General features: G+C 38.1%; 3 protein-coding genes across 4 annotated transcripts; 1 reads left to right on the top strand and 2 right to left on the bottom strand.

The window, feature by feature from the left end:
• Positions 1 to 6,450: 6,450 nt before the first annotated feature.
• LOC110790165 (probable 2-carboxy-D-arabinitol-1-phosphatase) lies at positions 6,451 to 17,366 on the bottom strand. Its single transcript, XM_021994941.2, has 9 exons — positions 16,878 to 17,366; positions 10,034 to 10,139; positions 9,726 to 9,942; positions 9,519 to 9,637; positions 8,515 to 8,613; positions 7,476 to 7,529; positions 7,300 to 7,398; positions 7,072 to 7,179; positions 6,451 to 6,956 (listed from the first exon to the last, which is right to left on the bottom strand). The coding sequence occupies exons 1-9, from the start codon at positions 17,192 to 17,194 to the stop codon at positions 6,585 to 6,587; spliced, it is 1,491 nt and encodes a 496-aa protein (XP_021850633.1). The 5' UTR covers positions 17,195 to 17,366; the 3' UTR covers positions 6,451 to 6,584.
• A 213-nt stretch (positions 17,367 to 17,579) lies between these two features.
• On the bottom strand, positions 17,580 to 20,696 carry LOC110790164 (probable ribosome biogenesis protein RLP24). Of its 2 annotated transcripts, none has more exons than XM_021994939.2 (5): positions 20,545 to 20,696; positions 19,992 to 20,100; positions 18,345 to 18,458; positions 18,104 to 18,240; positions 17,580 to 17,965 (listed from the first exon to the last, which is right to left on the bottom strand). In XM_021994939.2, the coding sequence occupies exons 2-5, from the start codon at positions 20,070 to 20,072 to the stop codon at positions 17,794 to 17,796; spliced, it is 504 nt and encodes a 167-aa protein (XP_021850631.1). In that variant the 5' UTR covers positions 20,073 to 20,100; positions 20,545 to 20,696; the 3' UTR covers positions 17,580 to 17,793. The 2 variants fall into 2 exon arrangements, with proteins under 2 accessions (XP_021850631.1, XP_021850632.1); XM_021994940.2 differs by having other exon boundaries at positions 19,992 to 20,097; positions 20,545 to 20,674.
• A 9,512-nt stretch (positions 20,697 to 30,208) lies between these two features.
• On the top strand, positions 30,209 to 40,227 carry LOC130472392 (uncharacterized). Its single transcript, XM_056843140.1, has 4 exons — positions 30,209 to 30,478; positions 30,579 to 30,679; positions 38,330 to 38,391; positions 39,860 to 40,227. Exons 1-4 carry the CDS (start codon positions 30,315 to 30,317, stop codon positions 40,010 to 40,012), a joined length of 480 nt encoding a protein of 159 aa, XP_056699118.1. The 5' UTR covers positions 30,209 to 30,314; the 3' UTR covers positions 40,013 to 40,227.
• Positions 40,228 to 66,473: the final 26,246 nt, after the last annotated feature.

Here is a 66,473-nt window from a genome sequence, read left to right as displayed (position 1 = left end):
TTTGGGGGATATCAGGACAAAAGTTGAATTTACAGAAGTCGCATTTTTAGGTTAGTCCTAACAATCCTACAGAAGACCAGCTAGAATGTAAGGAAATCCTATGAATGCCACTAGTGCCAACTTTAGATATGCAACTCGGAGTTCGGATTGACTTGACATGGAAGAATCACACCAAATTCCAATTTATAATTAATTAAGTCGCAGAAAATTTGTAGCATGGAATTCTTGTCATTTATAACAACCGCAACGGTTAATCCTCATTAACGCAGTGCTTATTGCAATGGCCTCTCATGTTCTTACCTGTATGGAGCTTCCAATTTCCATTTCGTCAAAGTTGGATGGAATTTTAACTCGATTCTTCTAGGCTGAGAATACAAAGAAAGGGGTGCATTGGGTAACTAGGGGGAAGTTCAATTACCTCGGGGTTTAGGAGGTTTTGGAATCAGGAGTACGACATTCTTGAATAAAGATCTTCTGATGAGGCAGGTTTGGAGAATGGTGAACAACCCGCAGTCATTAGCTGGAGTGGTAGAATGAAATTTCAAATGTCCACTTAAAACTGGCATTCCGGTTGAGAGTATTGGACGTCGTTTCTCTTAAGGAATGAGAGGAATGTGTCGAGCAAGTAACAATATTCTCAAAGGTTGTGAATGAAAGGTTGGTAATGGGAAAATAATTGTTGCTGGTAGAGATAGGTGGGTGGATGGGGAAATTTCAATCTTTAGTTCTGATGTTACTCTAAGGCAAGTAAAAGATTGGAAAGTGTATTATTTTATACTGCCAATGGTTGCTGGGTGAAATTATTAGCGGATTCGATCGTGCTTTAAATTCAAGGATGCCCAATGAATAATTGGATTTGAACTGCCTAATTCAGATGTTGATGACTTTCTGCACTGGAAATTTCACAAGTCAGGGAAACTTACGGTTAAGACTGCCTACGCAATGATGGTTTCAGAGGACATGACTACGCTCCGAAATGATCATGCTCGAGATTTCTAAAAAATTCTTTAGGAATTGAGAATTGATCCTAAGTGGAAGTTTTTCTTTGGAAATTTCTTCATAACGGCATTGCAAGAAGGATTAACCTTAATTGGAAGAAGAGGGTTACATATCTCGCTTATGTGTGACATTTGTGGTAATGAGGAAGAAGATGTTCAACATCTTTTTAGGTTTTGTACTTTTGCTCAATAAACTTGGAGGGGTGGAAATCTTGCTATCCACTCAGAAAAAAATGAAGCTATGTCCTTTAATGTGTGGTTTCTATATTATATCTGGCAATTTCACAGCCATGGGGGAAGGAATAGTCCAAATTTGTTTACTTTATTAGTACACTTTGGGCGTTTGATGTCCTCGAGTTTTTAGAGGAGAAGCGATTACCCTATCTCCAGTCCAACTACTAATTTATCAAGGTATTCAACATAATGTAATTTTGAAGCACCAAGTTAACCCCATGTTGCACTTTTTTCAGCCGCCAGAAGTTGACGTTCCATATCCTATGGGGTTCTTTAGGGTTATCATTAGTGGCACTAAGATGTCAAGGCATGTTACTTCTGTTGTGGTAGACGGTTCTTGGCAAAAATAGACAAGGAGTGATGGGATGGGTAGGTACCTGGATGGGAAATAAGATGGAAATGGCAGAAATTTAGGGGGTGCACAAGCTGGAACTACAGGATCAAGTTTACAAACGGAAGCTACTGCTTGTCTCCTGTGACTTCATCGGGCTTCACGGGCGGTATTTTGTAGAGTCACATTTTTTACAGACCCGAGGAGACTAGTCGAAATACTCTTGGCAGATGAAGTGCTAGAAGTGCAATTGATGTGGATGATTGAGGAGATCATGACCATCGGGAAGACCTTTGATTGGTGTTGCATCAACGTAGACAGGGACATAGTTCATCAAGCTCATAAGCTAGCAACAACGGCTTCATCTTTACTTTTGTCTTTTTCTAACCATCCTTAAAATGTTTGTTTTTCTTTAAGCTCGTGTTAAAAAAAAACCATAGTATTTCCTAACAAATTACGGAGTAAGTTTCATGCCTTATCTTGAGAAGTATTTGATTCCCTGACAAGGGACAACCTTGTCTTGTGTTAATCTATGATAGAAGGATTTTTTTTTTTGGTAACAAAATTGAGGAAATTTATTCTGTTGATATTTGCTATGTAACTAATTATGTATTGTTTGTCAATAGGATTTCACTTCCAATATTAACTCAATTTTGTGGTATTTATGTTAATGTGGACTTACAATTATTAAGGGTGTGGTAGGATGATGAGACGTTAAACACAAATTTCGTTTATTTTTCTTAATTGTTAGCGACTCCGAAAACTTAAATTCACCAACTTGAACTCGAGCTCAACTCGGTATGAAACTCGCGAGCGTGAAACTTTGCAGCTTGACTAAAACTCAAAAACTTAAATTTGAAAATGAACACATTTTGTCTTTTTTTGTTAGGGAAAATAAATTATTATGTTATATAAATACATTACTATATTTAAGATAAATACAATTTAAACTGAATACTAATCTTTTAGAGAAAATTTAAATTTTTATATAAAACATAATTATGAGTTAGTCATGAGATTTTTAGTTTAGGGACAACTATAGGGTTTGCTTCTCCCTCTAAACTTTTTTCCTCTCTTCTCTCTCCTTCCACCGTTTGCTTCACCGCCTCAATTCTTCCCACCAGCTCGCCGGCGATCGGTGATTTTGCATCACCAGATCGCCATCGCCGGCGAGGGGAGTGGATCTGGTTGTTTAATTGTAGTTTTTAGTTTCTTTAAGTGTTTTTTTAAGGTTTGTCGTAGTTCTTGCGGTGTTCTTTGATCGCCAAGTTTCGGAGTTTCTAATCGATTGAGGAGGTGTGGTTGGTTTGTTGGCTTTTGTGGTATCACCCACCACCGTGCTCGGTGGTTTTTTTCGCCGCTAGGGTGATTCCGCCGCTTATTTGTCGCCGATCAAGTTGCCTTCCAAGTCCGATTGGTATGTTTTCTCTGTGTTTAGTTTCTCTTTTGGTTGTTGATCTCTCTTTTGAGGGGTTTGTTGGGTCTATAGGTTGGTTGATGATTTGGGGTTTCTTAAGTAGGATTTGCTTTCTTCGTATTAATTGTCTGTTCTGCTGGCTTGGTGTGTTCTGGATGTGTATGTTAATTTGGGGGATTTGTGTCGTGTGGGTTTGGGCGTCTCAAGGGATTGTGCTGGACTGCTGGTTTTATGGGGTCTGCAGGATGAAGCTATGCCCTGCTTCGTTTGTTTGGTCAGGGTGCTGGCCCTCTCCTATGTGGGGGAGGGAAACCAGTGTAGGTCGTTGTTTCTAGGGTGTCCTTAGGAGGTTATTTGATGGAAGTTATGCTTAAAGGGTTTGGTGTGAGGAGGAGAATTTTGTCTGCGTACGGAGTTGATGTCCCTGTGGTTTCTTTAGTTAGTTTGTTGGTGATGATTTTATCTGTCATCGTTGTTAAATCATATCTTGAAGGAGGCTCCCCATCTTTAATTTTTGGGGTCAGCAAAGCCCTCCAGTTTCTTGCTATCTCCATGGTTGGAGTTGTGAGAAGAGAACCTGCATTCAATTGCAAGGCTTCTGATAGTAGAGTCGCCAAGGAAAGTGGTTGTGCCAGTATCGTTCCAAGACTCCTAGGTTGGTATGTATCTCGCTCCCTAGGAGTGGTCGGGTGTCATGTGTGGGTTGTTCAATCAGGGTGTATTCTTCGTCAGAGGTTTTCTTCACTTCTCATCGGCTTCCATCGTCAAGTTGCTTCAAGGTTTCTGCAATGTCAAGGTCCTTATTCCGGTGTCATAGTTCCACCATCGTCATTCTCACGCTTCCCCGTAATGTGTTGTGGGTTCAAGGTCTGGTTGCGGCTGGTTTGTGTCTCACTCGGTTTTTCAGGCTCCGATCTACTGCCTCAATGCAAGGCATTTCCGTCCCCGTGCTCATTGGCTGCCTTTGTTTGTATGTTTTTAGTCATGACACATGTAATAGCTTAGTATTCGACTTGTTGTATTCGCTTTTCTTAGTTTCCTAGTTTAGATTGTATTTGTTTTTTCGTTGAATGAACTCCTTGTCAAAAAAAAAATAAAAAAAATACTATAGTTGAATTTGATAGAGTCAAGTTCGAGTAGTTTGTAAATTATTTGTCTCATAAACCCTCCTATATACATCACTTATATTGTTACAAGTACAATGCTTATATAGTATCTGTCAAACCCTTCATACGATATAACGAATCTAACTTTGTTATTTGCATTTTAGAATAAAAAAATGGACTAAAAAGTCAATGGTCTTAGTTTTGAGCTAAATAAAAATGGAGTAAAGTTTATTAATCTTATAATATATGCGGTTTATTCTAAGTTACTCGTGAGTTTTTCGAGTCTAGTGACAATTTGCTCGACGCGGCTTACGAATATATTTAGCATAGTCTTGACCCAATCTAGCTCGAGTAACTTGTGAGTTCTATCCTATTATAAGTACGTGCTTACAATGGCGGATCCCTTAATATAAGGAACCTAAAACTTTTATACTTAAAATATGTCAATAATCTCAAAATTACTATTTCCCCCCCCCCCCCCCCCCCAAAAAAAAAAAATTAACAACCAACGACTTGATAAATTTTACACAATATCCCCCCCCCCCCCCCCCCAAAAAAATAACAACCAAAATTAGGTTTTCAGTTCAGGCTGTTGAATTCTTGAAGGCTACGTCTTCTCCTATTTCCCGTTCATTTCTAAACCCTATAATAAAACCCTTCATCACATAACTAACCGCATTTCAAAACCCCTGTTCTGTGAAAAAAAAAAGAGACTTCATAAAATCAAACTTGGTGAAGAATCAACAACAAAAGAAACAGAGAGAAACCCAATTGAAAATGGAGGTATCACCATTTTTGTCTTCCTTACTCAATGCTGAATTCAACACTACTCATATGAGAGACAAAAACCTCGAAAAGGCGTATTTTTGCGTCGATTGTGCCGGAAATTCGCTGACGAAAAAGGAGATGGATGAAAGTCATAGTGACCACAATGTATTCAGATCAAGGAAGAACTCAGACCATTATTGTTACCTAAAAAGTGACATTTTGAGTTTAGGGTCTGAAATTTTGGATGTTACTGGGATTGGTGTTTACAACATTAACAAAAAGGATGTGTATTTTCTTAGAACAAGAAAGCCTGTGGAGATGCTTAATTTGAGAGGGAATCTTGGTTCATGTTTTAATTGTGGGTGTAAAGTTATAAAGCCTGCATTATTCTGTTCACTTCTCTGTAAAGTGGAGTGCAAGGATAACCCAATGGTGCGGATGACCATGGATGAACAAAATGTGGGTCTTTCTTTTAAGGAGAGAAACAAGAAGAGAAAGAGAGGGGAGGAGAAAAATGCGGGTGAAAACAGTAGGGTTTCTTTGAAACTCAAGCATGGAGGTAAGACTGTAATTCTGGGAAATCAGAACAAAAGGGTTGTAAACGAGGTGAAATTGGTTGATGTTGTTGCTGTTGCTGAGAAGATGACTTTCAGGAAGAGGAGCAGGAAATGGGTTCCGAAAAGAGCGCCGTTTTTCTGAAGAAAGAAATGATAATTTCTGAGTTTTGGGTAACATTTAGTTGAATATATTAGGGTTTATGATTAGTACTAATAAAGTAATAATGCCATTTTTTCCCCTTTTGATTAAATCAAATAATGTGGGGCTTGGTGAATATTTGACTATGTTTTATGTTTAGTTGTATGTTATTACAATCAGTACTAACAGAAAATCAGGGCTGATATAACAGTTAATTCTGTTTTTTTGGGACTGCCACTTAGTTTGTGGAGTCAAATCTGTACTGATTAGGTCAAACAGAATAGTTATTATAAGAATATGCATTTCTTTTGAAATATTCTAGTATTCATATTATTGCTTTGCATTTTAATTGATGTAATCTGTTTGCTGGTGTATCCAAATTTCCCTCTAAAACTGTTCTTTAGAGGCAATCGGCAATGATTTAGTGTTATTTCGCGATTTTTTTAGTCGTTAACCCTTAACACGAAACCACTTCCGTTTTATCCCTGTCGGGAATTTGGATCAAAGGTCCATCTGGTGTTCTATGATGATTATCAGATTAATGTTTACACTTTACAGCCAGGTGTATGTAACATTGATGGGGAATTGGGATGTCATTTATCAGAAAACTACGCATTTATGAATTGATTATCATTTATGTCGCAAGTTTTAATGGATTTGTTAAAACTAATTAATTAACATTGAGCATAAGAATTAGTAGTATTTCTTAAATGCAGGAGCTGTGTTTAAATAAGATGCATTCTTTCTTCTTCCTTGTGTGAGTATGATCAGTATTTATAAGATATTCCACACCAGATATCACACTATAGTAATGGCAACACGGGTAAGCAACTCGAGCACTAAAAATGAAAGAAAATAATACTACTAGGAAGTAGAAAAGCTGTCAAATGGAAGATAAGATAACACATCAACAGACTCTTTATCAAAATCAGTTTTTATATTCAATGACACAGTCTTACATGACATTGGTGGAAATGGAATATATATTCAGTTCTTTCCAACAGTCAAAAATCAAAACTATAGAACTACTTGTACTAGATATCTTTCTCATCCATTGTTGGCTTAGTAATGGGAATTGACCATCTTGATCTTCCCAAATGCGCAGTATAATTAATGCATCGAATAATGCCCTTTCCACTTGGTCCATCGGGGAATTCAATGATGCTAATACTACCTTCATCAAGATGGAATGACCTTATCCACTCTTTCGATAAATTCAGGCAATGTGTCATCAGTGCTATGTGTAGAATCGGATGTCCAACAACAACAACAGTTTCTGAAGGATCAGATAATTCATCTAATAAAGTTCGCCACACTTTTCCTGTCTGATCCCATACAGGACTAACCATTCTGTTTCCAAGCCCATCCAACAATTTTGGCTGCAGAATCGAATCCACAGTTGCTTCCTGTACATAAGGGGGATGGAGAGAGGATATTAAAAAGCTGTAGCATTTCATGCCCATAGATCTGTTGCATCGCTACACATTTTTATTTTATATATTTTCCTTTTTAGCTGCTTACTTGTTTTAACTTCCCAAGCATGGTTTCAACATCAAGGTCCTTCATCTCTTTAACATCCACATATCGTGGTACACTATCAGCCCCTAAGCTCTCTGCGGTTTCTTGAACCTAATATAATGTATCAGAAGACAGCAGTTGCAAGTTTGCAACTATTAAATGCAGCCTAAGAACTGCTATATGTAAATAAGGTATAAAGGAAAATGGTCCCAAAATATTCAATCAGCTTACCTTAGATATGATCTGTGCTGTCTCCGTTGAGGCCTTTCCAGGGCTGCTAACTACAGTATTCACTTTCAAATCAAGAAGTAGCTCTGCAGTTTTCTGTGACTGTTATCATTCCAAAATGAGATTATACAACACGCATCAGCAAGAACCTAACACAAGATAATGACAACTCGAGTCACCTGAATGCTGCCAAGCATGCTCAAAGGCTGATTCCCAAGAAGCGAGAAGTTAGCCTGTTGAATACATTAACCTCAAGTTCAGATCTAAATGTTCAGAAAAGACCTGCAAAGAGTTGTAAGAGACTAGAGATCTTTAACTTATAGCTTCAACTTCCATAAACGTCTTTCCAATTTCTCGGGTGCAACAGGAACACAATATAAAGAGTTCAATTTCAGCAACATGTCAAGCAACACACAGAAATAAGTAATTATTTCCATCAGAATATCTTATACGAGGGGGCAAAATTATCAATAGATTTACCTCAATTATTCAGTACTTCATGTTCCAAACGATGAATTTTAGGTTGAAAAACTGAACACAAATTTATGATTTTAAGATTTCAAACACCTTTCGCGCCACTTCAAGAAAATATATGTATATGTGAATCAGTCCACCCAATTCGAGGTAATTTCTTAATTGCCAGGATAGCTAACCTACTGACATAATCTGGCCCTACACTCAATCATGCAACAATGATCACAAATATACTGCTGGGAGAATATATTGTGAGCAGACTGAGCACTAAGTTGAACCCTTTTCTATGTGTGTTATCTGAAAATTCATATTTACAAGCATTACTTAAATCACAACAGCATCCTGCACTGTCCACAAGATAGCTTCAACTATGTGGGTGCGGTGAATTAATATAGCTTAGACACCATTAATGGAAGATTATAAGGAAGAAGAAGATGACATTATTAATAAGCTCAACTACGGAAAATGTAAATGTTATTCAAGCGTTTGAGAGGCTTGATTCTCTACCAATTAACTCCCTAAAACAGCTAAACCAATTACCTCATCAATATTCAGCATAATTCTCTCTCATATGCTCTATATATAGTGCTTTTCCTCTAACAGACTACCTATCATATTCTTCAAGCTACAAACAAATTAACTATATCTGCTACCTAAAGTGCCCTTCCCCCTAGATATTGATGTAATTCGGATGAATCATGAAGAGCAACAGATGCAAATTTATGTAATTAGTTACTTGCACACCTCCACATTGTTCATCAATGATCCATGACAAGCAAGGATGATGCGCTTACTGGTTTTCCGACCTGCAGAACTTCCACCAGCAATAGGTGAATTAGGAGTCTGCACCACAGCCAATACATTTTATAAATTAATAATTATCCACTTGAGAATCATCAATAATGAACAGTCATCCTTACAAAGGAAATGATAATTGAACAATGATCACACTGTGGTACTTCACTTATAGCGCAGACTAGATTGTAAAATTCTAGAATACCACATACAAATAATAACGTACACCAGTTTCAGACAGTACAGAGAAGATAGGAGATGCATGAAGCCATGAACTAATGAAGCTCGTTGATCAAAACAAAATCTAGTTAACACATGTTGGCTACCAAACTTTCACCATGTGCTCCCATGTTTCTCCAGCACAGCTAAGCTAGGGAGCTCTGGCATGTACTTGTCAGCTTACTTATAAAAATTTCAGTTTAGTTCAATCCAAAACAAATAGTTCAGTTCAATTCAATTGAGTTTAGGGGGGAAAGCTCCAGTTCAGAAAAGTTCAGTTTACTTTGGTTCAATTTAGTCCAGTACTTGGAGTTCTTGCATTCCAGTTAGAAAAGTTTAGTTCAATTTACTTCATTATAAAAAGAATGCACCCTTACTTCAAATTAACACTATCACAGTACTACAAGACCTAATGACAGGTGATTTATTGGCTGTCCTCGGCATTGGTTCTTTTGAGCTTGAATGTCAATCACAAATCCCTAAGCGTTTAAAGGATATTGGGGGACAGAGAAAGAGAGGCATTAGAAAACTAACAATTTCAAATGCAAGTTTACCAGATACTTCCTCATTATTGTCCAACAACCAAAATTATAAGCAAAATCATCTATTAATGAGAGTAAAACTAAAGAAAATTTTAGACAATATATCCAATACAAAGATAAATTACTGTACTAGTTTACTGCACTACAAAATAATAAAGAGCACTACTATTGTAAAATATAGGGCATATGTACCTGATTTAAACGATTAAGGCAGATGTATGGAGACGTATCCTCTGCTCGGGGAATGAAATCTAATACACTCACACCACAGTTGCTTTGAAGTAAAACTCTAAAATACTCAGTTCCCAAGCCTAATTGAGAGGAAAAGACAGGAAAAGTAATTAGAACAACATACATATGTATACACCAGAAACATCAAACAGGAAAACAACAATTTACCAATAGCTGTAGCAACAAGAGCTTGATTCACAGCATTGTGAGCAACAACAAGTACAGATTTGCTTTGATGGGTTAAAATCTTATCCCAACAGCTTCTGGCACGTGTCCACAACTCCCTGACAGGATAATGGCCATCTATGACGAAGTTTGGAGCATCTAGCTGCCATTGACGAAATGCATTACCAAATTTCTCCTTTCCCTCATGTTTTAAGAGCCCCTACAGACAAGCAGATGTATCAATAACTGGACAATGTCAGCCCTAGTTTTGTTGAAAGCTTCATCTCCTTAAGTTGGCAAATAAACTCAACTTGAAAAGAATACAGGTCTATTTCCCTCAGGTCGGTATCTGGGATCATTTGCTCCTTACGGTTACCCCAAATAATTTCAGCTGTTCGTTTTGATCTATTCAGGGGACTGCAACAAAATAAGTAGCAGTCAAGAGAAAACTTCAAACTGAGAGCACAAACATGGCAAGAGAAACTGAGGCTGTTCAGGAACTGGGACAATATCATTCAACAAAATCCATTTTGCTTCTGAGTACTACACCTCAAGCCTCGTGGCTCAAATCCTCAAAAGTTTAACTTTATCACTGGCAATATCTCATCATTTACTATCCTAGTGGCACTATCTAAAGCTCTGGCCTAAGATTCAACCAAAACATCACCTGAAAGAAAACTATGCTTATTACAAGTTTACAACCCATAGTACTTAAACTGTTCATTCCAGTCCAAATTACCTGCGTTGCACATTTATTTGGATTCAAACCCTTCATGTCAGAGCAGGAATATGTGAAACTAATGTGAAGTTCAGATTTGATCCTTATACCACAATATGTACACAATCCTTGTCCAAAACTCCAAATAGGGGTGACTTTGTCTTTCATGTTCTATCATAAAATTTCCTACTTCCATCCTCACTCAGAGCTTCCACTTCTATGAGTAATATCCCTCCAAGACCCACATCACTTGAAAATCTACCAAATATTCCACAGACATGCCACCTTGTATAGCGGACAAGACAGGAAACAGGAAACAAAGCTCCTAAGTCCTTTCATCGGCAAAATCAACAATCCAACCGATCATGACTTGTACGAATGAGACCAACCACCTAATCTTTGGTTTAAAGAATACCAAGAACAAAATGATCAAACCCCAGATCACAAAATACAAAATCCAATGCATCAGATAATTAAGAAAGACTACCTAAACAACATGTACTTAATCTCACATCAAATATCAAAAAAACCTTTGACCAACTAGATAAACCACAAGGTTCGAAAATGTTTCAACTTCAATCTACTGAAAAACCACAATGAAACAATTGCACTTGCACCAAACTTCCACTAATTATTGTTCACCAACATTCTGCTGTTGGCTCAGCAATTCATTGAAGTTATTTGAATTTGCTCTAAGAGATAAAGAATTAAAACAATTTTCTTCAAAGTACTCCGTCTGCCTGGAATAATAGTCTTGTATACTATTCTGGAATATCTGGAATATCTGGAAAAAGTTGGCATCTTCTATTCTTCTTGTTAAAGAGACACGAGATTAGGAGTAGACGGCTTAGCCTTTTCGTATATTGATATAACATATATATACTACAATGTACACAACCCTAACACCACATAAATTCCTAATCCTAATAACATTAGGAAACTTTACATAATACAAACACCGGAATCATATCTACATTATAATTATTAATACTCCCCCTCAAGTTGGAGCATGTAAATCACGAATGCGCAACTTGCGTAAGAGAAAACCAAATTGTTGTCTGCCAAGCACCTTAGTCAAAATGTCCGCTAATTGATGACCAGTAGGAACATATGATGTAGAAAGGTTGCCCTTCAATAACTCGTCACGAATAAAATGACAATCCACATCGATATGCTTAGTACGATCCTGAAATATGGGATTCTTAGCAATGTGGAGGGCGAATTGACTATCACAAAACAACCGCATAGGCTTGGAATGCAAAACACCAAGGGAGAACAACAACGACTTCAATCATTTCAACTCACAAGTGGCAACGGCCATGGAACGATACTCAGCTTCAGCAAATGAACGGGACACAGTAAGTTGCTTCTTTGTCTTCCAAAAAACCGTAGACCTCCCTAAAAACACCAAATAACCAGACAATGACCGTCTAGTCAGGGGACAAGCAGCCCAATCGCTGTCGCAAAAAGCTGTAAAGCACATATCCGCCATAGGACGTAGCAGAATACCCTGCCCCGGACTACCTCAGATAACGCAACACACGTAATGCAGCATCCCAATGTTGGAGTATGCACCGAATAACTTAACCCAGGACGAGTAGCAGACAAATAAACAAGTCGTCCTACTAACCGACGATATTGATCTGGATGAGCATAAGGGTCACCAGAAGCATACGCAACTACGCAAGTCGGAGATGCTGTTCCCTTGAGGTGTCAATAGGCTTACAACCTAACATTCCAGGGAGTACTTTCGTTGAAATAGAAATATATCTTCAGGCCCACGAGCAACCTCAATGCTTAAGAAATATTTCAGAGTACCTAGATCTTTCGTGTAAAAGCAGGTGCCCAAATTTCCTTTGAAACGTACTATGGCATCATGAGAAATTGAGAACTGCCTGCAATGATTAAATCGTAAACATAAACTAGAACATGGTAGGAGATACTCCCCTGAATATAACTGAACAGCGAATAATCTGCATAGATGCATTGTCTAGGAGCCTGTTTTAAGCCATATAAAGACTTGTGCAACCTGCAGACCTTCCCAGGAACTGGATGACTCTGGTGGAAATCGCATATATACTTCTTCTTCCAAATCACCGTGTAAGAAGGCATTTTTGAACATCCATTTGATGTAGTTTCCAATTCAGAGATACGACAACGGCAAGAAACAAGCGAATTGTGCCCATTTTTGCTACTGGGGCAAAAGTTTCATGTAATCAGTACCCTCAACTTGCCGATTACCAAATACCACCAAACATCCTTTAAGACGTTCCACTTTCGACTTGTCAGTGTATTTTATTTTATACACTCACCACTACCAATAGCTTTCTTACCAGGAAGAAGGTCTTCTACTGTCCATGTACCAATACGCTCAAGAGCATCAATCTCCTCTTGCATTGTCTTACGCCAACCTGGATATTTCATTGACTCCTTAAAGGAGGGTGGTTCACTGGTTCCTTCCCCTTTGTAATAGTTGTTAGAAAACATTTACGTTTTTCAGAAAATTTATCAAAATCAGCATAACAAGCTATAGGAAAAGGTGTACCTGAGGAACGTGATGGGGGAGGAACAGTTGATGTAGAAGGGTCAATATTTTCGACAATGGCAGTATTAGTGACATAACCAAGAAGCTTAGTTGATGGAATTTTCGTACAATGACCACGACCTAGCGATGCTTCTATACTCAACATTACCCGTACTCCCCCTTGACACTAGAGGCGTAGATGCATCACTATCGTATGCACCAATACGAACCGGCGCAATGGAGAAGTAGGTTGCTCGGTAGTAGGTTGTTCTAATAGGCACTCTGCCTGCATCACTCAAAGGCATGCTGCCAACATCAGCAACGCTAGCATTAGCAGACTCACCTTTGCCTGCCTGCCTGCGCGCACCATGTTGCTGCTTGCATGTGTAAACCTGCACAGCAGCCTTTACTTTCTTGCTAGCCTCTGTCGTCGCAGCAACTCCCGAAGACCCAGCGGGTAGATCAGACCCCCAATGCTGACGATCCAGGCGTCGACACCCCAGCGAATCAGTCCGTATTGTAACGTTGTCGACCAACAAATCTTGCCCCTTAATGCACTCAACATCGTCTTCCCACGAACAGGATGAAAAATATAGACCCCCTTAAAGTGTGGCCTGAATGGTACATAGCTTGTTAGTGAAAATAATAATATATTTCCAAGTTTCTAACAATTGAGAGACAGAAAGCAGATTACAAGTAAGGGTAGGAACATAAAGAACATGTTCTAAAATTAAACCATCACTTAGAACAACTCGTCGTTCCTTCGTAGCTGTAGTACTTTTTCCGTTCGGTAAACCAACAAGCGATGAAGAAATATCACACAAACTAGTAAATAAATTGATATTACCAGACATGTGATTAGATGCTCCAGTATCAATAATCCATTGATCGGAGTTAAACGTAGGATGAGCCTGTTTCGAGCCTTTGATGGTTTCCATTAGTTGTGCCCATTGCGCATCGACAATGTAGGAGCACCAGAGCGATCAAAATCATAGACAGCGCCACCACTAGACCCACGGCTGCCTCCTACAGCACCAGCAAATTCGCGGCCGTCGGACCCACAGCCACCACCGCGGCCACACCGACCACGACCACGGCCACGACCACGCCTATCCGTAAACCCAATCAACTCATAGCAACGTTCCATCAAGTGACCTTTACCACCACAATGAGAACACACTTTAGGCTCATAACCAGCCTTGTCACCCCTACCAGAAGCCATACCATCAGCATCAAAGCCAACTACATTAGATAAAGAAGCCTCATTTGCCTCTGAAACAGTTTGTTTTCGCTCATCTGAAATAACTTTAGCATAGACAACATTCAACGATGGGAGGGGATCCATCACTAAAAGAGTCGAACTACACTCCCGAATTTCTTCGATTCGAGTCCAAGACAAAATTGATGCAACATTGCAGTATCATGATTTTAGCATATTCAGCAGCAGCAAAACAAGTACACACATAGGGATGTCAATGAGTCGATACACTCGCGAACAGCTCATGAACAAGCTCGGTCAAAGCTCGTTCATTAGTAAATAAACGAGCTTGAACAAAAAAATTAAACTCGTTTAATAAATGATACTGGCTCGAACAACCTACTATTCGGCTCGTTTAAGCTCGCGAACAACTCGTTCATGTTCTTTTCCAAGTTCGTTCGTGTTCGTTTATAAGCTCGTTTAAAAGCTCTTTTATATTAAATTTCTAAAAAAATGTTTCTATAGTAAATATAATAAAATATTAACAAATAATATATCATGATATTATTCATATAATTATGCTAAAATTAAGGGTAAGAAATTAACTAAATACTAGTATACTACCAAAACTACCAAAACCGTATATGTTTACTATTCTTATTTCTTCAATCAAGGATATATTAATATTCTTAAAGGTCAGAACCCTTAAGTTTATGTTTTTATGTTTTATAATTTTTGAAAATAATATTTCTCTTATTAATATGATCGTTTAAATTCGATCTTGTTTGTTTATTAAGGCTCGTTTGTTAAAAGCTCGTTTATTAAGGCTCGTCTGCTAATAGCTCGGCTCGACTCGAGCTTGAACTTAAACAAGCTACTCGTGAGCTAAGCTCGAACAACGAAAAACTTAAATGAGCCAAGCTCGATTAGGAAAAATGAAAGCTCGTTTAAGCTCGGCTCGAGCTTGAATTCGGAAGTTTCTTATCAAGCCTAACTCGAACAGCCAAATACTCGGCTCGGCTCGGCTCGTTGACATCCCTATACACACAGGTAATTTGCAATAACTAGACAGCTCGTTTTGCAATTTATTCAACTCCCCAAAATAGGTTGTCACTAACCTACCTCGTTGTTTACAATCAGTGATAGCATGCTTCAATTCAAGAATATGGAGACCATTACCAATGGAATGTGTATCCTTTAATTCATCCCAACAAGTTTTAGCAAGAAGAGGAAGAATCAAGTTTGATCTAATAGATGCATCTAGAGTATTATAAATCCAAGCAACCAACATTGAATTAACAATACCCCAATAAATAAAGTCAAGGGATTTAACACCTGGAACAACAATCGTACCATCTACAAATCCTAGCTTGGTTTTTTCATGCAGATTATTATGCATAGACCTAGACCATTCCTCATATTTATCTGCTCTTAACAAAATAGGACAAGCAATGGGGAAGTGATAAATCCAAGGAAATTTTAACTTCTTCCAAGGAAATCCACATTTTTTTAAAGGTGATTTCCTTGGAAGAAGTGAAATTATTCCTTGGATTTATCATTTCCCCAAACAATGGTACATGTACCTTCACTCGGGTGAAGGTAGTACTCGGTGAATGGCTCGTAGCGAGGGACAGTCTCCTTTGGGTCGTCCTTAGTCATACCAACAGAATAGTGACAACAACGAAACAAGGCAGGAACACACCTCAGCAGCAAGCACAAACCAGACACACCAAAAACAAATTAAACCAACGACCACACTTCACAACCGCTTTCAAACAATCGAGCAAGAAACTAGCCCAACGCACCGAAAGTATGGTCAAATAACACAGCAGCGGAAACCAACAGAACCCCTTGAGCAGGCCCGGTGCTACACAGCAGCAACGTAGTATGCAACACACGCACCACACCAGCACCAGCAGCACGTTTCTCACGGGAAAAAAATTCAGATTGGGGTTGTGTTTTGGAAGAAAGACAAGGATCCATTTTTCTCTAAATTAGAGAGGTTGTGATACCATGTTAAAGAGACACGAGATTAGGAATAAACGGCTTAGCCTTTTCGTATATTGATAAAACATATATACATACTACATTACTACAATTTACACAACCCTAACACCACATAAACTCCTAAACCTAATAACATTTGGAAAATTTACCTAATACAAACACCGGAATCATATCTACATTATAATTCCTAGTACTTCTTTAAACTACTCGTGCTAAACAGAAATGCGATGGTCCAGAAGTGGAAATCCCAAGACAATACTTCAATAAAGATATGAGAAGAGTATAAACTTTATAAAATATAAAAAGGTCTTCTGCAAAAATCATCTCATAACTTCCAGAGATTGCGAAAATGTGACAATTACCAGATGATGGGATTACCTAATAATGGCTGTTAAAGTCATTTAGCCATATCCGGATCGTAGAACTGTACTATTCTACAATCCGAACAGCGATTTTAATACTGGTTGCTACTTGCTAGTACAGGTGAACTCGACCACACAATCTTTAATCAAAGATTACCTGAACAATATGATTCAATCATAAAACCAACAAAACCAAATTTCATCCCATTACATTGCTTTTTAACCAAACATTGCCCATTCAGATCAAACATTATACCCAAAAAAATCAGCTAATCAACAGCTTTTTACGAAAATTAGAATTAAAAAAAAGCATCACATTAAAAACAATCAAAATGAAGAATAGAACCTAGTGAAGCAGACGTCGAAGGAATCATCGAGAAGCATCTGGCGAGAAGTTTCAGCCTGAGCCTCGCCCTTAGTAGTAAGAACAGAGAAATTGGAGCTGCCTTGAATTCTTCCCTCTGCATTCCACGTGCTCTGCCCATGCCTGACTAGCACCACCCTCTTCGCCGCCTTTATCGCCGGGAAATCCACTTCCACCACTGCCTCCCTTGCAACAGAAGACGATCGGATTTTGGGGAATATAGGGTTTAATGCTGAAGAAATTGTACATTTTGAGGGTTTTGTGATGAATACTAGTGAAGAAGATGATATGGCGAGCATTTGATTGAGTGGAGCGATAATTATTTTAGTCCAATTAGCAGATTAGGGTCGCTTTGATCAATTTTCGCGCTAAATTGGGGATCTTTAATATTTAGAAGTGAATTTTGGGGTTGTATCTTTTTTCTTTTCTGAATATTGTATGGTTACCGTTATTCCTCGACGTTATCCAAATTTTTTTGATTCGTTCCAGGCAGCCATTCGGTATCACGGTGACACAGTTAATTTTCATTTTTTGATAATTTTCCAAGCCATATTTTTTATTTGGAGTTCAAAAGGCCAACAACACATCAAAAAATGAAGACAGAAACCAGCAACAAAAACAGGTAGCCTATATCAAAGACATCATGGAAGAACTATTGAATCTAGATTCTAGAGTAGACAGGTATTGGAGTAAAGTTCATTTAATTTAATCAACAAAAATTAATACAACAGTAATAAATATTCCGTATAAACAAAACAAAAAGAAAACAACTGCTAGAATGGCCAGTGTGTCAACAAAAACTTCAGATTAACAAATCCACAGTGCTTAAAGCATAACAGGTTCTGTCAAAAGGCTACTACAAAAATGTAAGTGAATATATTCAGCCATATTGGACAAATTACTCTTCCATCGCGAGATTTTCTTCTTGTGGCTGTGAAGTCTTGACTTTGAGCTTTGGTAAAACGAGTGCAGGATCTTCTTTGAGAGAAAGGGGATCCTTGACCAAGTGGATGCTCTGTTCCAGTTCTTTCCGTGCTTTGTCGTGCTCTCTGCGTGTATTCCCCTTCATCCTGCAAAATTATTCACACAAAAATATAAGATTTAGTATATTTTATACAAAAGCATGCAACAAATTCTATGTTTCAAACTAGTCTGCTCGAGCAGCTACTGATATATACTTAGTAAGTTAGTAGGAGGTGAGAACTGACCTGTTCTTGATATGACTCTCAGATCTCGAAGTTCGGACCTTGTCAATAGTCTTAATTGCACTCAATGTCTTCTCAGCAAGAGTCCTGTCATATCTTTCCGGCCTATTTCGCTTCCTCTCAAACTCAAAAGTAGAGTCCTAGGAACCCAAATAAACAAAGGCAGGTTGCAGAAACATCATTTAATTAAACAATAGATTGGAATGTAATATTTTGTCATCACATATTGCATCAATTTCTGTACCTGTGTCATATCCTTTCCATGCAGTTTTCGATAAGATTTGGTCCACTGAACCTTGCGAGGATTCCTCTTCATTTTAAAGTTCTTGTGACATTTGGATCTACAAAATCTAAAAATCTGCCAAGGAAACAATTTCAAAATACGGAGTAATACAGTAAACCCATATCCCAAATGACCAAAAAGAAGGGGGATACTTGATGCACTTAAGGAATTTACGATTCGTTTGGTAGCCGACCATAAATGGTGTCAATGGAAATGAATTTGTATGTAATTTGTAAGGAAAATCAACATTCATTCCCATAGTAATGCTAGTTCACTCAAAACTCAAAATTATCTCTTTTTATTCATAAATTTCCATTACCATCCATTACCATTTGAGGAGTGGTATTGGGTGGGAATGCAAATTTATAAAGAAAAACACCATGTTTGAGATAAGTTTCATTACCATGGACATTATGATGTTATTTATCTTGTCAAATAAGACTTAGATTTATTCTCATTCCCACCATTTATTACCGGCTACCAAACGGATCATTAGCCAGAAGAGTCATAGTAAAGGCAAATGAGTCCACTGCACAAATATACAGAATAAAATGCATTCAACAGTATCACTTAATTCACTTAGGATTGATATAACCAGGCTACAGGGTGAACATCGTGTGTTACCTAATTAACTAATAACCCCCCATGCAAAGTGTACGTGATACACGGTAAAATTGTACACTTTAGTTAGTTTAACAAAACTACATAGTGAATTGTGTTCCTGTTCCACGTAACAAAACGTACCAAGACTAGGTGACACCAGTGATGGCACAAAAGTGGTAATACACTGTTCAAAAGTCAAACTTCGTATGCATATTTTGCACATTAGCTTAGTAGGTAAAGTACTTAGAGATCCCAGAAGAGTACAATATCTTGATAGGACTACACAAGTAACACAATGTCAAATGAATGACAGATATCAGATAGTATGTGGCTACTGTCAACTGTCAAGAAGAAATGTTGAGGACTTGAGGCTCTTGCAAGTCTGATTAACTCGCTTCACCATATGTGTTGTTGGTTTATTGCTACAACTCATTTACACAATTCGAAATTTTGATCCAAGAGAAAGCAAGAAACAATGACTTGCACAGCTTACTATTAAATTAGTTCCGAAGTAGTTAACACATAAGGGCAGGAATGCAGGATACTTAGGCTACAAGAGACATATAAAATGTTCCCAAATACATAAATGATAATTCTTTTTGTTCACTTGCCAACTTAAAGATTGTGAATATCAACAAGTAACACTCCCCTGCAAGATGACATAAGGAGTAATCATTAACTACAGTTCTCCTTATCTACAAGGTCATGGTCATAATTAGTCAAATCTTTGACAACAAGTATTTTCTGCAGAAACAAGAAAATCAGGCATTTGATCCCAGGTGTGAGGAGAAATAGCAAACCCAACCAAGATACAATTCTAAACTTTCTGCCACATTATCCATTTTATCTCTCCACCTAGGTATCCATTGCCAAAGTTTACTTCATAACAGAACACGCCAAAAGCCCAGGGGAAAGGATACAGATACAAAATTTCCAAGTGCCACAAAGAACAATTGTTTCACAAGCATTTCAGAAAGAGAAAAGAACAAAATCTCAGCAATTTACCTTCGCATCATTACGAACAAACTGGATTCCATGGCCAGGGTATACCTGGGAAGAACAGAACCAGCACTTTTCTATTCTCATTGTGATATGCAATCAAAATACCCAACTACTGAAAACAACAAAAAAGCATTCCTTCATAACAAAATCACAAATTGCAATAAGCCAAAACAACACCATAACAAACAAAATTACTACACATATTTTCAATCTTTGAAAACCCTTCTTTAACATCTCAAACCCTAATTTACAAAAATCAATAAGTCCTTCACTCCCACCCGGCCACCCCCCAAAAAAGTGCAAATATATTTCAGCCCAAATCTCCAATAACTCAATCACCTCATCTAATTAAACATGCCAAAAACTACCCCACAAAATTCATATAAAAAATTAAATAATCCTAAACATTTTTACGCTCTTTAAACATCTCAGAACCCTAATTAAAATCAAAACCCTAAATAAATATTCCGTATGTAAATTACAGTTCTACAAACCGCCTAATCCCATAAAAATGCGCAAAGGATCATTTCAGGAGGCAAAAAAGAGAGAAAGATACCTGAGAGGTTGAGAGCACACGGGGCAGGGGAATTGGTGGAAGGGTTTTAGGGGAAGTGATGAAGAGAGATGGAGCTAAGTCGGGTCGGTTTAGATACTGTCCGATTCGGGGCTCAAGATTATTTGATTGTTTTATTGGCCCACGTACACGGTACACCATATTAATAGGCTTCTAGCCCTTCTAGGCCTGTTTCTGACTTTCTGAGTCATTACTCATTATGGGTGATTTATTCTTTAATTTTTTCGGTTTTATGAAATGCCCCAAGTTTTGAAGAAATTAAACAAATAATCCATAGGTTTCTATAATTTATAAAATACCCCTATTTCAATGCTTAATATACCAAACTCTTATTTCAAAACTTAATACTCGTACATCACATACTGACAAATTAGGTTAAAGTGTTTTTCCTTGCTTTGTATTTCTTATCATTCGTATTATATACAACCTAGTATTATCCCACGGCATTTGTAGGCCACATTAGCTTAATTACAATATTTAACTCAAAAGCCCATAACACATAATAGGCCTCAATACCCCCCCCCCCCCCTCAAGTTGGAGCATGGAGATCACAAATGCCCAACTTGCGAAGTAAGTACATAAATTGACATTTGCCCAAAGCCTTGGTGAAAATGTCGGCAAGCTGTTCATCCGTTGAAACATGACTAGGAGCAATAATACCCCCTGAATAGCATCCCGCACATAATGACAATCAATCTCAATATGCTTCGTACGTTCATGAAATACGGGATTGTGAGCAATGTGGAGAGCGGACTTACTGTCACAAAACAATGTCATGGCCCGAGGATGGTCCACCCCTAGACTGCGAAGTAAGGCCTTAAGCCACTTCAACTCCGAAGTAATGGCCGCCATAGCACGATACTCAGCTTCGGCGGAAGAGCGGGAAACAGTATGTTGTTTCTTAGTCTTCCAAGACACAGGAGAACAACCAAGAAACACGATCCAACCTGTGAGAGACCGTCGAGTTAAAGGACAACTGGCCCAATCAGAATCGCACCACCCGGTCAAGGAAAGATCACAATCAGTTCGTAGGAGAATGCCTTGCCCCGGACACCCTTTCAAGTAACGTACAACACGAATGGCTGCGTCCCAATGCTCTTGGCGCAGTTCTTGCATAAATTGAGCCAAAATGTGAACAGTATATGCCAAATCAGGACGTGTAAACGACAAATAAATTAGACGACCCAGAAGACGCCTATATCTTTCTGGATCATCTAAAACAATGCCATTTGCAAGAGCAAGAGTATGATTTTGTTCGATTGGGAAATCGGCAGGCTTCGAACCCAAGAACCCCGCCTCAGAAATAATATCAAGTGTATACTTCCTTTGGCACAAATAAATACCCTCGGGACTTCGGGCCACCTCAATGCCAAGAAAGTATTTCAAAATGCCCAAATCTTTCATATGAAAACATGCACCCAAAAATTTCTTAAAAGAGGCAATAGCGGAAGAATCATTACCAGAAATGATCAAGTCATCGACATATACAAGGACATTCAGTTGAATCTTGCCCTGATTGAGAGTGAAGAGTGAGTAATCTGAATATGACTGAAGGAAACCATAATTCTTCAAAGATGCAGCTAACTTAGCAAACCAACATCTCGGTGCTTGTTTCAAACCATACAAAGATTTCTTCAAATGACACACCATCCCGGGCTTATTCACATTGAAACCCGGTGGCAATTTCATGTATACCTCTTCATCCAAATCTCCATGCAAGAAGGCATTGTGGACATCCATCTGATGTAATTCCCAATTCTTAGCCGCCGCGACTGCAAGAAAGGCCCGAATTGTGACCATCTTGGCTACTGGAGCAAATGTCTCGTTGTAATCAATACCTTCGACCTGATGATTGCCAAAAAATCACCAATCGAGCTTTCAAGCGCTCAATTTTTCCATTGGCATGATATTTGATTTTGTACACCCATTTGCATCCAAGAGCTTTCTTTCCGGGTGGCAATTCTTCCATGACCCAAGTTTCATTGTCTTCTAAAGCTCCTATTTCTTTTTGCATCGCCTCTCTCCAACCTGCATCCTTCATGGCCTCATTGAAAGTACGAGGCTCAAGGCCTGCAAGTACAGCTGCAAGAAATATACGATGTCGCGTAGAAAATGTATTACAATTCACAAAATGTGCTATAAGGAGTACCTGAGGAGCTTGTCGAGGTCGATGAACTTGGGGAAGGACTCGAAGCTTTTACAGTGGGTGTGACAAAATCTTTGAGCAGTACGGAAGGACGCTTTATACGTAGGCCTTTACCTGAACCAAGAGGAACATCACTCGGTAGAGGAATCAAAAGATCAACACCCAAATCAGTTGAAGGTACACTGGTAGCGTCCAAAATAAATTGCCCACTAGAGGATTGGGCTTGTTGGGCCTGTGACATGAGTGGTAGTTGTTGGCTTTGCATTGAATCTAACATTTGTGGTTGTACCTGTTGTGAGGGTGAATTATTGAGCTCATTATGAGCAGACTGCTCCACGGCCACATTGTGGCCGACTTGCTCATCCCGCAAGTCACCCGCGGCACCTACTGCTTGCTCAAGAGGTATAACATCCAAAATATTATCCATATCTTCAATGAAATTAACGTCAACCTCACCACCAACTCCAATATTATTGTCACAATTTTCTAAATCATTACTAACTGTGGAATTTTTCTCAAGCTCAAACGGAAATTCGTTCTCGTGAAATTTAACATCCCGTGACACAAATATATCGCCTGTTTCCATATCATATAATTTCCAGCCCTTTTTTCCGTTAGGATAGCCCACAAAAGCACATTTTCTACTCCTAGGTGCAAATTTATTTCCTTTTGATTTTTGGTTATAAGCAAAACACAAAGACCCAAAAACCCGGAGATGATCCAAATCGGGTTCTTTATCAAACAAGACCTCAAATGGAGTTTTATTTTGCAACAAGCCCGAAGGAGTACGATTTATCAAATATACGGCACCCAAAATACACTCACCCCAAAAAGAGATAGGTAAATTTCCCTGAAACATTAATGCACGTCCAACATTAAGTATATGTTGATGTTTCCTTTCCACCCTACCATTTTGTTGGGGTGTACCCACACAAGACGTTTGAAAAATTATCCCATTTTCATCGAAATAATCTAGCATGCATTTAAACTCCGTACCATTATCACTACGCACAAATTTGACCGTTGTTTCAAATTGACGCTCAACCATAGCAAAAAAAGAGCGGAAAGCTTTATAAACTTCAGTTTTTGAATGCAATAAATACACCCAAACAGCTCTAGAAAAATCATCAACCAATGTCAAAAAATAACGTGCACCACTAGAAGAAGGAATGCTATTTCTCCCCCATAAATCACAATGTATGAGCTCAAAAATTCTACTAGCCTTGCTATCACTAACAGGAAAACTATCACGATGTTGTTTGGCTTGAGGACATATGCCACATGCTTTATTCAATTTCTTTCGATCACTACTAGGACTATTTTTAATAGCAGGAACTAACTTGAGAACTCTATCCGACGGATGACCCAAGCGACGATGCCATAACTCAAACGTAGACAAATCAGGGACGTTCACCACACACAGTTTAGGAGTCCCCCGAAAATAATAGAGTCCTTCCTTTCGTTCACCGGCTCCAATCAGGCTCCCCGAATGTTGGTCCTGTATAGCACATAAAGAGTTAGTGAATTGAACAATACAACGAGAGTCATCTATTAATTGCGACACATATATTAAATTGCATTGTAACGTGGGAACATATAACACATTTTCAAGAATTAATCCTCCAGAAAGGAAAACTTGACCCTCCATTGTTGCCACGGCTTGTGTCCCATCTGGTAAATCTACCGGACAATCTAATATAGGCCGAGTATTATTCAAGCACGAGTCATCTCCTTTAACATGATGGGATGCGCCGGTGTCAATAATCCAAGAGAGGGCCGAGTACTCACCGGTCATTCGATCCAATGATTGATTCTTAATCATATTCAAAACCACCTTGACTTGCTTAGGGTCTAGGTCTAACTCATCACCACTACTGGTACTAGGCACAACGTCAATATTACTGCTAGAACCAAAAACTGCATTAGCTCGCGCCGGTGTACGCCCACGACCACCTAGACCTGTAGCCTGCATGGAAGGGCGAGTAGTAGCAACACCCCCCTTTGTACGCCGACTACGCAACTCCTCGTACCACTCCGGTATGCCGTGGAGCTTGAAACAAGAAGTTACATCATGCCCTCCTTGCTTACAGTGAGTGCAATATAGTTTGGACTTATCTGGCCTCTCAAACCGGGACTTTGAGCGATCAGTTTGTAGTGCAAAAATAGACTGAGTTTGCACTTGCTCCTTCTCTGCTTTCCCACGTGCAATCCTGCGAGAGCGTTCTTCTTGAACAAAAGAAGAATAAGCCTCATCCAAAGAAGGAAGAGGAACACGTGACAATAGATTAGTACGAACTGGGGCATATAACTCATCGTCCACACCAATCAAGAATTGATGAAATTTCTCCTCTTCCCTATCTGTGACAAGTTTCTCATTTAATCCACAAGAACAACCACCACAACTACAAGAGTGCAACGGTTTATATTGAGCGAAATCATCAAATAAGGCCATCAAAGTTGTATGATAATCCTCCATTGACATTCCCTTAGATTGTTTACATTCGGTGATTTGAGCACGAAGTTGTTGCAACCTCGGGCCATTAGCAATATTGTACTTCTTAGCCAAAAAATCCCACAATTTCTTGGCATCATCATGATAAGGAATCGCGACAGCGACCTTGGGTTCCATACTTTTCATTATCCATGACACAATCATGGAATTGACGGTGTCCCAATCAAGGAACTTCTTCTTTTCGGTGGGTTTAGTGATTGTACCATCAACAAACACAAATTTACGGCATGATTTCAAGGAAAGCGTCATCGCCCTCGACCAAGCCAAATAGTTACTATCACCCCGTAGCAAAACGTGGGTAATTAAGTTTCCGGGCCGATCTCCGGATGAAAGGAAATACGGTGATGCGGGATCAATTTTACCAATTACCATCTTCCATAGTTGATCAAGCACAAACACACTGGTGCAAGCTTGAATTTGGGAAGAAATGAGCAGTATGAATGTGAGGAAAAAAATGAGATGTAGGGTTGCTAGGCTGCTAGCTCCGATACCATGACAAATTAGGTTAAAGTGTTTTTCCTTGCTTTGTATTTCTTATCATTCGTATTATATACAACCTAGTATTATCCCACGGCATTTGTAGGCCACGTTAGCCTAATTACAATATTTAACTCAAAAGCCCATAACACATAATAGGCCTCAATACATACCCTTATGACATGTTTGGAAACCATCATTTCATTTGAAATGATGGAATTGGCCCAAATAGGCTGTTTGGGAAATACAAGAATTTGAATTTGGAGTTGACCCAAATCCAATACCTAAAAATATAAGTCCAATATATGGCATTTGAAATCCACGTACAGATGTTGGTATTTGAAATTATATTTTTTGTCTCTTCTCTTTCTCTCCTCCCCCACCAAACTGACCCTTCCCTTTCTCTCTCCTTGGCTGCCATTGTAGCTCTGGGAACCAATTTAAACAGGCATTAAAAAAAGGAAGCATACCTTGGTGTACCTCTGGGTCATATCATTACTCATGGCGAAGCTAACTGTGTTAAATAGAGTTAGAATAGGATTAACAGATGAGAGATGGAATGTCAATGACTACTTGTGCAAACAAACCGTAACCGACATGATTTAAGAAATTGATAACGTTTTTGGGGGAAATAAATTAGTGTATAAAGGCTAATAAAGTTAGGGAGAAGATGGTGGGATCGAATTGAAGGTGAAATGGGAGTTTGATTCTGTTTCGAGGAGCAATTGAAGGTTGTTGGGAGGGTTGTAGCGATGGTGGGATCGAATTGAAGCTAATTGAAGATTGTAGATTGTCAATGCTCGTAATTTGCAAGGAGACCTCAGCTCATCAATTTGCAATGAGTGATGATTAATGCCGAGGAGGATGAAGCGGAGCTGCAGAGCTGACAGTAAGACGATGAGGGATCTCTTAGGCTGGTTTTGGTTTTTTTTCTTTATTTTTAAAAGAAGGAATATATGATTGGCCACATGTCTTTTAAGGGGTGATGAACTGATGCTTATGTGTCCGCCACGTGTTTTCATAACATTGTTGCTTACGTGTCCTTAAAATAGAGATGGTTATCTTTTTTAAATACTAGTTATTGATTGTTCTAAACGGTTAAACTAAAATTGCAAAGGGAAGGATGAAATATTGAGGTGACTTATTATGTATTAAATGAATAATTGATTATGTATTCTTAGCCACATGTCTTCTAAGTGGTGATGATTATGTGTCCGCCACGTGTCTTCAAAATGGTGTTGCTTACGTGTCCTTGAAATGGAGTTGGTTTTTTTTATTGGCTAGGTATTGATTTCCCCTATTCCCAGCTCCACGTACATGAAAAACAGAGAAATAGCTAAAATTAGAGCCCAAAATACATGCATCTTCTATCATGAGATTCATGGGTGTCCTCTCGTTGTTCCTGGCTCGTATTGCCTTCACACCATTGACATCATCACACTCAAACTCTAGCTCATTGAACCCCAAATCACGAGCCACCATTAGCACAAAACGTGTTGCCATTACCTCTGCAAGATTAGTTTTCCAGCTTGCATTAATCCTCCTCACACCCACTGCCAACAACCCCGTATCACTTCCTATCACTGCTCCCATACCAATTACCCCTCCCACCATCACATCTACGTCCACATTGAGCCTCACCTTCCCTTGCTCCGATACTTGCCACCCCACTCTCGTTGGCACAATCACAGATAAGGCATGACAAAGAACAGCCTTTGCATACTCGCCATAATTCTGCCTCTAGATCCGTAATTACCCCATTTTCTCTCTCTTCCCTTGTTTTTATGATCCGAAAATTCTCCAAATAACCGATTTTTCTAGAGTTCAGCCAATTCTAGGTCAAAACCTTGATTTTAGTTTTCTGGGTTTCACCAATCGCATTTGAAATATTCAAAATTCTGGAAAAATTGATCATCAGTAGATGTTTAAGGGGGAAAAGAGAGAGAGAGAGAGAGAGAGAGAGAGAGAGAGAGAGAGAGAGAGAGAGAGAGATGAGTAGTGATAAGGAAGGAGTGAAGCTAGACGACGAGAAAATTGCAGAATTGAGGGAGATTTTTCGGGCACTTGATCGAAACAACGATGAAATATTGACTCAATTAGAGTTAGCGTTGTTGCGATCATTAGGGTTGAAACCCAACGAAGATCAGGTGGAAGCCCTAGTTCAAGAAGCAGATAAGAACATCAATGGAATGATTGAATTTTTGGAGTTTATTTACCTGGTATACCCTGATTTAATCCCAACAAAATGCCCAATTAGCCATTCCAAGCTGTTTGACATTGAAATATTTTTGTTTTGAAGAGAGTAGAAATGGCAGGAGTGAGAAAGAAGAAGAAGATGAAGTGAAAAATTGGAAAACTGGGAAGAAGATGGGTTGTACAACATAGAGTAGAGGAGAGAGGAGAAGAGAGAATTTTTTTTTTTTAAAATAAGTAGTTAAATGTAGAATATTTGGGTGAGTAAGGGCATAAAGGTAAAGTAACATTAACGGAGCACTAACAACCGTCTGTCTAGGGACATTTGGTGCACTTAAGTTTTAATAGGGAACTAGATTAGATCCCGTGCACGCACGGATTTTGACAATTTTTTCACAAAATATTTAATTGAACATCTCCCAAACTATTACACAGTTATAACATTTTTAACATACTCTGCATATTTAAAATGCTATTATGGTAATTTGATCAAAATATTGAGTGATATGTTTTCTATTATTAATATAGCGATTTGACTAAAATATTACTAATTTAGAATAATTATTATTACGACGTAGCTATTATTGCCATAATTTATAAACTTAATTTTGTTTCCATACATAAATAGTTAATTAAAAAAAGGTAGAGAATAAAAATAAAATAAAATAGATACACTTTTTTAGGAAAATGGTTTTTGGCGGGAAAAAATTGCACCAGAAATTGACACGTGTCATTCCTGGTGTCTCTTTTATTATATAGTACTCCCTCCGTTTCAAAATGTTTGTTACGTTTGGATTTAGGCACGTTTATTAACGTATAATTAAGATTTTTTTTTTAATTTTAAATGTTCTAGATTCCATCATAAATCTCATTCCATCTTTCCAAATTCTGACATTTATTATTCTCTTTGAATATAGTGCAAATCTGTTTTCATCTTTTATTAAAAAAAATACACCTCAATCCACTAATTATTGAAACAACCAATAAGATTGTTCTATTATCAAAATGAACCAATAATTAAAAAGCACACAGATTGCTAACTTGTCATAATGTGACTTTTGGTTGCATGAGATTTATTGAGTTGAAATGTTGGACCAATTAGAAATAAAAGTTGACTCAAAAAATAATAATAGTAACAAGTTTATAAATAGAAAGATTCTTTATGTAACAAATATTTTGAAACACTATTAAAGGAATACGTAACAAAAATTTTGAAATGAAGGGAGTAATAGATAATACTAGCTTTTGAGCCCGTTCAAAGAACGAGCGGTTGTATAGTGGTTTTTCCGGGTGATGATAAAGGTCGCAAGTTGCGACAACATTTAGTTGTCGCAATCTTACGTGTCGAAGTTTAATGGGTACGTATAGGCGCCACGTATGCTACGAGTCATCATAATATTTTTACTATCAATGCAAAATTTTTACTATGAAAACATGTAAATAAGGTAATTGATATAAAGAAAGAAACAAATTGGAATTTTAAGATTTTCGTACCTTTATTTTAAACATGTATAATAGGATATATAAGTTAAATATTTTATATTCCAATTTAAATCATGACACATAAGCATGCATGTCATCATTGTGACATAGCTTAAAGGTCGCATGTTGCGACCTTTATCATTTTCGATTTAGTTTATCTTTTTAAGTTATAATTTTATTGAGCTTGTGATTTTAGAGAGAATATATATGATTTAAATAGATGTAAATTTTGAAAATTGAAATATACAAACTTTTCTATAAGGCGGTCTTACATAAAAGACCATATTGGTATCATATAAGTTAAGCAATGGAACCAATTAGTTAATCACTTGAATTAATTAGTTAAGCATTGAAACCAATTAGTTAAGCAAATGAATTAATTAGTTAAGTAATTGAATCAATTAATTAAGCAATGTAACCAATTAGTTAAGAAATAGAACCAATTAGTAAAGCAACCAAAGTGGTCTTTTCGGTAAGGCGGTCTTACACAAAAGTTGCCGATTGAAATAATACATAAATTAAATAGTGTATTAATATTGATTGTTAATCGGGAAGAGGGAGTGGAAAATGTTGAATGAATAGATTGGTGAATTGATGTTGTATGAGGAAGATGGAGTGAAAGAGGCGATTGGAGTTGTATAATACGAAGTATATCAAACAACAAAGAAAAAATAAAAAACCAAATTGATGGAGAAAGAATGAATGACATGTGTCATCTAATCAAATGTGATTTCCTTTTTATAGACTAGGTATAGATGTTTTTTTTGGAAATATAACGGGTATTTGTGCGTTCCGTGAAAACTAGAGACATTTCATGAACTTTTTTTTTTTTTTTTTCTGTACGAAAATTGAACCCTTAAGCAAAAATAGGAAAAGAAGGTTTTGGAGAGGGTTTTGCAGTTCAAACTGTACAGCGTTCAAGAAAGATAAAACAGCGCAACAATGGCAGCATCACTCGGCGGAAGATCGACACTAATCCGCACCATTTGTAGAAAACCACCGTCAATCCCAACTTCACCGCGATTCTCCATTTCACCACTGTCTCCTCCTCCCATCTTCCTCCGTCGTACTCCAATTTCCCCTTCCCCCTCACCCTCTTCATTCAGGTATACTTACATTTCTACACTCCCTCTCTCTTTCTATCGTACTTTATCTCTCCACTTCAATCGAATTCTGATACTCTAATTGATATTGTTGAATTGGAAGGTTGCGGCGAGAGTTGTGCTCTCTGCTTCCGGCTTATAGTGCTATTGCGTCGGCTTGTCTTGTCTCCCGGCTTCCTGATGGACTTGATTCCTCCGCTGAATGTAAGTCGATTTTCGATTTCTTGACGAAAATGATATAATTTTGATTAATTGGATCTCAAATTAAGGAGAAATGACTGTTCGATCGTAGTGATTTATATTAGTACTTTAGTTATACATGTTAATTGCAGTGAATTTGTTGGGATTAGGTTTTCAGTAGGTTTATGCAATGGGTGTATTGTATAACGAGCATAATGATCCCGAACAAATGAAAGTTGAAATTTTGTGATTAAGCTTGTATACAAGTATATAATACACTGATGGTATACAAGTTATTGCGATGCTGTTTTAGACCTATTGACTTTTAGGCCTAATGGTGGGAGTAATACTTGTTCTTTAAAATTTAACTCAGTATTAGCCCACAAGAGAGTGGTTATGACTTATGAGTCTTATGGATTCTGTCAGTGACATTTTATTTTTATGAGTTTAAATTTATTGGACCAATGGAAACAAGCAGAGAACTGAACGTAGTACTTTGACTTGTTTCCGTGAACTAAATATGAATTACACGTAGAATTGACATCGGATTTAGTTAGCTTCTAGTAGCATTAGGTAGCCAGTTATCAATGTTTAAGATTAAATTGTAATCAGTAGTTCGCATGTCTTTCACTTCCTTGATTATGATAAGTATGGAAATTTTAAGAAAAAGTTCATATGGTTTCTTGATAAAGGAGACAGAGGAAATAGGTGTCATGTACTCGGTAACATTGATGTACATATGAGAATGCTTTGTCATGGTGTATGGTTCGAGTATTTTGACATCAAATCGTGCGGCGCGCTCTTGCCTATGGGGCGGCAAGGGCGCAAGCCTTGTGCCGTTGTGCGGAAAGTGAATCTCAAGGCTTGGGGAAGCTACTTGATTCAGAATGGGCACTCTTGCCTATCAGCGACAAGAGCAAGGGTCGATCGGGGAGCTTGTGTGCGCACAACAGGTGTAAGCGGACCGTCGACGAGAATGTATCTGTTTTGGGGGACTTTGTTGAGTCTTGAAAAACTTCAAAACATGCGACAACAAAATATCTATAAAGGATAACAACAACGCAAGTAATTAAGTAAAGACAACTTCTGATGAGAGGTATTGGTCCATACCCCTCATAGAGATTTATTTTGAATTAGCTTTAAACTTCCTATGAACGCTGAATTGACAAATACATAATAACTCTATCTAAAGCCTAAAAAACTATTATTAAGGTCCTAAAAAGCAACAGATAAGAAAAATACAAGTAAAGGAAGCCAGGAAGGTTGGATTCTAACACATGGAGTGTCTTAGATTTTGCATACTGCTAAGACCGTGTTAAATATCAAACTGATTTTAGTTCAACCCCACCAAAATTTGTAAGAATTCGACAAATAAAACAAAAAGAGGATTGAGGCAAGCGATATGACTGTATTGATGAATTCAAGGTGAAATACACGACTAATAAATCATTCGCGAGGAAAGGAATAGCCCTCTCCCGACACTATAATTCAATTATCACTTCTCAAAGGACGCCTTTCTCTTACTACAACTTGTCTATTTATTACATTAGTGCCTTGCACAATACTCTAGGCTGTAACTAAATCTCACCGAATTCCACAAAATACCCATGTAACAAACCCAGAGCATATTTTCTTTGTCATTCCACACTTCCCCCTGGCTTACGTGTTACGTTACGTGTTATGTGTGAATGACAGGGGGCATGTATTGATTTCTTGCATTTCCCCTCACCTTGTTTGCCACCTTGTCCTCAAGGTGAAACGAGGGAAATCTCAGTGCAGCCTGAGGCGTGTCCTCCTACATGGCTTCAAAGACTGCATGTTCTTCCACTTAAGCATGTACACCACAGACCAATCTCCTTGTAGGGAATATTCGTGACTCCAACACCTTCTCAGGGTCACCCTAAAGGACCATCCCTGCTGTGTAATCTCTGGGTGGTAACTTGCACATTTCCAATAACCTTCTTGAGTTTTGAGATGTGGTCATGTGGGTACTGGATGAATTCTTGTGGGTTGGTAAGTCAAGTATTTATTGCGTTATTGCCATCATTCCTCACCAATACCACTCAGAACCCATTCTCTGGTATGTCTTGAAGCCCCCCCATGGAATAATCATGATACTATTACTCCCTCGAAAGATTTGCAGTCAACTTGGAACTTTTAGGAAACACTTCCATGCCCTTGTACTTGAGTATACCTTGATCCACCACCATAGAATACCTTTTACGTGTATTACTCAGACCTTACTCTTACTTGATGGTATCCAAGTTTTAAGTCAACAGCACCACATAACTCATCAAGTAATTTATCTTATCTATAATAGGGTATTTGTCAGGAACTGTTACCTTGTTAAGAGCTCCAAAATGTGAAATTTCCATGCTCTGTCCTCCTTCACCAATAAGATTAGATGGGAAAAGGGTTACTTCACAGTTGGGTGATCCTAGGCTGAAGTATCTCATGAATGTGCTTCTTAATCTTGTCTTTTTGAATGATCCCAGCCTGAGGTATTGCTTCGCTACTCCTTCCAATTCACATAGCTCTATGCAAATGACACATTCTTCTTTTATGCCTTGTTGGAGCTCAAGAGTGAAATGTTGATTGTTAGGGTCGTGTGGTTCAATATTAATACTTAGAAGGAAAGTACTAGAAAACCCTTCCCTTGTTTTTTTTGTTTGTTGACAACAAGATTGTTTTTTATTTTTGTTTGTGTTTGTTTGGTTGTCAAAGACTGGAAATAGGGGAATATAAACCTTTCCTCCTCATCACAACTCACTAGTTCTTTTGAAGCCTGTACACATGTGTATAAGAAAGCGCGCCTAGGGGCAAGTAGATAAGGTTTAAGCTCCTCTCTTGGCCTAGGCGATGCAAATGCAATGTCAAAGAAGCGCATGTGGAGTGCAACAAAAGGCGCACAACTGTTTGTTTTTACCAAAATGTTTAATTTTTATTAAGTGCATCTCACTTCCATGAGGCAAGGATCTCTGTTGTCTTTAGCTTTTTTTTGTAAATTGTTGTTCATCACTATGGAGAAGGGTGAAGATCTCGGAGAACCAGTTTGGATTTATGCCCGGGAGATCAACTAGTTATAAGACAACTAATGGAGAATTATCGAGATAAAAAGAAGGATTTACATATGGTTTTCATTGATTTGGAGAAGGCGTATGATAAGATACCGAGGGAAATTCTTTGGTGGGCTTTAAGTTGGAAAGGAATTTCGCAGAAGTATATTGATATAATCAAGGACATGTATGAGGGAGTTAGCACGAGTTTGCAAACTAGTGTTGGTAAGACCAAAGAATTTCCCATCACGATTGGAGTACATCAAGGTTCCGCACTTAGCCTGTTTCTTTTTGCTATAGTAATGGACGAATTGACGAGGTCAATTCAAGATGGTATATCATGGTACATGATGTAATGATATTGTGGATGTAATGATATTGTGTTGATTGATGAAACCAAAGGAGTACAAAGTAAGTTGGAATTATGGAGGCAAACTTTGGAATCTCGAGGTTTTAGGCTGAGTAGGAACAAGACAAAGTATATGAAGTTAAGTTTTTAATGGATCCCAAAATTTGGAGACAGGTTGGTTGAAGGGGAAGAGTGCCATGGAGTTCCTATGTGATCCAGGCATGCCCCAAAGATTGAAGGGAAAATTCTACCGCACGGCAATTAGACCGGCGTTGTTATACGGCAGTGCAGTGAAACATTGTCACGTGCATAAGATGAATGCGACAGAGATGCGCATGTTACGTTGGGTGTGTGGGCATGCAAGAAAAGATCGATTGAGTAATGAAATTATTAGGAAGAAAGTAGGGGTTGCACCGATTGAGTTTAAGATGATGGAAAATCATTTAAGATGGTTTGGACATGTAAGAAGAAGATCAAGTGATGCCCGTGTTAAGAGGCTAGAAGGGTGGCAAAGTGATAGGATTGCAAGGGGTAGGGGAAGACCAAAGAAAATTTGGAGGAAGGTGATTGATCATGATATGAGCTTACTTGGGATTGAGGAAAATATGACGTTGGTTAGGTTAGAGTGGAGGGAGAGAATATACGTTGATGACTTGAATTGACTTATATATCTTCCATTACGACTCTCTTAGTTTTCATCTTGAATTTTTTTTTTTTCTTCCGTCTTTTCTTGGCTTCCTTTTATATGCTTTTTTAAATGTACCTAATTTATTTATTTCTCCTGATTTTTATTTTTGATTCTTTGCGTTTTAAATTTTACCTTTTTACTATCCCTTATGATATTTTCTTTAATATATATATATATATATATATATATATATATATATATATATAGGCTTAGACTCAGGTGAGAAGTACATATTAGATGAGAAGCGTGAGAAACAATCTTAGCCATTAAATCAAACAGATCAAACGGCTCTCGTTACATGCGCCTCATTTGGCAAATTGGAAAATACATGAACTTTTCCTTATATCTAGCGGAATTAGATATTTTGAGATGCGTGCAAACAATGCTTTACTCCCCATTCTACTCCACTGTTGCCCCGTATAATCTTTTTTCCTTAATTTCCAATTTCAATGGTTGTTGTTTCAATATCCACCCTCCAAATTAATCAAAAACTCCCCAATGGCCATGAATTCCCGTTGACAAATGTTGAATACGACCTTAAGTTTTTTATAAGCTTGTTTTATGATCTAAATATTTTGACTTATTGCCGTAATTCGCAGTGGCCAGTGGGAACAATGGTGGGTAATAGTAACAGAGACATACAAAATTCTAGTAGGAAATTTATGTAATGTGGAACAATGGTGGTTGTTGTTTCAATATCCACCCTCCAAATTAATCAAAAACTCCTCCAATGGCCATGAATTCCCGTTGACAAATGTTGAATACGACCTTAAGTTTTTTATAAGCTTGTTTTATGATCTAAATATTTTGACTTATTGCCGTAATTCGCAGTGGCCAGTGGGAACAATGGTGGGTAATAGTAACAGAGACATACAAAATTCTAGTAGGAAATTTATATAATGTGGATAATTGTTTCATTTGTAGGTAGATGATAGAAGTTTTTGTCAATTTTTTTAGGAACTTTGATCTTTCTATGTTCAGTTTAAGGGGTTGAGTGACGAACGAGATGAGGGGATTCATGTTTATATAATCAGGGAGCCAAAGGTTGAGTGTATGTGTTTAAATTTTTACCTCGTGCCCAATTTTAAAAGGAGATTGAAGTATTTGCAATTTATGTCCAGTGTATCTGTAATGTATCTCTAGCATCTATCCAATGTATCTGCAATTATGATGTATCTCAAATACATTTTAGATGTATCTCTAATGCAAATTAAATGTATCTGGCTTTTTTTTATAATGTATTTGCATTTTTATGGACGGGATGAGAAAGATGAAGATGGAGGAGTTATTTTGGTCTGGTATGGCAAGATTGAGGAAGGGAGTAGATGAGGTAGGAGACAACGATCATGGGAAACTTGCCAGTTGTAGACGGAGTATTACATTTAAGCCCAAACATTTAAAGCCAGCTGTACACTGAGTACTTCGTTAAAAGCCCAGACATTTAAAGCCGCACGATCTACTTGATCCGATGGCTGATACAACTTCTCACCCTTCTCATTTTAACTACTCTTCTCACCGGATCCCACCCCTATATATATTCTTCATATTTTACTTTCATTATTTTCACTTTCCCCCCTTCTTTGTTTATTCTTTTAACTTGTCGCTCCTTTCTTGTTTGATTGGTCACAAATCACAATGATGATCTCCTATGTCGATTCATGTTAGCCGGCCCCAAATCATGTTTGGGACTAAGTTGTTGTTGTTGTTGTTGTTGTTGTAGTGTTGTTGTTGTTGTTGTGGTGTTGTTGTTTACGTTTATTCCTTGTATTGTTGTTTACATTTATTCCTAGTAGACAAGAAGTGGTAAGAGATAGGGGTTTTCGGAGGGCAGATAGTGGGGTTGAGGTTGTTTGATCTTTTGGTTTTGGGAGGTGGAGTTAGGGGGTGTTGGTTGTTGCTACAGTGGTAGAGGTGGTGGGAGATGGCGTCATGGTGATCAAGGATTGTGGGTACTACGGGGTGGTGTTGCTTGGCACATGTCGAGTTAGGTTAGAATCAGTAATGAATAAATGAAAGGCTGCATGGTTAACTTGGTGAATATAGCTTGGAGATGGTAGTGAACTTTGGTAGTTGTGGCTTGGGGATAGTGGCATGACCAGTGTTACCCGGAACGAGGTACGTTGGCACGTTCCACGAACCGGGTTCGTTCGTCCCGCAACGCCCTTGAAACGCGGCCAGGTTCGTTGAATTTGGCGATCCGGAACTTTGAAAACCTAGATCCGGAAATTGAAGGTGAAAAACAAGAAATTCTGCTACAAGATGTCGAGGCTTTTGGTCGCGAGGTTGAGGCGAGTCTAGGGGAGTGAACATTGTCGTCTCCGACGTTCATCTTGCCGGTCGGAGGCCGCGTTTCCAGTTCTGGTAGAACTGAAAAATCGGAGCTTCTTTTAAGTAGCAGACGAGGAAAATGAAAGGTTTTCTTTCCCCTTTAAAATTGAAATAAACAATTTTAATAAATGGGAATCTTGGGAAAATCATAATTTTTTTTATTGGGAATGGTTAGTTTACTTTCTGAGTTACTTTTGGGCAAATGATAAAGACTCTTTAGTTTTTTTTTTTTTTTTGGGAACCCCACATGACTTTACTTTTTGACAATATCATTTATTTATTATTTGAATGTATTTTACCTTTTTATCCGCTATTCCTTTTAACTTTTAACTTCATACTTTATAAATAAGATTAATTTCACTACTAATTTTTTTTTAAAAGACCAACGTTCCGAGACTCTAGAGGCGGCATTCCGCGTTCTCGTACCACGTTCCGAAACGTCCCACATTCCATGTAACATTGGGCGTGACAATATAGTGTGAAAGCCAAAACCAAACTGGGGTAATCCAAGTCCTAGAGAATGGTGAGGAATCATAGGTATTAGGGGTAAAGTTAAGTTGTTAACCACTCCTATCACGAAAATTAAATTCGAGAAAGGAAATAAAAAAGAAAAAAAGTTAACTATAAAATGACAAAACAACGGAAAGAAAAAGAATAATTTCTTTCCCCAAGACCAAATGAATTTTTAATCCTTTTTGCAAGTGACTCTATGCTATCTATTGATTCTGAATAAATTATTAAAGACCTTTGTAATTCTTCACTTCTATACTACTAACAACTCTTCCCGATTCATGGTTCACCTTTGAATGTAGGGGTTTATTTTGTTTGGCTATGTAAAGAATTTGATGGTGAACTTTCCTTTTCAGCCCTGAAAACCTCTAAGCTTGATTTTCTTCTATGTTGTTGTAGGAGAGTTAGTGGAAGTAGGGGTGAGCACAACCTAGAAATCGGAACCGGAACCGGAACCGGAACCTACTGCCAGGTTCCTGAAAAATGAGAATCAGAACCTGTTGCAACAGGTTATGGTTCAGGGTACCTGTGTTTTAAAGATTTAAATAAATCATGACTAAGTTATTAAAAAAATTAATTTATGATTTGGGCTCAAATTGTTTTATAGTTTGGGCTTAAATTGTAATTCTATATTTATATTTTCCAAAACTGAGCTTGATTATTTTATGTTTTGGGCTTATATAGCATTTTTATTTGGTACCGGTTCCAGATTTTGAGTACCCAATATTTGAATCGATGAACAGGGTACACTCGTTCCAAAAAATTGACAACCGCAACCGGAACCGGAACCGGAAAATGTGTTCAGGTTGGTTCCGAACCGCAGGTTCTTAACAGGTTGCAGTTCTGATTCAAGATACTCTAACTTTTTGCTCACCCCTAAGTGGAGGGGCAGTTATGTAAATTTAACTAGGAATAGCAGGATGTGGCTATATGCATCTAATACCTGCATATATTTCTTGTCCCCTAAATGCTGGAAGATTTGCGTATTTGTATTTGTGACTTCCATCATGTACTCAAGCAGTCATGCAGTCGTATCTCTGCCCCTTTTGGTTATAATCCTTACATTCTACTTTGTATTTAAGTTAGTGACAGCTTCTTTCTGCTCTCGGTATCTGATTATATGGTGTAGCTATTATATCTTGTTTGGCCAACATATCCGTTCTTAGGAATGATGCTCTTGCATTTAGGTGTCATGAAACTGCCTGTTTGATTGGGATCAGCTATTTGTCCTTAGTTTCCTCTTATTTGGCTTGACCTTTTTGTATTAGTTTTCCTGTCTCCCCCTTGTCGCCTGGTTTGCTGGTTTTTCGTGTGTCTCTGCAATAGGCGTTGTACACTATACTGGGTGGGAAATGAACAAGGCTTACGTTAGATCACTCCTGATCCCTTACCACCCCAAAGCAGAGGTTTTAGTTTTTATTTAACATACTAGTACTGAGAAGATTAAGAATATACTATCTGTAGCTAACACGATTGTTGTGTTCCGCTACTTGTCCATATCTTGAACACCAGTCTTGAACACCATGTTGCTTCCTTTGATTTGAGATTAAACTGTTGAAGTTGCATATTGTACAAGTTTATCATCTGTGGCTGTCAAACGATAAAACTAATAGTGGTACAGAACCTTCAGTATTCTTAGTGCTGGTATATTCTCAAGTTAGGCCCTTATATTGGCATGCTATCTCAAGGCTATTGCTTGGTGTTTGAAACCGTACCCTATTTCATTCAACACCGGCAAGCTCACAACCACTCCACATTGCAAAGGGAAAGATTTAAGCAGTTTACTCAGGCAGTGATATGGCTTTTATCTGGCTTGTACTATTTGCATAACTGTGCTCACCATTGTATGTTTTTGTATAAGTTTAATCTGTGTTACTTCGACACGTCTGTTTTGGCCCATACCCGTGTCGACCAGACCTGATACTGTTAATTTAAACTTATGCAAAGACATACACGATGCTTTAAGTTATTAACATCTCCTATCTAAGATGTTTGATAAGGAAGTTAACAAATTATCTCATTAGTGCCATTTGTAAAGCATACATTATCTAGGACTAATTTGCAAACTAGGTGTTGAGTAACTAAGATTAATACTTTCCGTCTATGCTATAGTTAGTAATTGGACACTGCTATGTTGCTTCATCTTCATATGTATTCACATTATCTCTTCTATGTTAACATTTTGCATCACTGGACATGTTTGACGAGCTATAAATAAATACTATAGACTGGCAAACTTTATATACTAAAATAGCCGCTACCTTTTCTCACAGGTAGATTTGCCAACTATGTCAGTCCCATCTAGAAGCAGGGTAGTCAACTGGGTGCTCCCTTGTGCAAGTAAAGGAGCTGCTCTTTCTTTCTACACTTCTAGTTGTATTAAGGTATCTTTTTATATTGCTTTTTGGTGTTATTGTTTACCATGAAAATTTAGATCTAGCATATAGATATATTCTTACAAGGTTTTAGGTAGTGAGCATTTATGTACACAGTCCAATTTTGATACAAGAAATGTCATCTTGAAGATAGATGCTTTACCAAATTCCAAGCCAAATTATATCTTTTGAGCTTCTACTGCATTTTTGTATGGATTAAACTTCTTGCGAATAATTGAAGTTAGCTACTTTCCCTTTCCATTTAACTATTTACCTTGTGTTGGGGGGTCGATGTGGAAGGTGGCTGCTTATTAGTTGTTTGGTTGCTAGCTATGTTAACCGAGCCCTCTTTCAGCCCAAGTACATGTGACTGAAATTAACCGAATCCTACACTCGACCTGGACCTGGACCCACTCTAACACTACCACTAGTCTGAGTAATGTAGTTTGCATGTTATGGGGTAGAAAGAAATATCAAAAGTTACGTTCCCAATGATTGTATTGTAAGAAATATGACTGAAATTGACTCCTAGAACTGAAGAAGCAGTAATATAAGCCAGTTGCCCATTGTCCTAAATCAGCTGGGCGGACGTGAGAATTTGAGATGTGAGAAGTTTGAGAGAACTGTTGCATTGAGCTGTAGATAGAATGTGAGTAATATTTTGTGAGTCAGATGGGGATAGATGCATTTTCGAGGGAGCAAAAATCTGCATTTACAGTGGATTTTATTCAAGTTGTCTGACATATCGTGTGTTGGAGCCCACCTAGAAAATTTCTAATGCTGTCTAGTCTATTGAAAGTAGGCTCCGCGGAACAGTTCCCGTATTGAGGTTGTGAAGTCCATAATAATGTTAACCAAGCAATTGGGTTGCTGAGCATGTTGCACTAGATCTGGTGACAGTCCGGTTGCTGGAGCATGCTTCACTAGATCTGATGACAATTGGGTTGTTTGAGATTTGATAGTAGGACTGGGGAGTGGGGACTGGCAGTGGGCTGTGCTGTGTCATTTCCCCAAAACCTCGCCCCAGACTCAGAGTCAGTCACGGCCAGCATCTTTGTGTCTCGTGCCTGGCAATGCCAAATTCGTGCTGGTTCATGCCTACTTTTTGCCGGCTCGTCCCATTGCTTTCTCCACTTAATATTTGATGAAGACGTTTTTGAGGCCTGATATGAAAATCATAGTTTTAGCTAGTAGTAAATGTAAAGTCAGTATGTTGAACCAATCAAACAAATGAAACATTTGAAAGGAGGAGAGAAGCGAGATAATAGAGTCAAAATCTGATTTATAGATTCTTTTTTGCCCCTTGTATTGTTTTACTACCTGATCATATTAGGGAGGGAGGGAAAGTTTCATTAACACTCGAAAGGTGAGTTATGAGTTTATATTCTCTATTATATCCCCGTTGCGATCTTTACTCCCAAGGACATTTTGTCTACTTATAATGTGTAAAGTACCGAGCATGCTGCATGTTAGATGTTTAGGGTCTTGGCAGATAGTAGCTGGTCTTAAAGTTGCCAGAGCTATTCTACTATCTATTGCTGTTTAGAGCAACATTTGGATTTAAATGTTTGGAACTTACAAGGAATACGATCATATACGAAGTACTTCGTATATTATACTGTAGCGAATTGACTACTCCGTATACAATACACATTTTGTACCTGAGTAGTAGAGTTCGTAGTCTGTTTACATATTGAGATTTGAGAAGAACAACTGCAAAATTATTTTTATTGTTATCGTTTTACTCCTGTTTATAAATAATTTCGCACCAAGTATTATTTCTAATCATTAGAAAATTAGAATATGTTTAATTTTTCTCTTCCTCTCCAACTATTCTAGTCGAAGTATTTTCTGAAACACAGTAATGTTTTCTTTTTAATTTTTTTTAATTGAAAATGTAGCTACTTGCTCTTTTTTATTTTATTGGTTTTCCAGATATATTATTTATGAACGTAGGTCGTATAGAAGTATTTTTTTGTTGTGCAACAGTGGTTTAGATTGTAGTGAACGATTAAGTACATGTTCGTTAGAAGAACTGTTCAAGTGTTGGTAATTTAATACACTCCTGATTGAAAATATCAAAATAAATGTCGTATTTATGTAAACATTTCATAATTAAAGATACATCATAAATTCATAATTTCTTCAAAGAAGCTTCATTTATTTCTTAAAGTTGATACAATTTTTTAATTTTAAAAATGGTTGTCCAAGAATACACGTACAGCGTACTCAATAGTAGTAGAAGCTTCTGATTATGTGATTATAGTTGTATTGTTATGATAATTCAAAATGGAAGTGGTTACGAGTAACATGTGTAGTATGCTCCCTATGTCTCTTTTTGTTTTTTACGTTTGGTAATTTTCACGCGTTTTAACGACTAATTAATGTGCATTGAGATTTTTCTAAAGTTTTTCATGTAAATGAGGAAAATTACGTTTATTTATAATGTTTTCACTCTTATCAAAATTCTGATATTGGAAAAATGAGAAAAAGTTAATGTCTTTATGAAAAAATATGAGGGATTAAATGACTCAATTGATTTAATTGGTTAATATAATAATTGGGTACAGGTTTTGATAGAATATTAAATCATTTATGTTATAATATAAAAGGATATGTAAAGAATATTTTGAAACACTCAAAAAGAAAAACGTAAAAACAAAAAGAGACGGAGGGAGTAGTTATTAGTTCCTAATCTTGATTGTTTTTAAATTATTATGATCTTGTTGGGACTTGGGACGAAGAGAGATTAGTGTAATAGGTGAGTAGTTTTTGTTACTGTCTAAAACTTCAACTCTCGTAGTCGTGGTTAAGATCCGTTACTCATGGCTGGTGGAGACATTTGCCTTCTGGGTAGGATGGGAAGGTGTATTTAAGATAGGTGTTCAAGCCGGGCACCCTCCACGTGTCACTATTAAGCTTTAAGGTCCTGTCAACTGTCAATGACTCAATGTAGCTATCGATCTATCTACTCACTAATTAACCAACCTTCAAGATTGAATGTAATACTCTATGGCCCTGAGCTTAACTGAACTTAACTTAACATAATATAAATAATTAATAATTAATATCCATAATTAATAATTAAAAACTAATAATTCGTAATTAATTACTAAAAATAATAAGATAAATAATAATTATAGTTAATAATAAATAATTAGTTATATATAATAATAATATAATATAAATATAAATAATACGTAATATAATAATATAAATAATAAAACTAATAATAAATAAATAATAATAACATTATTATTATTATTATTATTATTATTATTAAGTTGAATTGAATTGAATTAAATTGAACTGAATGCTCCTGAACTGAACTGGATTGAACTGTAAAATAAGTCTTGAAGCTGAAATTAAGTCAAAAAGAACAGGGTTTAAGTAAAAATGTGGGTTTTGACTTTTTGATACATTTATGGTGTATTTACGAGTAGGGACTGGATTAATTAGTCACGTTCTCTAATTATGGTTTAGCCTAGGGGACCAAAGACTGCACATGGCTGCTATTGCTGAAAAACTATGAATAAAACCTTTTGTTTTTTTCGAAAATCTAATACTTCCTACGTTTGTTATTTCCCCTTTGAAATTAATTTACTACGAGTATGATAATCCAAAAATAATGTACCCCGTACGTGATTTAAGGAGCATTAATCATTTCATTAGTTAGTTAAGTAAATGGATATATAATACGAATTACGAAATGAGGGGGGCATTAGAAAACTCATTTTAGCTTGCTACTCCATATATTTTATCACTTTAGAAGACTTTTATTTTTCAAAATTTAAACATTAAAAACAAAAACCCACATGAGTGTACAATTAAATTAGTTAGTCTAATTAGAGAGAGAAAGATGCTTTACTTGGTTAAGCTACGCGCCGACAAATGAGGTTTTGCAAATTAATTTAATTAAAAGAAGCTATCTGTGTCTTCAGTGTTTAGCACAAAGCTATCATGCCAGATTGCCTGCAACTAAAAACCAATTAACCTAATTATGTACTAATTAAATTAGAATTAATCAATTCTGTACCTTAATTATAAAAATATATCCCAGTTTATGAGAAATTAAATGCTAGATGGTTTGACATTCCTAACCACCAAGCAGTGAAAGCACTTGCTGATTTCCTGCCCTTCTGTGTTTGCTCTGCTATCTAATTATTTGTCTTATTTCACACTAAACATGAAATGTTCATGTTACATCAACCTTACATTTATGTTGGGTCTAATCCAATAATGTGAATTATAGTCGCACATATTATTATTTTAAGACCCCCAAACTTTTTTTTTCTCTTCTTCTTCTTACTTATGAGTTTATGATTAGGCCTCCTTTTGCTTTGACTGAAAAGATTTTCAGTGAATATGATTTTCCATGGAAAATATTTTTTACGGAAAAACAAAATTCTAAACTGGTTTTCCTTTGTTTGGTTCCTTATAAGAAAAATCATAGAAGAAAGGAATATAGCGCAATTTGGATTATACACCCGGGTGCACAGTGCTCATTGTGCACCCTGTTGAACATTTATTGAAAATCTAATGAACATTGAGAACGATTTCAATGTACATGTACTAGTGAAATATTTAAACTATATGTTCTATGAATTTGAACTATATGTTCATTGGCTATATGTTCTTTGGGTATGAAAAATATGTTCTTTGAATTTGAACTATATGTTCTTTGTAAAACAGGGTGCACAGTGAGCATTGTGCACCCGGGTGTATAAACCATATTTTGGGAATATAGTAGATGGGTGAGGAGTGAGGCGAAAGAAAAGTTGTTCCCCTTCTTTTCTAATGGAAAATGTTTTCAATAACAAAAATTGATCAAAAAGGAAAAAAGTATTTTACACCAAACTAAACGCTCTCTAGATTTCCACTTTTGCGACTGCTTAAGTGAAGTGACAAGCAAAGAAAAGACATAATGGGCACTACTATTATAAAAGGCTCGTTTTATAGTTATGTCATATTTTTGGTAATCGTAGATGGTGGGATAATATGACAACTAATTATGGAAGGAGGGAGTGATAACTGATAAGACTGATAACACTAGAAAACCGAGGATATTGACACCTCAATTTAATTCATCTCCTTTCAAGTTTCAAGTAGTATACGAAGCCTCCCATTGATTTTGATAAAAACAGTTGGCCATTAACATTTAACAGTTTGAAGATTCTTCTATGCCTCCAGCCTGCCCACTAGCAAGTAGCAACATGTGTTTCATTAATTTTATTTTATTGTCCTATGATATGGTTTCACATTACTCAACTTGAATGCATTAATTCTTTCGTTTCACCTCTCTCACTTCATCTTCTTTTTTTAGTATATTTAGAATTGTCGTATTGATTAACCTAACTCATCCTTACGAATGATAGTAAAAGCTAGATGAGAGTGGGGGCATTCGTGTATGTAGTTGGCCGTAGTCCCCGAATTAATGAAATCAACTGTTTTATTAGTTCTATTTTTAAGCAATGAGCAACATTACTACATTAGATGATTAAAACTATCTCATTTGGCATTAATTAAAAATGTGTTATATTCACCTGATTTTTATTTATTTGAATGTCATGGAACTTGTATGAATTTATTTTTCCCTAGATAAGAGCCTAAATGACAAAAGGGAGTAACCAAGTAGGCGAATAGGGGATACTTAGTATGAAATGAAAAGAGTACGTACTAGATATTATTTTCGGATTTTTGGAGGTGCATGTAATTTGTAATTTTGTTGTAGTAGTGTGAATATTTGTATTCAATCACTAATTATATGGTGAGAATATAAATGGCTATCAACATGAGTTGTAAAAGGGTAGTGAAGTGCTTGTCAACTGTCAAGTTTTGTTACATCCTTTTGTGGTTAAATGAATTTGATCTATTATGTTTTTGAGGTGTTGGTTATGCAAAGACCATCGGTTGTTGTTTGTTTGTTTGTTTTCTATCTCTTTCGTACTTGGTTTTTTGTCATTTGTACCATAGTGGAAAAGAAAACCAAGTTAAGTTTACTCTCCTTGGTTGTTGAAGCTTGATGTTGAAGTAAGATGGAGGTCGATCCTAATAAACTCGATGGTTACATTCTTAAGATATGTTGGTCTGAATTCAAAAAGAGGGAAAACGTTGATGATGAGTTTAACTTAGAGTTGAAGTAAGATGAATGTCAATCCTCATAAACTCGATGGTTAAATTCGTTGATAGCTTGGTCAGAATGCACGAGAGGGAAAACGTTGATAATGAGTTTAACTTAAAGTCGAAGTAAGATGGATGTATGGAGGATGGATGGATGGATGGATGGATGGATGTCGATCCTCATAAACTCGATGGTTATAACTTATAACCTCTGAAGATACATTGGTCCGAATGCATGAGCGGGACACCGTTGAGGCTCTTTTTGCAGCTTACACTCGATCTATTACGACTTATGAGATGTAGAGGAAAGAAATCATAGTAACTTAATTAGGTTTCGTTCTCTTGGTCTTATGTTTGATGATCTTAATTTAGTTTTGACAAGTTATTACTAGTATTTGTGTAATTCTTACTTACAAATGAAGTTTGCCAAAAGAAGGAACTTTGAGTGTACTTCATGTTTTGACACCAAAACCATTCCTATATATGTGTAGTGGAGTAGTTAATGTGTTCCTATGTCGACCTATTTCTTTAAATTGGGAATTACTTTTCTAGGAGATCGCCTCACCCATTAATTTCGGCTACTTAGCTTTAAATTTTAGGTTTAGTACTCAAAGTTAAGGTCTACTATAGCTAAAACTGTGTGCTGTTCTTTGGTATACAGATGGGATTTAGACATCTAACACGAAATTAGTTTGTGTGTTTTGTTGTGACTAACTGGGGGTCCAAAATATTTATGATTTTCTTTTCTTTTAGTGGGTTAAAGTTGAAAGTTAAATATTCGAAATATTATAAACGCCATAATAAAATATGTGGAGAATTTAAGAACTTTAATTTTAGGTTATCATAACAATAAAACTCAATACCTGGTCCAAATTACAACAAAAATTTGGCACGATTTCAATTTAAAATGGGAAAAACGATTTTGGGTGGAATTTCGGTGGTGTTAGGTGGAATTTTGGGTGAGGGGTGGTTTCGTGGTGGAGGGAGACGAAGGCGGCGGGGTTGCGAAGGAGAAGGTGGGGTGGTGGGTGGGGTTCAGGTGGTGTGGGGTGGTGGGTGGGGTTCAGGTGGTGTGGAGGGAGACGAAGGCGGCGGGGTTGCGAAGGAGAAGGGGCGTTTCGACGGTGGAGGTGGTTCAGGTGGTGGTGATGTTGTTGCAGTGGTGGTCAATGATGGTCAACGATTTTGGGTGGTGTGGGAGGAAAGGGAATGGAAATACCTTGGAGGGGGTAGGGTTTCAATGTAGAGGACTTTGGGGGTAAGTCAAAAAGGAAAATGGGTAATGGGAATGACAAAAGATCCTTAACAAACAACAACAAAAGGAATCATACAAGTTGATTCCCTTTCCCTTTGATGAATACCCCCAACCAAACGCCCCCTTATAACCACCAATCAATCATACTTTTTTTCACTCATTTAAACCATTTTATCTCCACCTATATTCAACGGTTGTATCGAGTAAAAGAAAATCATTTCCACATAATGACTAGGATCATTGCCTAGACTGGCCAATAAAGAAATAAGGGGGCGGATCCAGGAATTTATATATGGGGGTCCAAAATATTTATGATTTTCTTTTCTTTTAGTGGGTTAAAGTTGAAAGTTAAATATTCGAAATATTATAAACGCCATAATAAAATATGTGGAGAATTTAAGAACTTTAATTTTAGGTTATCATAACAATAAAACTCAATACCTAGTCCAAATTACAACAAAAATTTGGCACGATTTCAATTTAAAATGGAAAAAACGATTTTTTCATACTTTGAAGGAGATTTACTTTATTACAATAATTGTCACTGAACAAATAGCACACAAAGATACTTGTGAGGCATTATAATTCTATATACGAAGTAATTAATTAAACATCTAAAAAGTTCAAAGTAACATGCAACTATAAATTTATAAAAGCGTAGTATTACATACTTCCATTACTAAAAAAATCTTATGGAAATTCCAAAAACTTTTTGAAGAAAAAATAACACTTCTCTTTTTTGTGTTTTTATAAAGCAAAATCATGAATAAGTGATGAAGAAAAAACGAATTACAAAGGTAAAAACATGAAGAATTTTTTTTTTTTTTTTTTTTTTTTGACACTGGCAAAACACTAGCTATAATCTATTACGGAAACTCAACCCTTCCTTCCTGCACTTGTTAGCAATATTATGAGCACTTGTCACTCTGTCCCTGTCTGCCTTTAGAATTATGCACGTGTTGAACGTTGCTGCTAGTCTCTTGATTTCGTTGATATCCCAGATAGTCTGGACGACTATACCATCCTTGTTCAGCTTCAAGTTCATCACCAAGTTGTTGGAATCTGTGAGTACCATAACCTCATTAATGTTCTGCTCCTTTGCCCATTGCATAGCGTGTAGGCAAGCCTTGACCTCTGCTTGGAAAGCTGTAGAAGTACGCCCGTAGCTCCCTCCTCCATCCCTATAGCAATTATTATCTCCCGCACCATCTTTGTACGCCCATCCCCAGCCAGCCTTCTTTGTTTTCTTTGCCCACGAGCCATCAACCTGCAAAACAAAGTTAGGAAAAAATTCCTTGTTCCTCCCCAAACTGACCAAGTGAAAGCCTGGGGGATGAAAAGGGTCCTTATCCTTTGACTGATTGCCCATGCCTTTCCAACTATAACCTTGTTGGAATGATCGCAAGAGTTTTATTTCCTCTTTAGTTTGAACTAAAACAGACCTTGCATGACCCCCCAGGTTTCGAAAAACTCTTCCGTTCCTAGTGACCCACAAGCTCCACAGCATGGCGACAAAGGCTTCGAGCTTGTTGTTCTCTGCTGAATCCTTGCTATAATAGAGCAGGATATGTCTCTGAATCCACGTAGTAAAGCTTATGGATCCATTATCATTTGAGTGGACTCGTATTCGGTAAACTGACCACGCCAATCTAGCCACACTACAAGTCTGAAAAACATGATGCAAGGACTCGTCCTCACACCCACAATAGCCACAATGATTGCTAACATCAAAGCCTCTCCTTTCCAGATTTTGATTAACAGCTAATCCTCCGAACATAAGTTTCCACATGAAGACCTTCCATTTTGGCAGAATATTAATTTTCCAAATTATACGTAGAGCCCTCAGAACATCTTCAGAAATTCTATCTTCCTCCATGGTTCGCTTCTCAACTAACATAGCGTAACCTGACCTAACCGTGAATTTTCCTGAAGGATGTCCTTTCCAGAAGATAAAATCTGTAGCAGGTGTATGAGGTAAGTCCATTGCCAAAATATCCTTGGCGTCCTTCCATTCAAAACATTGCCTGATTAAAGACACATTCCATGTGTTGCTATGTTGGTGAATGAAGTCCTCCACCTTCCATCTTCTAGAGTGTGCCAAAAGTTGATTCGAACGAACCACTGGGATTCTTCCCTCCACCCATGCCATACTAGCTGCTAGCACGTCTTTTCCATTTCCAATCTTCCATGCTAGACCTTTCTCGAAGACTGAAGAGGCATTATAAAGGCCTCTCCTGCCTAGTGAGTACCTAACCTTTGTATGCCTTTGGAGACCCTTCTTGCAAACACAACACCCGCTAGTCGAGAAAATTACCTTAGAATCCAAAAGGTTGTGATCTTTATGGAGCCTCATAGCTTGTTTAAATAACAAGCTATCGTTCAGAAGCTCAGACGATCGGATACCTACTCCTCCCATAGCCTTTGGCTTATTAACCAAGCTCCTTTTCACCCAATGCACACCCCTATCTTTAGCACCCGCCCACCAAAACCTACTAATGAGAGAATCATTTTTATTCGTAATTGAGGGTGGAACTTTTAGACATTTCATAACATGGGAAGAAATAGAAAGAAGAATGGTCTGGATTAGGATTAACTTGGTTGATTGGGAGAGGTGTAGTGTAGACCAACTTAAAATCTTCCCCGCAATTTTATCCACCACAAATTGAAAATGTGATGATTTTTTCCCCTGAATGTCAACAGGGACTCCTAAATGGTTCCCTAACTGGGAAACTTGCGGCATTTTGAGTATTGCCCGAAGACTCGTTTTCTTTTCAGTGCTTGTAGATGGTGAAAATTTAACAAAGGACTTATTTAAGTTCAGTTGCTGACCTGAGATTTTACCAAACCTAACCAGATTCTCCATTACTGCACTACATGCCCTTTCATCCGCTTTGAAAAATAACATGACATCATCCGCGAAGAATAAATGTGAAATCGACGGTGATTGTCTTGAGATTTGAAGCCCTTTGAATAACTTTATATCCTCTGCTAATGATAGCATTCTAGATAAAATATCCATGCAAAATAGGAACAGGTACGGAGAGATAGGATCACCTTGACGAAGGCCACATCTGGGCTTGAATGGAGATGAAGCCTTTCCATTAATCAGAGTTCTAAACGACACCGTACTAACACATTGTGAAATAAGTTGTATCCATTTTGCTGAAAAACCATATGCATGAAGAACCTTGAGAAGGAAGGTCCAGTCCACCCTATCATAGGCTTTGGACATATCTACCTTTATAACTGCCATATCCGTCTTTCTCGAATTAACCATGTGAAGAAGTTCGTGACTCAGAAGGACATTGTCCTCCATATAGCGACCCGGAATAAAGGCGTGTTGGTAATTGGAAATCAAACTTGGCAACACCTTTTTTAATCTGTTCACCATACATTTTGAAATGCATTTGTATATTGTGTTACATAAACTGATAGGTCGAAAATGACTAGCCAACTCCGGATTCGAATTCTTTGGGATCATAACTAAGAGAGATTGATTCCATTCCTTGAGCAGGTAGCCCGTGTGAAAAAATCTCAAAATGCTCTTAGTTACTAAATCACCAACCGTCTCCCAGTATAAAGAGAAGAATTCCGCCGTTACTCCGTCTGGTCCTGGTGATTTCGAACTATGTATACTCAGCATGGCTTCCTTGATTTCAGATTCTGAAAATTCTTTATCCAGTGCGTCCTTGTCTCCACTGCTTAGACACGGAAGCGCTAACTGACGTAGCGAGAGATCAATTTCCTCATTGAGATTGTTATCTACCATTGGATTAAAAACATCCAAAAGAGATTCCATGATCACCTGCGCCACTTGGTCTTGGCCTTCCACCCACACATCCTCTTTATCCTTAATCGATGTGATCTCACTCCTCGACCTTCTACATTTTACCCTTCGATACATCATTGGGGTATTGCAATCTCCTTCCCTTATCCACTTTTCCTTCATTCTCTGTTGCCAATATTTAAACTTTAAGGTGCAAGATGGAACCCAATTATGCAAACTCTCAATGTACATACTTCCTTGATCTAGATTGGAGATTTCCAATGCCTTATGCAAGAGCTTAAAGGTCTCCTCTCTCCAATTAATACCCCAAAAGGATTTGTTGGATAGGCACCAGTTTTGGAGTGTTGTTCTAATATCTTGAAGATTTCTACGCACCTCAAACATACTAGATCCTGATCCCTTAGTGTTCCAGTTGCTCTCAATCACTCGTCTGACCTCTTCAAAATTCAAACACCAATTTTCCAACTGGTATGGTCGTTTAGCAAAACGGACCAAGGGAAAGGAGTCATAGAAAATTGCTGCATGGTCTGAAATCGTTATTGGTTCATTTCTCAATCTTCCTTCTGGGAAGTCATCAAACCAAGAGTTCGTAACATAAGCTCGATCCAATCTTTCCATAATTAAGCTCTCACCTAAACACTTATTGCTCCAGGTGAACTTTGGCCCTGAAAACGGCACTTCAAAAACATTGTTTCGCATCCTCCAGTTAATCAAGTCATTTGCTCCCCTTATTGTTGTACTTCCTCCCAATTTATCTTCTTGTGTTTCAAGTTGATTAAAATCCCCTATCAGAATACAGTTTGGGAGCCTACCAAGAAGGAGGATAGAATTTTCCAAACATGTACTCTGTTCTCGACTTTAGGCTCTCCATACACAAAGAGCACATGCTTACTATTTCCATTCCTTCCCAAAATGTTACAAACAATAACATGCTTCGAAGCATGAATGCAATTGACCCTATCATTGGTCCATCCTAAAACAGCTAAACCCCCTTTACTTCCATCATCGTTACATCCAAATAAATAAGAGGGATTCAAAATTCCTAGTCTACTTGCTACATCATCTACATTCATCTTAGTTTCACACAAAAACAAAAGAGTTGGAGTTTTAGTTCTGCATAGCCACACAATGTAAGGAATTTTAGGGGTGTGTGGATCATTAAGCCCCCTACAATTCCACGAAAGAAGCTTCATATATCCTTCGGGGACTGATCTGGTTCAGTCACCTCACCCTGTTGATCCATTTGTAAGGAGGCTATGATGCCTTGTTGAATATCTTCCTCGAGCTCCTCTTCCTGATGTATTCCCCTTGATCCTGTCCCCTCACAACACTGTTTTTTAATCTGAGCTTCTGGTCGCTCAATGTCCTCACCTCCTCTTTTAACACCTATCTCTCTTCCTTCCTCTAGCTTGCGATAGACTGCCTGGCCATATCTGGTTGCCATATCAACATCTGACATTGATTTCACAACGCGTGTCCCTTTCCCCTTGTCATCCCTCTTCCAAATCTTGAACCCTCCCTTATCAATCCATCCTCGAAGGGTTTTGCAACGCTTCGACTCCACCCACTCCATATCAAACTCACTCTTCCGAACACTCTCTCCATCCTCGCATGACTTTGTATCCTGATTCTCCTCCATTTTTCTCCTTTTCCCTGCTATGGACTCCTCTACAACCTGCTTTAAAAGACTCCTCTCTTCATTATTAATGTTATCATCCGATGAGGCTGGAGAATTTGGAGGGTCACATTCTGTCAATGGTAAGTTTGGGAGGTCAGCCCCAATGGAATTGTGGGCATAAGGTAAGAATTGGGATCTAGCAACACTTGGGTAAGGATGAACTCTCCCCGTATTTTGGGAAATTCTGAAGTTGCTTAAAGACCTTGCCAACCTCCTACTTGCTTCTATGAAGTTTCTGGATGTCGAATTGAAACACCCCACTGAGTTTCTTTCTCGTCTCACCCTGTCATGAGTGATAGGAGAGAGCAGCTGTCGACTTGGCATAGGAAGATCCGAAGGAGGTGGGGGATCTCTATGGCTTCTGATAATTACTGGCACATGAACTTCTATTGCATCGAAAGGAACTTGGACCACCTCCGGAACCGATGATCGTACCCTACTATGGTTAGTCCGTCCTCCGTACTCCCCTTCTTGAGCAGAAGTAGGTCCCCTTGAGGATTCCCCCACCTCATAAGTCGACTCAACCATTCGAAATCTAGTAGCCAATGAGAGGTTCGGTGGATTTGACTGACTTTCAAATCGCAAAGGATCTCTTGCAGATTCTGCTATAATCACCCTTGGGCCCGTTGCTGTAGTACGACCCGAATCTTGGCTGATAGAGGGTGAAGTACCCAACATCCTATGGTTTGAGAGAGATGGGTTTCGGTTTGTAGGATTAAAAATATCAAGTGTAGTATTTAGGTTAGGGTTAGGGTTTTGGTTAGGGTTAGGGTTAGGGTTTTGGCTAGGGTTAGGGCTTTGGTTTGTGTTTGAGTTTGTTGATTGATTTCTCCTTTCATTTAGAAAATCCCTGTTCCTGTGAACCTCTTCCTGGAAAGATGAATGCAGTGACCTTCTCGGAATTAAATACTCCGCATAAGGATCATGCAACAAACCCATTCGTCTTCCCGGCGATACAGCCACCGTATTCAATGGATCAGTATGGGTTCTTTCCTCACTTGAGTCCTCCTCCATGCGGTCCTCCTGGAAGTCCTCTCCTCCAGTAAAGTACGCTTACGTACTTCCACTCGATCCATCCTCCTCAGAACTACTTAGCTGGTGAGAAGGATCAGCACCATGAAACCTCTCACGAAGTGGAATATCTTCTGGTTCTTCATATCTTAACAAGTTTAGACTTGTATTTCTGTTCCCATACCTATCAGACAGCCCTTCTATCCAGTTTGTGTAGAAGGGATAGTCTGTAGGTGCATGGAGCACCCTAAAGCCATCCTCTTCCACAGCTTCCAACCTTCTTCTAATATTTCTTGCTGCAATTCGTGGATCTACAAGACATCTGCTTGTAGAATGACCGGCACAACCACAAGATTTACAGAATTTAAAAATACCTTCATACCTTAGATATATCCAAATGACTCTGCCATCCATTAAAGGAATGAAGCATCCAGGAATCAGAGGTAGGGAGATGTCCATTAGCACTCTTCCTCGGAGCTCCGCATTGTTTGGTAAATCCCCATCTCCAAAATCCAGCTCATCAACGTACCCAACCTGCTCCAGAATTCGCCTTGCCCAGTTGCGAGTAAGATATGACAGCGGTAGTCCATAAATTTGAACCCATAGTCTGGTGGTGTTAAACAGGATCTGCTGAGGGATATCAGTGCTATGATATCGTCGGAAATTGATTATTCTCCCATCAATGATCGCTGTTTGCTGACGAAGAAGACCCTGCAGATCCTCCCTGCTACGACACTCAAAAACATAAAAGAGTCCAGTGCGATGCACTCGAATATCGTCTCGTCTCGCCCACCTAGGTCTGACTATGTGTTGCACCGTGTGAACTGGAGGTGGGTTTAAACCCACAAACCTCCCAATTACACTTGAATTGAAGTTAATTCGGCCCAGAACAGAGAAATCAGGTGGTGGCTCAATTAAAGGTGTTAGGTTATGATACATATGACAATTCATAAATCATGCGGAAAAACCATTTAGCCAGGAATACATATTATTTACACATAATCATATAGCATAGTTTAGATGCATACTCTTTGTTGCGTGCCTTACCTAGCTGCGCCCGAACCGAACAAGAACAAGTCTTTAGGACTCCAAGTGTCGTCCCTCCGTAGATAGTCCACAGCACGTCCGGATCCGCCTTAAGATTGACCAACTAGAATCGCCCTTAAGGTACTAAAATTTCGGCACTTTTGAGCAAGGAATGTGTCTGAATTTTTCTCTCAAAAACTCACTTTGAATACTTGAAAAACTTGTTATAAATTGTGAACCCAGGCCACATATTTATAGGGGTATGGAAAGAGAATTGGAATCCTATTAGGATACGAATTAATTAAATTAGAATCCTAATGAAACTCTTATTTAATTAATTTATCAAATAGAATTAGGAATTTAATCATTAAACGAATCCTGTACGTTTAAGGTTTCGTATGCGAACACAAACACCCACGCACGCACAGCAGCCCACGAGGGGCGCCATGCGCGCGCGCGCACAGCCCGAGCATCGCAGCCCACGACTGCCGCAGCCTTGGGCGCGCGCTGGGCCTGCCTTGCGGTGGGCCTGGCGCAGCCTTGGGCTGGCGTGTTGTGGCGCGCGTTTCCCTTGCTGGACGTGGGCCTGGCTTCGTGCTGGGCCTTCGTCTAGCAAGCTCGTCCGATGCTAATTCGTACGACGCGCTTCCGATTAATTTTCCGATTCCGGAATTCATTTCCGATACGAACAATATTTAACATTTCCGATTCCGGAATTAATTTCCGTTTCGAACAAATATTTAATATTTCCGTTTCCGGAATTATTTTCCGATTCCGATAATATTTCCGATTCAGACAATATTTCCGTTTCCGGCAATATTTCCGATTCCGGCAATATTTCCATTTCCGATAATATTTTCCGATACGTACCATGTTTCCGTTTCCGGCAACATCTACGACTTGGATAATATTTATATTTCCGATACGATCCATATTTCCGTTTCCGGCAATATCATCGTTTCCGGAGTATTCATTTCTTGCCTGTGACGATCTCAGCTCCCACTGAAACCAAGATCCGTCGATTCCGAATATCCATAGATGGAGTATTTAATGCCATTAAATACTTGATCCGTTTACGTACTATTTGTGTGACCCTACGGGTTCAGTCAAGAGTAAGCTGTGGATTAATATCATTAATTCCACTTGAATTGAAGCGGCCTCTAGCTAGGCATTCAGCTCACTTGATCTCACTGAATTATTAACTTGTTAATTAATACTGAACCGCATTTATTAGACTTAACATTGAATGCATACTTGGACCAAGGGCATTATTTCCTTCAGTCTCCCACTTGTCCTTAGGGACAAGTGTGCATTTCCTAATTTCTTTGTCGCTCGATGCTTGCTCTTGAACATAAGGTAAGAGTTGTCATCCTTATTATGTCCAGAGGTGTTCCTCGGTTTCAGAGTTCAACTGATCAAATAAACAGATAATCATAGCCTATGATTCATCTGAGCACGACCATGCATTTCACAGTTTCTAGCTCTCCGAGTGGCCTTGTACAACTTTTAAGCATCTCATCCCTATTTATGGGAGGACAATCCCAATCTTGCGATCTTGAGATTAGACTTCGTTTGATAGGTGATTACCTGAGCGTTGCCTTTATAGCCTCCTTTTACGGTGCGACGGTTGGTCAACGTCAAAGCAACCAGTTCTCAAACAAGTAATCTCAAATCACTCAGGTATTGAGGATTTAGTGTCTAATAATTTTAATGAAATTTACTTATGACAGATTTTCATCTCTTACAGTAAAGTTTCATAGGTCTTGTCCGATACTAGTCTTCCCAAAGTAAGTATCTATGCAAACGATTATGACATTGCCATGTCCACATAGTTCAAGAAACAGAACTACTAGTCATCTTGCATTCTAATCGTCTAATGTTTTCTATGCGTCCAATTTTATAGAAAACTCCGACTAGGGACCATATTCAACCTTTGACATTCAAGTTCACTTGATAGACATTTCTTAGTCACAGGACTGGTCCTGACAGTCTATCTTGAATATATCGTCAAATTGAAGGGACTCATCATTTAATAAACCACAAATTAAATGGAAAAATGAATTCTTTTCATTTATTGTGAATGATTAACCAATAATGTTTTACAAAGATTTAAACTCTAAAACTTTAAAACATTAAACAGAGACATCAAAGCCATTCTCCAATATGCTTGATTCCCATAGCTGCAGTGTGCGAGTTGTGCTTCGCTTGCGGCAGAGGTTTAGTCAATGGATCTGATATGTTATCATCAGTTCCAATTTTGCTTATCTCGACTTCTTTTCTTTCAACGAACTCTCGTAGAAGGTGAAATCTACGAAGTACATGCTTGACTCTCTGGTGGTGTCTAGGCTCCTTTGCCTGTGCAATAGCTCCGTTATTATCACAATACAGGGCTATTGGTCCTTTAATGGAGGGGACTACACCAAGTTCACCTATGAACTTCCTTAGCCATATAGCTTCCTTTGCTGCTTCATGTGCAGCAATGTACTCCGCTTCAGTTGTAGAATCCGCAATGGTGCTTTGCTTAGCACTTTTCCAGCTTACTGCTCCTCCGTTGAGGCAGAAGACAAACCCAGACTGTGATCTGAAATCATCTTTGTCGGTTTGGAAACTTGCGTCCGTATAGCCTTTAACAATTAATTCATCATCTCCACCATAGACCAGGAAGTCATCTTTGTGCCTTTTCAGGTACTTCAGAATATTCTTGGCAGCAGTCCAATGCGCCTCCCCTGGGTCTGACTGGTATCTGCTCGTAGCACTGAGTGCATACGCAACATCCGGGCGTGTACATATCATAGCATACATTATTGAACCAATCAATGATGCATATGGAATCCCATTCATTCGTCTACGCTCGTCAAGTGTTTTTGGGCACTGAGTCTTGCTTAGAGTCATTCCATGAGACATGGGTAGGTAGCCTCGCTTGGAGTCCGCCATCTTGAACCTATCAAGCACCTTATTGATATAAGTGCTTTGACTAAGTCCAATCATCCTTTTAGATCTATCTCTGTAAATCTTGATGCCCAATATGTACTGTGCTTCTCCTAGATCTTTCATCGAAAAACATTTCCCAAGCCAAATCTTGACAGAGTTCAACATAGGAATGTCATTTCCGATAAGTAATATGTCGTCGACATATAATACTAGGAAAGCAATTTTGCTCCCACTGACCTTCTTGTATACACAAGATTCGTCTGCGTTCTTGATGAAACCAAAGTCACTGACTGCTTCATCAAAACGTATATTCCAGCTCCTGGATGCCTGCTTCAATCCGTAGATTGACTTCTTTAGCTTGCATACCTTTTTAGCATTCTTTGGATCCTCAAAACCTTCAGGCTGTGTCATAAACACAGTTTCTGTTAAAACGCCGTTTTTAAGAAAGCAGTTTTGACATCCATCTGCCATATTTCGTAATCGTAATATGCAGCGATTGCTAACATTATCCGAATAGACTTTAACATTGCAACTGGTGAAAAGGTTTCATCGTAATCCACACCGTGGACTTGCCTGTAACCTTTTGCAACCAATCTAGCTTTGAAAACTTCAAGTTTCCCATCCTTGTCCTTTTTCAGTTTGAAAACCCATTTGCTTCCAATGGCTTGGTAGCCATCTGGCAAATTGACCAAATCCCATACTTGGTTTTCAGACATGGAGTCTAATTCAGATTGCATGGCTTCTTGCCATTGCTTGGAGCTAGGGCTCGTCATAGCTTGTTTGTAAGTCGCAGGTTCATCACTTTCAAGTAATAGAACGTCATAGCTCTCGTTCGTCAAAATACCTAAGTACCTTTCCGGTTGAGATCTATATCTTTGCGATCTACGCGGGGTAACATTTCTAGTTTGACCATGTTTCTCACCAGATTCTTCTAAAGATCTCTGAGTTTCATCCTGAATGTCATCTTGAGCATTCTCTAGAGTTTGTTGTTGGACTCGAATTTCTTCGAGGTCTACTTTTCTCCCACTTGTCATTTTGGAAATGTGATCTTTCTCCAAAAAGACACCATCTCGAGCAACAAACACCTTGTTCTCAGATGTATTGTAGAAGTAATACCCCTTTGTTTCCTTTGGATAGCCCACAAGGATACATTTGTCAGATTTTGGATGAAGTTTGTCTGAAATTAATCGTTTGACGTATACTTCACATCCCCAAATCTTAAGAAAAGACACATTTGGAGGCTTTCCAAACCATAATTCATATGGAGTCTTTTCGACAGCTTTAGACGGAGCTCTATTTATAGTGAGTGCAGCTGTATTTAGTGCATGTCCCCAAAATTCTAATGGAAGTTTGGCCTGACCCATCATTGACCTGACCATGTCTAGCAAGGTTCTGTTCCTCCGTTCTGACACACCGTTCCATTGTGGTGTTCCAGGAGGAGTCAATTCTGATAGAATACCACATTCTTTCAGATGGTCATCAAATTCATAGCTCAGATATTCACCGCCTCTATCAGACCGCAGTGCCTTAATCTTCTTGCCTAATTGATTCTCTACTTCACTCTGAAATTCCTTGAATTTGTCAAAGGATTCAGACTTATGCTTCATTAGGTAGACATAACCATATCTACTGAAGTCATCAGTGAAAGTGATAAAGTAGCTGAAACCACCTCTAGCATTTGTACTCATTGGTCCACATACATCTGTATGGATTAAACCCAATAGTTCATTTGCTCTTTCTCCAACTTTAGAGAAAGGTTGCTTTGTCATTTTGCCAAGTAAACATGATTCGCATTTACCATAATCCTCTAAGCCAAATGGTTCTAGAATTCCTTCCTTTTGAAGTCTTTCTAAGCGTTTCAAGTTTATATGGCCTAATCGACAATGCCACAGATAGGTGAGATCTGAATCATCCTTTTTGGCCTTTTTGGTATTTATGTTATATACTTGTTTGTCGTGATCTAATAAATAAAGTCCATTGACTAATCTAGCAGATCCATAAAACATCTCTTTAAAATAAAACGAACAACTATTGTCTTTTATTAAAAAGGAAAATCCCTTAGCATCCAAGCAAGAAACTGAAATGATGTTTTTAGTAAGACTTGGAACATGGAAACATTCTTCCAGTTCCAAAACTAGCCCGGAGGGCAACGACAAATAGTAAGTTCCTACAGCTAATGCAGCAATCCGTGCTCCATTTCCCACTCGTAGGTCGACTTCACCCTTGCTTAAATTTCTACTTCTTCTTAGTCCCTGTGGATTGGAACATAAGTGTGAGCCACAACCTGTATCTAATACCCAAGAAGTTGAATTAGCAAGTATACAGTCTATAACGAAAATACCTGAAGATGGAACGACTGTTCCGTTCTTCTGATCTTCCTTTAGCTTCGGACATTCTCTCTTGTAATGGCCTATTCCATCACAATAAAGACAGCTTGATGTGGACTTGTCCTGCTTTGATTTGCCCTTGGACTTTCCACCTTTCTTGAACGGTCTCCTTCTAGCCTTGAGTAAATCTTTGGCTTCACAGTCCAGTATTATTTCAGCCTTTCTGACAAGGTGAACAAATTCTGCAACTGTTTCTTCTCTTGGTTCACTTAGGTATAGTTGCTTGAAGCGACCAAACCCACTGTGTAGTGAATTGAGCAAGATAGAGACTGCCATCCTTTCGCTTATTGGTGTTCCTAGTAGAGTTAGGCGATCAAAGTATGAACGCATAAGATCCACATGGAACCTCAGTGGGACGCCTACCCTCTGTTTAGTGCGAAGGAGCTGAACATGTGTTTCTTGGACCTCCATCCTATAACACCTGTTGGGAGAACTAACCTTTAGACCAGACATTGATTCAATCAACTCATGGACGTTCAGGTCCCTGTCCTCCGTGCTTCCACGACAGATATCCCTCAGATTCTTGATGAGCGTAAAAGGTTCATAGGCTACAAACCTTTTAGCCCAATCATCAGGGATATTGTTCAGCATGAGACTCATAACCTTTTTGAGATCCGCATCCCAGGCGTAAAATCTCTCAGGGGTCATGTCTCTGGCATAGTAGCTTGGCATGGGATGTGACAGTACATACTCAAGTCCATTGAGTTTGACTATCTCAACTAGTTTAGCTTCCCATTCAAGAAAATTTTCCAGGTTCAGCTTGACCATAAGCTCAGAACCTATGATGATGTTTTGATTGTTGTTTGCCATTTTAAAAACTACAATTGAAAAGAATAAACAAATAAATAACCATTCACAGTTTCTCTTAATAAACTTAAATTCTAGCATACATGCATAATTCAATGTTTATTAAGCATTTTATTCAAGTTATGTGTTCCGGCAGGTGTGAATAAAATGATTCCAAGATCCTAAAATCATTGAAGAACTAAGCACAGTTTGTTGACTTAATCCTAAAACATCTTAGGTAAGCAAAAGCCTTTTGCTAATAGTCTAGAAACTATTCTTGGTTGATAGGTACGTCTAAGAACTTATTAGGTAAACCTATCGATTTTGCCACGACATAAAAGGACTCCTTACTTACATCGTTGAGTTTCACCAAAACTAACATGTACTCACAATTATTTGTGTACCTTGCCCCTTTAGGACCAATAAGTAACACCTCGCTGAGCGAAAACTATTACTAGATTGATGTAAAGGATATCCAAGCAAGTGTATATTTTGGCATGGCACCTTTTAACTCAATTTTTAAGTTTGGAACTTAAGGCTCTTACTATGTTGGTTAGATTTTAAGTGAACTAAAATCCTTAATCATGCAACATAATCAAGCCACAATCTCATGCATAATTAAGACATATTTAAAGCAATAAATAACTTAAAGCATGCATAAGATAAATGTGATCTAGTATGGCCCGACTTCATCTTGAAGCTTTAACTTCAAAGTCTGTCTTGAAAATCTCCGTGGGAGGGCACCATTTTCTTCAAATAGGATAAGCTATAATTAAAACTAATTACAACTATTTGATGGTACGCAGACCATATTTGAATTGAAAAACAACTTTGGTACTTTAGACCAATTACATTCAAATTAATGGTACGCAGACCATATTTTCTATCCTATTTGGGCCATACTAGTCACTTCATAACCTGCAAAACAGTACATATACAATATATACCATTCACCCATTCATTATCATGAATGGCCCACATTGCTGGTTAGTAAAACACATTATGCATCACGTAAACATTTGCAGCAATTAATCAAGGGCACCAATAATCTACCAATTATTCAGTCCTTATTAATTCTAATCAAGTTGTTTTAACCTTAAGGATTTGTAGACCTAATCAAGAGTTTATGACTAAAAAGGGCTCCCACTCAAACCAATAAATTCATATGCTTTACTAATTTTAAACATAAAAATGTATTTCTAGTCTAACCGGAAACATACAAATTTAATTAAAATTTAAAGCTCATATAAATTTATAATTGAATCCAAAAGTTTAATTTAATTTCAGTCGTATTTAAATTAATTCATGATTTTAATTTTAGTAAAATCATTAGAATAAATAAAATTTATTATAATTACAATATTCAAAATTAAAATCCAAGAAAATAATTTAAATTATTAATTTTAAAATTAATTAAAATTACGTAAACTGAAAATTTCAAATTAAAATTTCAAAACGATCTAATCGTAACGCAAACACCCTACGCATCGCACGCCCATGGGCCACACGCACACAGCCATCACTGGCCATGTGTGCGCAGCCTATGCGCTCGTCGCATAGCTGCTGCTTCTACCCTTCGCAAGCCATCGCACGAGTTGGTGCTCGCTGCGCGTGCGCCAGCGCTCGATGCACGCGAGCCATCGCTCGCTGTGCGCGCTCCAGCGCTCGATGCACGCGAGCCATCGCTCGCTGTGCGCGCTCGCCAGCGCTCGCTGCGCGCGCTCCAGCGCTCGATGCACGCGAGCCATCGCTCGCTGTGCGCGCTCGCCAGCGCTCGCTGCGCGCGCTCCAGCGCTCGATGCACGCGATCCATCGCTCGCTGTGCGCGCTCGCCAGCGCTCGCTTGATGCGAGCCAGCGCTCGCTGCACGCGGCATCGATGCTGGGCGCAGCACTCGTGGCACGCGAGCTTGCGCTCGCTGCGCGCGAGGCAGTGCGCGTTGTGGCGCAGCTCGCTTGCTGCCCACACGCGACTGCCGTGCTTTGCCTTCGCCCATGCCCATTCGTCCATTGCTCGTAGCCCACGACACAAGGCAGGGCTGCTGCCTTGTGCTCGTGCACCATGCCCTTGCTCATTGCATACGTGCCGCATGGGCGACGAGCTCCCTTGCTCGTCGTCGCATGCCCGCACTATACAACACCCCTTAAAGGTAACACGTAGCGTCCATTGCTTTGTGCGTGCAAGTTATATGAACGAATCGCATAAAATTTAAAAAATTTATATTTAAAATTAATGACAAATTAATAAATTAATATTAATTTCATAATTTTAGGGCGAAAAATCGAAAATTTATTATTCAATTGATTTCCGATTATCATGGATTCAAGCCTAGGTCATAAAAAATTTAAAATTTATCATAAATTTACAATTTTTATGGTGGTTTTTAATCATAGGTATCTAATTAAATTATAATTAATTATGAAAATCAAATTAATTCTAAATTATTCTAATTTTCAACAAATTAATCATAATTACAAATTAGATTGCATAATTAACAAGGCTAGGCATTCAAACTTGTTAAACATATACAGTAGGTCAATCAAAAATTCAAGATTTATCAACAAGAATCGCATATATTTAATTTAACATCTTAAATTTACGAAATTTTGCATTCGAAAAACTAAAACCTTCGAAAAGTCATAGTTAGGCTTCGAATTTGAGAATTCTGGGTTCGGCAGAAAAATACTACTTTTGTCAAAATTTTAGAATGCCTTTTACATGCGGAATTGACACAAAAATCACTCGATTTGGATGAGTAACGAAGAAACTGCCGAAAAACTGCGTACGTATAATTAAATAAACGCAATTTGCAATTAATTAACAATTACGAAAATTAATCACCCCTTTTAATTCTTGCAAATTTGTAATATTTAACCATGTTCATGCAATTTAGATTATGAAAATAATAAGAGGCTCGTGATACCACTGTTAGGTTATGATACATATGACAATTCATAAATCATGCGGAAAAACCATTTAGCCAGGAATACATATTATTTACACATAATCATATAGCATAGTTTAGATGCATACTCTTTGTTGCGTGCCTTCCCTAGCTGCGCCCGAACCGAACAAGAACAAGTCTTTAGGACTCCAAGTGTCGTCCCTCCGTAGATAGTCCACAGCACGTCCGGATCCGCCTTAAGATTGACCAACTAGAATCGCCCTTAAGGTACTAAAATTTCGGCACTTTTGAGCAAGGAATGTGTCTGAATTTTTCTCTCAAAACTCACTTTGAATACTTGAAAAACTTGTTATAAATTGTGAACCCAGGCCACATATTTATAGGGGTATGGAAAGAGAATTGGAATCCTATTAGGATACGAATTAATTAAATTAGAATCCTAATGAAACTCTTATTTAATTAATTTATCAAATAGAATTAGGAATTTAATCATTAAACGAATCCTGTACGTTTAAGGTTTCGTATGCGAACACAAACACCCACGCACGCACAGCAGCCCACGAGGGGCGCCATGCGCGCGCGCGCACAGCCCGAGCATCGCAGCCCACGACTGCCGCAGCCTTGGGCGCGCGCTGGGCCTGCCTTGCGGTGGGCCTGGCGCAGCCTTGGGCTGGCGTGTTGTGGCGCGCGTTTCCCTTGCTGGACGTGGGCCTGGCTTCGTGCTGGGCCTTCGTCTAGCAAGCTCGTCCGATGCTAATTCGTACGACGCGCTTCCGATTAATTTTCCGATTCCGGAATTCATTTCCGATACGAACAATATTTAACATTTCCGATTCCGGAATTAATTTCCGTTTCGAACAAATATTTAATATTTCCGTTTCCGGAATTATTTTCCGATTCCGATAATATTTCCGATTCAGACAATATTTTCGTTTCCGGCAATATTTCCGATTCCGGCAATATTTCCATTTCCGATAATATTTTCCGATACGTACCATGTTTCCATTTCCGGCAACATCTACGACTTGGATAATATTTATATTTCCGATACGATCCATATTTCCGTTTCCGGCAATATCATCGTTTCCGGAGTATTCATTTCTTGCCTGTGACGATCTCAGCTCCCACTGAAACCAAGATCCGTCGATTCCGAATATCCATAGATGGAGTATTTAATGCCATTAAATACTTGATCCGTTTACGTACTATTTGTGTGACCCTACGGGTTCAGTCAAGAGTAAGCTGTGGATTAATATCATTAATTCCATTTGAAATGAAGCGGCCTCTAGCTAGGCATTCAACTCACTTGATCTCACTGAATTATTAACTTGTTAATTAATACTGAACCGCATTTATTAGACTTAACATTGAATGCATACTTGGACCAATGGCATTATTTCCTTCAAAAGGTCCCATCCTATATGATTGATTTCTACTCCCATTCCCATTATTTTGTTGGTTTCCATTTTGATTGTGGTGTGGAATGTCACCATTGCTTTGACGATTATTCGCCATTGAAGAAGAGAAGAAAGATGTATGTGAAAAGACAATGAAGAGAGTTGGATAATTTGAAGAAAGGTGATGTTTCAATTGCCCAAGATGGGTTAATTTATAATCGGCGCAATGAAAAACCGGCCAATAGTTTTGCATGCAAATGGAGTCTCGAGCAGCGCAAACAGTAATGAGTGGTTTTTGAGACTTGAACTCAGTAAATGGAGTATAAGTTTATCTAAATTCCTATTGGCCAACTAAGATATGGAACGATTCTCCTTTCTGAAGAAGGAAGATGGAAAGGCTTCTATCTTTTCACTGACTAAGGTAAGGGGTAGTGAAGCTTAGCATATCTTCCCACCATTGGCTATGGTCTGAAATGATGAGAAATGGGCGGTCTCTGTTTTGCATGTAACAGTACACTAAAACCAAGATTGGACTTAGATGAGACTCACTTTTCGTGAGAGAAAAGCTCTCTGATTTCTAGAGAGAGAAAACCTTCTGGACAATACATATTACAGGTGGTTAAACATGAAGAATTTAGAGGATCAACGAATGACAAATATAATTTTAAAAAACAAAAAAAAAGTAATTAATGTCTCTTATGAGGATTTTAACACAGGTTGCTTGCGAAAAATTTAATCAAGCAACCATTAAGCCAAAGGTATTTCATTGTCATTATTGTAAGTTAATTTATATATATTTTAACTATTTTGAGTGCAATTAATTACCTAAATATCAGTTTTAATTTTTTTTTTGGAAAATAATGGGGGTCCCTCTGGACCTCTCCGGGACTATGTAGATCCGCCCTTGGTTTTAATAGTTGGAGATGTTAGTAAATACCTTTGAAATCGATTCCCTTTTACGTAGTATATTGTAATATAAAATATTTTATTTTTCTAATTTTAGTAAAGGGGTAAAATAGGCAATCATTATTTATGCCGTTTTAGACGTTTCTTTAAATAATAGAGATATAGTATTATTTTCAAGTGAGGATTGTAAGTTGAACTACGTACGAGTTCCTCATATTCTTATCTATTGCCTGTTTACTGTTTAGCAAATTTCTTGTATGTTTTAGCCACCTTACCTAACCAAAACATGTAAGTGGTCCTTTAAATTATGATCATCAAAGTCA

Source organism: Spinacia oleracea, chromosome 4 (assembly GCF_020520425.1).
Source record: "Spinacia oleracea cultivar Varoflay chromosome 4, BTI_SOV_V1, whole genome shotgun sequence".
In the NCBI taxonomy this organism is placed as follows: domain Eukaryota; kingdom Viridiplantae; phylum Streptophyta; class Magnoliopsida; order Caryophyllales; family Amaranthaceae; genus Spinacia; species Spinacia oleracea.
The sequence above is the reverse complement of the archived record's forward strand: the minus strand, read 5'-3'. Positions and strand labels throughout refer to the sequence as shown.

Coding starts and splice junctions, on each gene's coding strand:
- LOC110790165 (XM_021994941.2), bottom strand. CDS start 17,194: ATGCTCGCCATATCATCTTCTTCACTAGTATTCATCACAAAACCCTCA. Junction 9,943..10,033: donor TAGACCTGTATTCTTTTCAA/GTTGAGTTTATT, acceptor GCTTGTCTGTAG/GGGCTCTTAAAACATGAGGG. Junction 6,957..7,071: donor TGCTTGGGAAGTTAAAACAA/GTAAGCAGCTAA, acceptor CCTTATGTACAG/GAAGCAACTGTGGATTCGAT.
- LOC110790164 (XM_021994939.2), bottom strand. CDS start 20,072: ATGAGAATAGAAAAGTGCTGGTTCTGTTCTTCCCAGGTATACCCTGGC. Junction 18,241..18,344: donor ATGGAAAGGATATGACACAG/GTACAGAAATTG, acceptor TTGGGTTCCTAG/GACTCTACTTTTGAGTTTGA. Junction 17,966..18,103: donor GAGAGTCATATCAAGAACAG/GTCAGTTCTCAC, acceptor ATAATTTTGCAG/GATGAAGGGGAATACACGCA.
- LOC130472392 (XM_056843140.1), top strand. CDS start 30,315: ATGGCAGCATCACTCGGCGGAAGATCGACACTAATCCGCACCATTTGT. Junction 30,479..30,578: donor CCCTCACCCTCTTCATTCAG/GTATACTTACAT, acceptor TTGAATTGGAAG/GTTGCGGCGAGAGTTGTGCT. Junction 30,680..38,329: donor ACTTGATTCCTCCGCTGAAT/GTAAGTCGATTT, acceptor ATCGATGAACAG/GGTACACTCGTTCCAAAAAA.